Here is a 72,089-nt window from a genome sequence, read left to right as displayed (position 1 = left end):
AAACTGATGGAAACAGATAGAGATCCATAATCAAACATATGGCTGAGCTTGGGGAATCCTGTGAAAGAGGTGGGAAGAATTTTATGACTCAGAGGTCTGAAGGACATCACAAGAAAAACTATAGTCCCACTGTATAGAAAAACTTGGTCCCACTGTGGCTCAGATACTGTGCTGCTGACCAGGGAGCCTGCATGAGAATGAGCATGTCCTTCCTACATATGTTACATTGATGTAGCGTTTTCTTCAAATGGGACTCCTAAGAGCAGGAACAGGGCTCGTTTTGACCCTGTTGCCTGCCTTTGAGACACTTTCCTTCCCTGCCTCATCTAACCTCAGTGGGAAGGGAAGAACATAGACCATCAGTTTGGACATATAATTTGACTTCAAGTTGTTGGTTTCCTCCCTTCCAGATACTCCTTCCTCAGTATCCTTCACAAGCCAAGGCTAATCCTTGGCATGATATGTCATATTCAAGTGTATATGTACATAACACAGGGAAAACAATTATTAGAATACATCTTTACTGCCAACTTGATTGGAATTGGAATTGTCTAGGAGGGAAATCTGCATGTCAGAGAGAACTCCAGAGATAGCAGACAGGGCTTGATCTATCCTGAATTTGGGTAGCAGTATTAAATGGGCGGCAATTTCATACTGAATAGAAATCCACAAAGGAGAAAAGTACATCAAATTAAATACTAGAAGATGTGAGTTTTGTCTATACCACTTTGTGCTCCCAGCAGGTTGCCTGCTTCTAACCAAGTGACCAGGAGCTCTTTGGATCAGCATATGAAAGACTTACATACATTAGATTATTTTTGAAATGCCTTGGATTCTCAAAAGCTGGCAGTTCTAATCCTCTTACAGCTAGCATACTTTTCCCACTAGTACTCCTGGCTAACACCTTCTAAATCTACCTTTAACTTTGCTGCCCTGTTACCTTCTATAGACACTTCTGGACAGCCCATCCAGGAGCAGATTTCCCTACATTGCAGATGATCTTCCCTCTGCAGCTCTAAATCTCTTCAGTCTCTGTGGCATCAAGGTAATCCCTCCTTTCTTTCCTCTGTATCCTAGCCCACAGCACTCTAAAGGCCCCACCCTGTTCCCAGTCATTGGCCATGGGCATCTTTATTGATAGACCAAAACCCTATTGGGACAAGGACCTTTTGCTTTTGGACATTCAGATTTTTGATTGAATCAATTCATTAGAACCAATTTCCAACATTCAAAAATGTCTCTCATGTCTTTCTTGGCTATAAAGCAGCATCTGGCATGAGTCTTAAGCCTACCCTACCACAATGGACCATACCCTTTTAAACTAAATAAAAACTTTCTTAAGTCCATTTGTCATGTATGAGTGAAATGGCTAATATGAACACGTACATGTCAAAATTATCACCTTACAAGACAGTCTGCTACATGGCTGTTTTCTACTCCATGCATTAAAGTAATAAGGACATTTTACAGATTGTTTCTTTTCTGGTGGTAGGTAAAGGAAAGGCCATTTTCTTATTAGGGTCTGAAGAAATTATTTTAAAAGGAGAAAAGTGGTATTTAATTCATGCTTAGATTGTATTAGCTTGGCTGGCACTGGTTTCCTATTGATTATGCAATATTCTACAATATTGGCAAATAGAAAACTTTGAGTTGCACTGAATGTATTTCCAGGCACAATCCTTGTCTAAGATAAACACTCCACTTGTATCAAATTAATTGAAAATGAATTGTTGGGGTTGGGGGTTTAGCTCCGTGGTAGAGCGCTTGCCTAGCAAGTGCAAGACCCAGGGTTCGGTCCCCAGTTACGAAAAAAAGAAAAAAAGAAAGAAAAAAAAAGAAAAAGAAAATGAATTGTTGAGGTTTATATAACAGTTATGAGTGTTATCTATCTACAAATATTCTATCCAAAGTACTTCCTTTAGGGTATAGAACAAAGCTCTAGCTTGTCCCATTAAATGTGACTTGATATTCCAAGAAGAAACAACATTTTTATTGTTTCTATGATATTTTTAATGCATACTATTTTCACTTAGTTTTCAACTGATAAAAATTGTTAATATCTATATTCACTGTCTTCTTTTATCCAAAGTAAATATTTAGTAAAATATTGAATAAAGAAATTAGATGACAATAATGAAGGAAATAATAAATGATGATTTCATGGCTTCCTATGCTATAAAGTTTTCAGTCAAAAATTCAAGATGAAAGTTCAATGATTTTGTTTCAGTTAATAATTTATTAGCTTTTGTCTCCTTGTCCCCTGTAAAGCCATTCCATTCTATGACTTTTGTTGTTACAACTGTTCCTAAAAAAAAAAAGTGTAAACCTTGGCCTCCTTCTCTGTTTCTTTTTATAGTCAGGCTTAAATGAGAAAAAAAGACTAACGTGTTTGGTGAGATTGGATGAGGAAAAAGCATTAATATGTTTGGTTTAAACCACTTTGCACACCAATTGAGGTGTGACAACCTGTAGTCTGTAATTGTCGATGTTCGCTTTCTGATGCCCACTCTAGCACTTACCTTTCTAAGAGAGTCTAACAATTGACCCAATCATTAAAGGGAATATTGAATGATAATTTGCAGGTTAATGTGAAGTGTATTAACAATCCTTCTTAGCTACAGAATAAACTTCATCTCCCTGTGACTCAATCAGCAGAAGTAATGCTGTTATTTTTTGATTCTGAGCCTGAGTCCATTAATGCTACAATAAAAACACTATAAATTGGGTGAGTTATAAACACAAGTAATTTTCTTCTCACAGTCCTAGAGGTTAAGAAATTTTCAAGATTAAGACATATAAAATTCTGTGTCTGATAAAGACTCTTTTTGAGCTTTATAGAAAGCAACTTCTAATGTTGTAATCACATCGCGAAGGGGAAGAAGCACATTTGAGGCCTCTCTTTTAAAGAAACCAGGTGCAACCGTCACTTTCCCGTTCCTTGTCTTTACTTTTTTGTTTTTGTTTTTGTTTTTCTTTGGGTTTAGATTTTTGTTGTTGTTTTATTTTGTTTTGGAAAAGACTATGCACTTTATTTGAGAAAATATTTCTAAAGAAAATCAAATACTTTAATAAATGCAAGAAAAATAAATCTATATGCAGGAAAAATAGTAAGACACCCCAGAGAAGGATATTCTGCTCTTAAAAAGATTTACTAAACATGCCTATATAATGGTAAGGGCCAAAAGGTAACTGGTGGCTACTTTATTCACAGGGTTATAATACATATAAGCATGGTGTTCACTCTTATTGATGCAAAAGCAAATAGCAGGAATCTTAGAGATGTATGATCATTTGCAAAAGTTAGGGAATTCATTTCTCACAAGGGCCCTAGAAGAGAAAACTATCAAACCATCTACAGAAGAGCCTGCACATAAATGTTGGGAACCAGGTTCCCAGTAATTTACAAATCTTACCATGACTGAAAAGACAACTCTCCCTACACTTTAGAGATGACAATGCAGTTTTCATTTTTTTCATTAAATTTAAGATCTTTAAAAGAGTTCACAAATGACAAATGAAATGTTGCTTGGTCTGGTTATCAATTTCTACAATTTTTATTCTCAAAATAGACTTTCTTCCTTGGACTGTCATATTTAAGTAACTTCCCTATTGACAATAATTTTGTTTTTAGAATTTTTAATTACTCTGTCTACTTTATGTCAGATTGCAGCTTCCCGTCTCTCCTCCCCTCCCTCTTCTGCTAGTTCCCTTATCTCACCACACATCCTTAACTTCATCTCCCATCCTCCCTTTCTCTGTAGCAAAGGTTCAGAAAATCGGAGGCCTCCTTGGAATATCAAGTTATAGTATGACTGGGTTCATCATATGATGAGGCTAGACATGTCCATCCAATTAGAGAACAGAGAAGCCATAGGTGCATCCTTTGCATACTCTTTGGTTGGTGGTTTAATCTCTGCAGTCCCCTATGAACCCAGGTAACCTGATTCTATATTTTTACTTGTAGTCTGTGTTTTTTGACCTTTCTGGCCTCATCAATCCTTCGTTCTCCTCTTCTATAAAATTTCTTAAGCTTTGCCTAATGTTCATCTCAGGGTCTCTGGATCTGATTTGATAAGTTGCTGTGACAGGCTTCCCAGATTGCGGCTATTCTAGGCACCTTTCTGGAAATATAGCAAAATTATAATTCTGTCAGGAATGGACTCTCTCCCATGGCATGAGTCTCAAGCTGGGCCAGTCATTGTTTGGCCATTTCTTAAATTTCGACCTCAACTTTGCCTCTAAGGTTCGTAGCTAGATTGGCGTCCCAGACCCTCCATGTGAAATCATGTCTGATAACAAGATACGATCATTCATGCTCCATATCTCTCATAGCTAGGAGTCTTAGGTAGATCCACTATGAGAGCTTCTTGAGAGTTTCTGTTGTCCTAGGTTCCTTTCTGTCCCAGAGATGCCCTTCTCTCTGCTAGTACCCTTTTCCTCTGTCCTCCCTCAAACTTGATTCCTTTTGTTCATCTTTCTCCTCCACCATTCCCCCACCATAAGCCCTCTCTCCATCTACCAAATGTCTACTCTATTTCCCCTTTTCACTGACATTCATTTGTTCCTTCTTTGGCCCTCCTTGTAACTAAACTTCTGTTGGTCTTTGAATTGTAGCATTGTTTTTCTGTACTTTATGGCTACTATTTACTTATAAGCCAGTATATACCATGTTTGTCTTACTTGGTCTTGGTTATTGCACAGTAAGATATTTTCTAATTCCATCCATTTGCTTACACATTTCATGATAGCATTGCTTTTAATAGCTGAGTTATATCTCATTGTGGAAATACATTACATTTTCTTTATCCATTCTTCAATTGAGAGCCATCTAGTTTGTTTCCAGTTACTGACTATTTTGAATAAAGCTGCTGTGAATATAGCTGAGCAGGTGTCCTTGGAATACAGTGGAGCACTCTTTAGGTATGTGCCCAGGAGTAATATAGCTGGATCTTATGCTAGAACTATTCCAAATTTTCTGAGAAAACACCAAATTGATTTTTTTAAATGTTTGTACGAGTCTGCACTCCCATGAAGAATAGAGAAATCCACATTATTGTCAGCATGCATTGTCACTTGAGGTTTTAATCTTAGACATTCTGACAGATGGATCTGCAATTCCTTCATGACTAAGGATGTTGAATATATATTTAAGTATATCTTGGGCATTAGAGATTTTTCTACTGATAATTCTCTGCTTAGATCTATAACCCATTTTTAATTGGATCATTTGGTTTGCTAAAGTCTAGTTTCTTAAGTTCTTTATATATTTTGGATATCAGCATTCTTTTGTATGTAGGGTTGATGATGATCTTTTCCCATCCTGTAGACTGACATTCTGTTTGTTTGACAGTGTCTTTCAATTTGCAGAATCTTCACAATTTCCTATGACTCCATGTATTGTTGATCTTAGTGGCTAAGTTGTTGGTTTTCAGTTTAAGATGTTGTCTCCTGTGTCAAGGCATTCTAGGTTATTCCCCACTTTCTCTATCACATTTAATGTATCCAGTTTTATTTTGAGGCCTTTGATGTACTTGGACTTGATATTTTTATCTGGGTGATAGATATGGATCTATTTGCATTCTTCTACATGAAAGCATCAAGTTTGTCCAGCACTATTTCTTGAAGATTCTTCTTTTTTCATTGTATAAGTTTGATTTCTTTGTCAAAATTAAGTGCTCATAAATATGTGTGTTTACTCTTTTATTTCAATTTAATTTCATCGATCAAACTGTCTTATTTTGTTGAAATGCCATGCAGGTTTTATTACTATTGCACTGTAGTACAGCTTGAAATCAGGAATGGCAATACCTCCAGAAGTTCATTTCTTGTGCAAGATTGTTTTAGGAATTCTGCATTTTTGGTTTCTTGGTTTGTTTGTTTGTTTATTTGTTTTATGAAATTCAGTATTGTTCTTTCATGGGTTATAAAAATTGTGATGGAATTAATGGAAATGGGATTTAATCTGTAGATTGTGTTTCCTAATGTGCCCATTTTACTCTGTTAATTCTATAAATCCATGAACACTAGAGATCATTCCATATTCTGATATCTCCTTAAATTTCTTTTTGTAAAGACTTGAAGATCCTCTCATACAGATCTTTCACTTGCTAGTAAAAAGTTACACCCAGATTTTTTTAAATTATTTCTCGCTGTTGTGAATGATATTATTTCCCTAATTTCTTTCTCAGATGATTGATAGTTTGTATATATGAGGGTTACTACTTGTTTATTTTCTTTGCAGTAACTTTGCTGAAATTAATTTATTAGCTATATGATTTCCCTGTTAGAATTTTTTAAGATCACTTATTTATACTGTAATATCTTTTACAAATAAGGACACCTTGAATTTGTCCTTTCTAATTTGTATCTCTTTGATTTCCTTATTGCACTAGATAAAACTTCCAGTACCATATTGAATATATATGGAAAGAGTGGACATTCTTGTCTTGTCCCTGATTTTAATAGAATTTCTTTAAGATTCTCTTTCCTGAATTTACTAATTGGCATTGAGTAAATTGCCAATTGTGTGTGTGTGTTTGTGTGTGTGTGTTTAAGTCTGTGCTCTGTATTCCTGATCTAGCCAGACATTTATCATGAAGAGGTGTTGAATTTTGTCAAAGCCGTTTTGGTGTCTACTGAGGTAAAACTGTGCTGTTTGTTTGTTTTTTTTTTCTTCAGTTTATGTATACGTTGCTATAAACTGATGAATTTCTTATGTTGAACTATCCATGCATTTCTATGATAAATCCTCCTTGATCATGGAGGATGGTGTCTTTGGGGGTATTTCTGTGTTTGGTTTATGAGTATTATATTGAGTATTTTTTCATCAATGATCTTTAGAGAAATTCGTTTGAAGTTCTCTTTTTTTGTTGAGTCTTTATATAGTTAGGTATAAAGGTGACTGTGGCCTCTTAAAATTAATTTAGCAGCTTTCCTTCTGTTTCTATTTTGCCAAATAATCTGAAGAGTATAGGTATTAGCTTTTTATAAATGTGTGGTAGAATTCTTCACTAAACCCATATGGCTTGGGCTATTTTTGATTGGAAGATATTTATTGACTGTTTCTATTTACATAGAGGGTATGGTTCTATTTAAATCGTTGAAATGATCTTGATTTTTATTTGGATAAATGGTATCTGTCAGGAAAGAATTTATTTTAATTAGACTTTTCAATTGTGTGGAAAACAGCTTTTGTCAGGTAAAACCAAATGATTCTTTAGATTTCATCAGTGTCTGTTTTCATGTCCAATTTTCAATTCTGAGTTTGTTAATTTTGGGTTTTCTCTTTCTTCCTTTTAGTTAGTTTAGCTAAGTGTTTTTCTATCACATAAATTTTCTCAAAGAACTAACTATTGTTTTTGTTAATCCTTGTATTATTTTCTGGAGCCATAACTAATGACTGGGACAAACTAATAACTAGCAGGCAATATTCTTGAGATGGTCTGCTTCAGGTTATAATATTATTTGCAGCAAATTCACTTTTATTGGAAAAGGCCATAAGAAAATTCATTTTTGGAAAGATTCCTGCTATTAATATGCTTTTCCTGTTATTACTAAACACATATATAAAAACCACTAGGTATTAGCTCACTCCCTTAGAGCAGACCTTTGCAGATCTACAAAGATGTAGTGTCTTGTAGTGATGCTATATATAGACCAAGAGATGACTTAAGTATTTTTTAATATTTTTTTTTAATTTGGACACACTGTTTTAGCCATGAAATAACTAAGTTGCCTAAGTTTAACGTGTAGATTAATAGGTAATTATACCAGTATCTCAGCTTGAGTCTAATATAGAAACATGTTTTGCAAAATTAGGTATTAAAATTTTCAGTAGCAATCCAAATTATGGCTTAACTCAGGAAAAGACAAAGGAAAACCATCAGAGAAACTATAAAATTCATTTTCTGAAAGTAGGGAGGTTTTTTTAAATAGAGTCATGAAGTCTGAATTACCATGATATATGTCCAGGTAATATATATATATATATATATATATATATATATATATATATATAGCCTTAATATACATATATTAAGGTTAATACGCATGGATACAAAAGCACTTACTTCAAATTACTTCAGCAGTATGGTTATGGTCGTTCTCTCTTTTTTATTTATTTTTTAAAATTTTTTATTAGATATATATCTTTACTTACATTTCAAAGGTCATTCCCCTTCTCGGTTTCCTGTACATAAGCTCCATTCCCTCCCCTCCCCCAACCCCATACCGGTATTCCTCCTATATATCCTCCCACCATATTCCCCTGCACTGGAGTCCAACCTTGGCAGGACCAAGGGCTTTCCCTTCCCCTGGTGCCCCAACAAGGCTATTCTCTGCTACATATGCAGTTGGAGCCCTAAATCAGTCCATGTATAGTCTTTCTATAGCGGTTTAGTCCCTGGTATCTCTGGTTGGTTGGCATTATTGTTCTTATGGGGTTGCAAGCTCCTTCAGCTCTTTCAATCCTTCCTCTAATCCCCCCCCCCCAAGGGAGTCCTGTTCTCAGTTAGGTGGTTTGCTGCTAGCATTGACCTCTGTATTGGACATGCTCTGGATGTGTCTCTCAGGAGAGATCTATATCCAGTCCCTTTCAGCCGGCATTTTCTAGCTTCATCAATCTTTTCTAGTTTTGGTGGATATATATATATATATATATATATATATATATATATATATATATATATATGTATATATACATGTATGTATGTATGTATATATCATGTATGTATGTATGTATGTATGTATGTATGTAGGTATGTATGTATGTATATATCCCCTCCTATGGATATTTTCCCCATTTTAAGGAGCAGTGGGAGCACCCGCATTTTGGTCACCCTTCTTCTTGAGAATCCTGTGGTCTGTAGATTGCATCTTGGGTAATTCGAACATTTTGGCTAATATCCACTTATCAATGAGTGCATACAAAGTGTGTTTTTCTGTGATGTGTTACCTCATTCAGGTTGATATTTTCCAGTTCCATCCATTTGCCTATGAATTTCATGAAGTCATTGTTTTTGATAGCTGAGTAGTACACATTGTGTAGATGTACCACATTTTTTAATCCATTCCTCTGTTTAAAGGCATCTGGGATCTTTCCAGTTTCCGGCTATTATAAATAAGGCTGCTATTAACAGAGTGGAGCATGTGTCTTTGTTGTATGTTAGAGAATTTTTTGAGTATATGCCAAAGAGGGATATAGATGGGTCCTCAGATAGTGGAATGTCCAATTCTTTGAGGAACCTCCAGACTGATTTGCAGAGTGATTGTCCCAGTTTGCTATCGCACCAGCAATGTAGGATTGTTCTTCCATCTCCACATCCTCACCAGTATCTGCTGTCACCTGAGATTTTTCTTAGCCATTCTGACTGATGTGATGTGGAATCTCAGGGTTGTTTTGATTGCATTTCCCTGATGACTAAGGATTTTGAACATTTCTTTAGGTGCTTTTTGGCCATTCAATAATCCTCAGCTGAGAATGTATTGTTTAGCTCTGTACCCCATTTCATAATAGGGTAATTTGACTCTCTGGAGTCTAACTTCTTGAGTTCTTTGTATATTTGGGATATTAACCCTCTATTAGATGTAGGATTGGTAAAGACATTTTCCCAATCTGTTGGTTGCCATTTTGTTTTAATGACAGTGTCTTTTGCTTTAAAAAATCTTTGCAGTTTTATGAGATCCCATTTGTCGATTCATGATCTTAGAGCATGAGACATTGGTATTTTGTTCAGGAAATTTTCCCCAGTGCTCATGTGTTCAAGACTCTTCCCCTCTTTTTCTTCTATAGTTTGAGTGTATCTGGTTTGATGTGGAGGTCCTTGATCCACTTGGACTTAAGCTTTGTACATGATGATAAGAATGGATTGATTTACATTCTTCTACATGCTGACCTCCTGTTGAAACAGCACCATTGGCTGAAAATGCTCTTTCTTCCACCGGAAAGTTTTATCTCCTCAAAATTCAAGTGCCCATAGGTGTGTGGGTCCATTTCTGGGTCTTCAATTCTGCTCCACTGATCTATCTGCCTGTCTCTGTAACAATACCATACAGTTTTTATGACTATTGCCATGTAATACTGCTTGAAGTCATGGATGGTAATTCCCCCAGACGTTCTTTTATCATTGAGTATAGTTTTCACTATCCTCAGTTTTTTGTTATTCCAAATGAATTTGCAAATTGCTCTTTCTATCTCTATAAAGAATTGAGTAGGAATTTTGATGGGGATTGCATTGAATCTGTAGATTGCTTTTTGGAAAATCGCCATCTTTACTATATTAATCCTGCCAATCCATGAGCATGGAATATCTTTCCATCTTCTAAGATCTACCTCAAATTCTTTAATAAGAGAATTGTTAAGTTCTTGTCATACAGATCTTTCACTTGCTTGGTTAAAGTTACACCAAGATATTTTATATTATTTGGGACCATTGTGAAGGGTGTCGTTTACTTAATTTCTTTCTCAGTCTGTTTATCCTTTGTGTAGAGGAAAGCTACTGATATGTTTGAGTTAATTTTAAACCCCAATAAATTGTTGAAGTCATTTGTCAGGTTAAGTAGTCCTCTGGTTGAACTTTTGGGGTCATTTAAGTAAACTATCATATCATCTGCAAATAATGATATCTTGATTTATTCCTTTCCAATTTGTATCCCTTTGACCTCCTTTTGCTGTCTGATTGCTCTGGCTAGGACTTTGAGTAGTATATTGAATAAGTAGGGAGAGAGTGGGCAGTTTTGTCTAGACCCTGATTTTAGTGGAATTGCTTCAAGTTTCTCTCCATTTAGTTTGATGTTAGCTACTGGTTTGCTGTATATTGCTTTTACTATGTTTAGATATGGGCCTTGAATTCCTGATCTTTCCAGGACTTTTATCATGAAGGGGTGTTGAAATTTGTCAAATGCTTGCTCAGCATCTAATGAAATGATCTCTCAACATCAACAGACTCAGGTCCCCAATAAAAAGACACAGATTAACAGAATGAATACATAAAGAGGACCCAGGAATTTGCTGCATACAAGAAACACAGCTCAGAGACAAAGACAGACATTATGTCATTGCAAATGACAGGAAAACAACTTTGCAAGCAAATGGCCTGAAGAAACAAGCTACAGTTGCCATTCTAATATCAAACAAATTGACTTTCAACCAAAAGTTATTAAAAAGGTAAGGAAGGACACTTCATATTCATCAAAGGAAAAATCCACCAAGATGAACTCTCAGTCCTAAATATCTATGCTCCAAATGCAAGGGCACCTACATTCATAAAAGAAACCTCACTAAAGCTCAAAGTACACATTGTACCTCACACAATAATAGTAGGAGATTTCAACACCCCACTCTCATCACTGGACAATTCATGGAAACAGAAATTAAACAGAGACATAGAGAAACTAACAGAAGTTATGAACCAAATGGATTTAACAGATATTTATAAAACATTCCATCCTAAATCAGAAGCATATACCTTCTTCTCAGCACTTCATGGAACCTTCTCCAAATTTGACCATATAATCAGTCACAAAAGGGGCCTCAATAGATACATAAAGATCGAAATAATCCCATGCATCCTATCAGATCACCACGCACTAAGACCACCACGCAGTAAGACTGCTCTTCAACAACAACAATAATGACAGAAAGCCCACGTATACATGGAAGTTGAACAATAGTCTACTCAATGATAACTTGTTCAAGGAAGAAATAAAGAAAGAAATTAAAGACTTCTTAAAATTTAATGAAAATGAAGAGTCAACATTCCCAAACTTATGGGACACAATGAAAGTGGTACTATGAGGAAAACTCATAGCTCTGAATGCCTGCAAAAAGAAACAGGAGAAAGCATGTGTCAGCAGCTTGATAGCACACCTAGAATCGCTAGAACAAAAAAAATTAAATAAATCCAAGAGGAGTAGAAGGGAGGAAATAACCAAGCTCAGAGCTGAAATCAACCAAATAGAAACAAAAAGGATTACACAAAGAATCAACAAAACCCAGAGCTTATTCTTTGAGAAAATCAACGAGATAGATACACCCTTAGGCATACTAACCAGAGGTCACAGAGAGTGTATCAAAATTAACAAAATCAGAAATGAAAAGGGAGATATAACAACAGAATCTGAAGAAATTAAAAAAATCATCAGATCCTGCTACAAAAGCCTATATTCAACAAAACTGGAAAATCTGGAGGAAATGTACAATTTTCTAGACAGATACCAGGTACCAAAGTTAAATCAGTAACAAATAAACCATCTAAACAATCTCATAACTCCTAAAGAAATAGAAGCAGTTATTAAAAGTCTCCCAACCAAAAAGAGCCCAGGTTCAGATGCGTTCAGTGCAGAATTCTATCAGACTTTCATAGAAGACTTCATACCAATACTGTCCAAACTATTCCACAAAATAGAAACAGATGGACACTATCAAATTCCTTCTATGAAGTCACAATTACTCTTATACCGAAACCACACAAAAACCCAACAAAGAAAGAGAACTTCAGACCAATTTCCCTTATGACTATTGATGCAAAAATGCTCAACAAAATTCTTGCAAACTGAATCCGAGAACTCATCAAATCGATCATCCATCATGATCAAGTAGGCTTCTTCCCTGGGATGCAGGGATGGTTTAATATATGAAAACCTATCAATGTAATCTGCATATAATGAAACTCAAAGATAAATACTTTTTACTGGATATATTTTTATTTACATTTCAAATGTTATCTCCTTTTCCACTTATCCATCCATAAACCTTCTTCTCCATTATCCTCCCCCTGCTTCTATTAGGGTGTTTCCCCACCCACTACTCATCCCTAATGGAGTCCTCATCAAGAAGGACTTAGAAGTATAGGCATAGCTTTTGGAGAAAAGTCCTTGAGAGTAAGAGCATTGTTGTGACTTCAGAGCATTAGGAGAATACAGAATATAGAGTGGAATAACAAAGTAATTATAGGTTATGCAAAAACTGACAGCAATGTGCAGAATGCTTCTGCATTCTGGAAATGGGTAAAAGGAAGTTGCAGAGAGCAGAAGTGACAGGCAGACTTCTCCTTCCCTTAGGACAGAACAGCTCCTTTCTTACTTACAAGACAGTATTAGTTTTTATTAAAAGGAACAAAGTCTTTTTCTTACAAACTTGAGTTTACTTCATTTAGCATTAGAAGGGTAGAAGCTTCTTCTTCCTCTATCCAATAACAATTGGAGCTAATTTTTCATCCAGAATGAGTGAGATCTTTCTGCACTGGTGCTTGATCTTTTGCTTCATATGCATATGTAAGTATGGATGTGTGTGTAAGTAATTGTGAAAACACATGCAAGTTATCCAAACTGAGTGAATGGAAATGTATAAATATCGATGTGTGAATTTCTATATGAACTTATGTGAATTTATGTATATTTCTTATGTAATTTTTTTTCTTTTCCTTGGAGTGTCATTCTCTTATACTGAAACAAGAGAAGTTTGTTGCTCCAAACTTCCCCCCAACCTGACAAGCAAGAAGCATCCAGACAAAAGAGAAAAAAGGCTCTAGCCTTTAATCCTTTACTTAATCTCCTGCAGTTTTATAGGATGAGGTGCTAAGTGCCAGAGACTGCAGTTTCTGGCCTCAGAGGAGCACAGAAAAGAGGTCCACTCCAGTAGCATAATAATTTAGACTTAGATAAGTAAACTTTTTATTATTATACAGCAACCCTAAAAATCTCGTGTAAGACAAAGTCTTACCCTCAGCCATTCCTCTTGCCCCTCAGCTGCCTCAAGAAGGACTGACATGATAGACGACCCCTGTTGAGGCTGGCTTTTGGTAGTTTTCTTTGTTTCCAATTGTTTGTTTGATTGTTTCTTGCTCTCTTCTCCCCTTGGGTGTATTTGCTTCTTTTGGTTTTAGAGCTTTCAGGTGTGCTGTTAAGTCACTGCTTGGAGATCTCACTACTTTCTCTACGAAGGCCCTGTTTGCTATCAGCTTTCCTTTTAGCACTGCTTTCATTTGTTCCACAGTTTGGGAATGTTTTCCATTCATTTTCATTGAATTGTAGAAAGTTCTTAATTTTTTTCTTTCTTTTTTTTCTGACACAATAGTCATTGAATAGGAAGTTGTTCAGTTTCCATTGGTTTGTAGGTTTACTGTTGATTTGCAGGTTTACTGTTATTGAAGTTCAACTTTAATTAATCAATGTTGGTTTGATAGGATATGAGGGCAGGTTATTTCAATTTTCTTCCAACTGATGAGACTTTCTTTGTATATGGTTAGTGTGGGTGAAGGTTCTGTGAGGTGCTCGGAAGGAGGTATATTCCTTGTCTTTGGTTGAAATGTTCTGGAGATATCTGTTAAGTCCATTTGTTTGTTAGTTTGAATATCTCTGTTTACTTTCTTCCTGAATTAACTGTCTGTTAGTGAGAATGGGGTGTCGAAATCTCCCACTATTATTGTGAAGTCCTATGTAAGATTTCAGCCTTAGGAGTGTTTCTTTTATGAATGTGGGTGCCTTTGCATTTGTGGAAAAAGATACTTATAATTGAGATGCTATCTTGGTAGATTTTTACACAATGAGTATGAAATATTCTTCTCCATCTCTGCTTATTGATTTTCATTGAAAGTCCATTTTGTTGGATATTAGAATGACTACACAGCTTGCTTTTTAGGCCTATTTGCCTGAAAAATCTTTTTCTATCACTTTAATCTTGAAAGAATATGTACGTTTGTTACTGTGGTGTGATTTTTACATACAAGCACAAAGAAGGATCCTGTTTCTCATCAATTATTTTAGCCTGTCTTATTTTATTGGGGACTTTAGTCCATTGCTACTGAAAAATATTAATGGCCGGTGATTATTAATTCCTGTTATTTTGATGTCAGTGGCAGTTGCTTATATGTGTGTGGGGGCACACCTACACACACGTGTGTATGTGCATGTGCATGTACATATGTATGCACATGTGTATATATGAATGTGTTGGCATGATTCTTTTGGTTTTCCTGGTGTAGAATTATCTATTTCCTATGTTTTATTTGTATTAGCCATTATTTGTTGGAGTATAACTTCTTTTTTTTCAGATATATTGTGGGGTTTTTTATTGGATAATTTCTTTATCTACATTTTAAATATTATTCCCTTTCCCAGTTTCCTGTCCATAAGTCCCCCTATGCCCTCCCCTCCCTCATGTGGATGTTCCTCTCCATCCACCCATTCCTTACTCCTACCCTGCCACATTCCCCTGCACCGTGGATCTAACATTGGCAGGATCAAGGGTTGCCCCTTCCATTGGTGCCCAAAAAGGATACATATGCTACACATGCAGTTGGAGCCCTGGGTCAGTCTTTGGTAATGGTTAGTCCCTGGAAGGTCTGCTTGGTTTGCATTGTTGTTCTTATGGAGTTGCCAGCCCCTTCAGCTCTTTCAATCCTTTCCCTATCTCCTCCAGTGTGGTTCCCATTGTCAGTTCAGTGGTTTGCAGTTAGTGTTCATCTCTCTCTGTATTTGACATGCTCTGGTTGTGTCTAATAGGAGAGTTCTCTATCCAGTTCCTGTCAGCATGCACTTCTTAGCTTCATCAACCTTATTTACTTTTGGTGGCTGTATATATATGAGGCACATGTGGGCAGGTTCTGAATGGCCGTTCAGTCTCTGCTCTAAACTTTGCCTCCATATCCCCTCCTATGGATATTTTTGTTCCCTCTTTTAAGAAAGAGTGAAGCATCTGCATTTTTCATCATCTTCATGAGCTTCATGTGGTTCATGGATTGCATCTTGGGTAATTTGAGCTTTTGGGCTAATATCCACTTATCAATGAGTGCATACCATGTGTATATTTCTGTGATTGAATTACCTCACTCAGGATGATATTTTCTATTTCATTCCATTTGCCTATGAATTTCATGAAGTCATTGTTTTTGATAGCCGAGTAGTACTCCATTATGTAGATGTACCACATTTTCTGTATCCATTCCTCCGTTGAAGGGCATCTGGGTTCTTTCCAGCTTCTAGCTATCATAAATAAGGCTGCTATGAACATAGTGTAACATGTGTCTTTGTTGTATGTTGGAGCATCTTTTGGTTATATGCCCAGGAGAGGTATAGTTGGATCTTCAGGTAGTGGAATGTCAAATTTTATGAGGAATCTCCAGACTGATTTCTAGAGTGTTTCCTCTTTAAGGGCTTTTACTTGCTTACTTGTGTTGTCCTGTATTTCTTTAACAGAGTTACTTATATAGCTCCTAAAGTCCTCCATCATTATCATAAAATGTTATTTTTAAATCTGCATCTTGCTTTTCTGGTGTATTTGGATATCCAGTATTTGCTTTGGTGGAAGAACTGGGCTCTGATGATGCCAAGTAGTCTTGGTTTCTGTTGCTTAGGTTCCTGTGCTTGCCTCTCACCATCAGGTTGTCTCTGGTGTTAGCTCATCTTGCTTTTTCTGACAGTAGCTTGACCCTCCTGTAGGCCTCTGTGTCAGCACTACAATGAACCTGTTTCTCTGTTTTCTTTCAGCCGTTTCTGGAAACAGAGTGTTCTCTTCTCAGGTGTGTAGGCGCTCCTGGTGACTATCTTTCAACTCTTGGGGCAGGCTGCAATTGGAAGAGCCCTGCCCTTGACTGCTCCTAGATCCCTGCATTCAGGGGGCACAGATGGCACTAGGCAATTTCTTCTTGGGTCAGGAATGTGGGCAGAGGGTAGTCTCCTCTGATTTCTCAGGAGTGCCTGCACTTCTGATGGTCCTGCTCCCTTCCCCAAGGGATTTGGGTGCAGGGAGCTGTTTGACAGGTTCAGTTCAGTTCCAGGCACAGAACAAAATGGCAGGGACCTGCTGCTTACTGTTTCTATATTCATGTGGCCAGAGGCACTATGCAGTTTCCTCTTCAGCCAGGGATTTGGGCAAAGGTGGGCAGTAGTAGCAGTCTGTTCTCCAATCTCAAAACCGTCTGTACTTCTGGTATTCAGTTCTCTCCCTCACAGGATTTGGGAGCAGAGAGCTGTGTGATGGAATCAGTTCAGTTCTGGGACATAGTATGGGCTGGAGTACAACTTTTAATATCCTCTATAGGACAGGATTTATGGAGAGAGATTTTTTTAAATTTAGGTTTTTAAATGGAATACCTTGCTTTTTCCAGTTATTGTAATTGAAAGTTTGCTGGGTATAATATTCTGTAGCACAAGGTACTGAATAAAGTTTACTGGTGTTAGATGTGATTTTAGTTGAGGATACAGTCTGTGGCTTGGGGATAGAGGGGCTTATCTGGTGTATTCTGTTTCTGGGCAAGCTGGCGCAATTGTGGGATGGTGTCTCAGTCAGGGTTTCTACTCCTACACAAAACATCATAACCTACTTTATCATAATATTCATGCTCTTAAAAGTTATTTTAAAGGAAATAAATATACTTATGTTTATTTTATGAATGTTTTGCTTGTATGTATGTTTGTTTGCCACATGTTTACCTGGTCCATGCAGATATCAGGAGAGGGCATCTGATCTCTTGGAAATGGGATTACAGGTGGCTGTAAGTCACTGTATCAATGCTGGAAATCAAATTAGTTTTACTGCAAGAGTAGCAGGTACCTTAAACTCTGAATTATCTTTACAGTGTTCTGTACCCCCCACCAATAGAGTTAGTTAATTTTTTTTTTACATTCTTTTTTTTTTATTAACTTGAGTATTTCTTATATACATTTCGAGTGTTATTCCCTTTCCCGGTTTCCGGGCAAACATCCCCCTCCCCCCTCCCCTTCCTTATGGGTGTTCCCCTCCCAACCCTCCCCCCATTGCCGCCCTCCCCCCATAGACTAGTTCACTGGGGGTTCAGTCTTAGCAGGACCCAGGGCTTCCCCTTCCACTGGTGCTCTTACTAGGATATTCATTGCTACCTATGGGGTCAGAGTCCAGGGTCAGTCCATGTATAGTCTTTAGGTAGTGGCTTAGTCCCTGGAAGCTCTGGTTGCTTGGCATTGTTGTACTTTTGGGGTCTCGAGCCCCTTCAAGCTCTTCCAGTTCTTTCTCTGATTCCTTCAATAGGGGACCTATTCTCAGTTCAGTGGTTTGCTGCTGGCATTCGCCTCTATATTTGCTGTATTCTGGCTGTGTCTCTCAGGAGCGATCTACATCCGGCTCCTGTCGGTCTGCACTTCTTTGCTTCATCCATCTTGTCTAATTGGGTGGCTGTATATGTATGGGCCACATGTGGGGCAGGCTCTGAATGGGTGTTCCTTCAGTCTCTGTTTTAATCTTTGTCTCTCCCTTCCCTGCCAAGGGTATTCTTTTTCCTCATTTAAAGAAGGAGTGAAGCATTCACATTTTGATCATCCGTCTTGAGTTTCGTTTGTTCTAGGGATCTAGGGTAATTCAAGCATTTGGGCTAATAGCCACTTATCAATGAGTGCATACCATGTATGTCTTTCTGTGATTGGGTTAGCTCACTCAGGATGATATTTTCCAGTTCCAACCATTTGCCTACGAATTTCATAAACTCGTTGTTTTTGATAGCTGAGTAATATTCCATTGTGTAGATGTACCACATTTTCTGTATCCATTCCTCTGTTGAAGGGCATCTGGGTTCTTTCCATTTTCTGGCTATTATAAATAAGGCTGCGATGAAGATAGTGGAGCACGTGTCTCTTTTATATGTTGAGGCATCTTTTGGGTATATGCCCAAGAGAGGTATAGCTGGATCCTCAGGCAGTTCAATGTCCAATTTTCTGAGGAACCTCCAGACTGATTTCCAGAATGGTTTTACCAGTCTGCAATCCCACCAACAATGGAGGAGTGTTCCTCTTTCTCCACATCCTCGCCAGCATCTGCTGTCACCTGAGTTTTTGATCTTAGCCATTCTCACTGGTGTGAGGTGAAATCTCAGGGTTGTTTTGATTTGCATTTCCCTTATGACTAAAGATGTTGAACATTTCTTTAGGTGTTTCTCAGCCATTCGGCATTCCTCAGCTGTGAATTCTTTGTTTAGCTCTGAACCCCATTTTTTAATAGGGTTATTTGTTTCCCTGCGGTCTAACTTCTTGAGTTCTTTGTATATTTTGGATATAAGGCCTCTATCTGTTGTAGGATTGGTAAAGATCTTTTCCCAATCTGTTGGTTGCCGATTTGTCCTAACCACAGTGTCCTTTGCCTTACAGAAGCTTTGCAGTTTTATGAGATCCCATTTGTCGATTCTTGATCTTAGAGCATAAGCCATTGGTGTTTTGTTCAGAAAATTTTTTCCAGTGCCCATGTGTTCCAGATGCTTCCCTAGTTTTTCTTCTATTAGTTTGAGTGTGTCTGGTTTGATGTGGAGGTCCTTGATCCACTTGGACTTAAGCTTTGTACAGGGTGATAAGCATGGATTGATCTGCATTCTTTTACATGTTGCCCTCCAGTTGAACCAGCACCATTTGCTGAAAATGCTATCTTTTTTCCATTGGATGGTTTTGGCTCCTTTGTCAAAAATCAAGTGACCATAGGTGTGTGGGTTCATTTCTGGGTCTTCAATTCTATTCCATTGGTCTATCTGTCTGTCTCTATACCAATACCATGCAGTTTTTATCACTATTGCTCTGTAATACTGCTTGAGTTCAGGGATAGTGATTCCCCCTGAAGTCCTTTTATTGTTGAGGATAGCTTTAGCTTCCTGGGTTTTTTGTTATTCCAGATGAATTTGCAAATTGTTCTGTCTAACTCTTTGAAGAATTGGATTGGTATTTTGATGGGGATTGCATTGAATCTGTAGATTGCTTTTGGTAAAATGGCCATTTTTACTATATTAATCCTGCCAATCCATTAGCATGGGAGATCTTTCCATCTTCTGAGGTCTTCTTCAATTTCTTTCCTCAGTGTCTTGAAGTTCTTATTGTACAGATCTTTTACTTGCTTGGTTAAAGTCACACCGAGGTACTTTATATTATTTGGGTCTATTATGAAGGGTGTCGTTTCCCTAATTTCTTTCTCGGCTTGTTTCTCTTTTGTATAGAGGAAGGCAACTGATTTATTTGAGTTAATTTTATACCCAGCCACTTTGCTGAAGTTGTTTATCAGCTTTAGTAGTTCTCTGGTGGAACTTTTGGGATCACTTAAATATACTATCATATCATCTGCAAATAGTGATATTTTGACCTCTTCTTTTCCGAGCTGTATCCCTTTGATCTCCTTTTGTTGTCTGATTGCTCTGGCTAGAACTTCAAGAACTATATTGAATAAGTAGGGAGAGAGTGGGCAGCCTTGTCTAGTCCATGATTTTAGTGGGATTGCTTCAAGTTTCTCTCCATTTAGTTTAATGTTAGCAACTGGTTTGCTGTATATGGCTTTTACTATGTTTAGGTATGGGCCTTGAATTCCTATTCTTTCCAGGACTTTTATCATGAAGGGGTGTTGAATTTTGTCAAATGCTTTCTCAGCATCTAATGAAATGATCATGTGGTTCTGTTCTTTCAGTTTGTTTATATGATGGATCACGTTGATGGTTTTCCGTATATTAAACCATCCCTGCATGCCTGGGATGAAGCCTACTTGATCATGGTGGATGATTGTTTTGATGTGCTCTTGAATTCGGTTTGCCAGAATTTTATTGAGTATTTTTGCGTCGATATTCATAAGGGAAATTGGTCTGAAGTTCTCTTTCTTTGTTGTGTCTTTGTGTGGTTTAGGTATAAGAGTAATTGTGGCTTCGTAGAAGGAATTCGGTAGGGCTCCATCTGTTTCAATTTTGTGGAATAGTTTGGATAATATTGGTATGAGGTCTTCTATGAAGGTTTGATAGAATTCTGCACTAAACCCGTCTGGACCTAGGCTCTTTTTGGTTGGGAGACCTTTAATGACTGCTTCTATTTCCTTAGGAGTTATGGGGTTGTTTAACTGGTTTATCTGTTCCTGATTTAACTTCGATACCTGGTATCTGTCTAGGAAATTGTCCATTTCCTGAAGATTTTCAAATTTTGTTGAATATAGGTTTTTATAGTAAGATCTGATGATTTTTTGAATTTCCTCCGAATCTGTAGTTATGTCTCCCTTTTCATTTCTGATTTTGTTAATTTGGACACACTCTCTGTGTCCTCTCGTTAGTCTGGCTAAGGGTTTATCTATCTTGTTGATTTTCTCAAAGAACCAACTTTTGGTTCTGTTGATTCTTTCTGTGGTCCTTTTTGTTTCTACTTGGTTGATTTCAGCTCTGAGTTTGATTATTTCCTGCTTTCTACTCCTCCTGGGTGTATTTGCTTCTTTTTGTTCTAGAGCTTTTAGGTGTGCTGTCAAGCTGCTGACATATGCTCTTTCCTGTTTCTTTCTGCAGGCACTCAGCGCTATGAGTTTTCCTCTTAGCACAGCTTTCATTGTGTCCCATAAGTTTGAGTATGTTGTATCTTCATTTTCATTAAATTCTAAAAAGTTTTTAATTTCTTTCTTTATTTCTTCCTTGACCAGGTTATCATTGAGTAGAGCATTGTTCAATTTCCACGTATATGTGGGCATTCTTCCCTTATTGTTATTGAAGACCAGTTTTAGGCCGTGGTGGTCCGATAGCACGCATGGGATTATTTCTATTTTTCTGTACCTGTTGAGGCCCGTTTTTTTACCAATTATATGGTCAATTTTGGAGAAAGTACCATGAGGAGCTGAGAAGAAGGTATATCCTTTTGCTTTAGTATAGAATGTTCTATAAATATCCGTTAAGTCCATTTGGCTCATGACTTCTCTTAGTCTGTCTACATCACTGTTTAATTTCTGTTTCCATGATCTGTCCATTGTGGGAGTGGGGTGTTGAAATCTCCCACTATTATTGTGTGAGGTGCAATGTGTGTTTTGAGCTTTAGTAAGGTTTCTTTTACGTATGTAGGTGCCCTTGTATTTGGGGCATAGATATTTAGGATTGAGAGTTCATCTTGGTTGATTTTTCCTTTGATGAATATGAAGTGTCCTTCCTTATCTTTTTTGATGACTTTTAGTTGGAAATTGATTTTATTTGATATTAGAATGGCTACTCCAGCTTGCTTCTTCTGACCATTTGCTTGGAAAGTTGTTTTCCAGGCTTTCACTCTGAGGTAGTGTCTGTCTTTGTCTCTGAGGTGTGTTTCCTGTAGGCAGCAGAATGCAGGGTCCTCGTTGCGTATCCAGTTTGGTTTTTTTTTTTTTTTTTTTTTTATTAACTTGAGTATTTCTTATATACATTTCGAGTGTTATTCCCTTTCCCGGTTTCCGGGCAAACATCCCCCTCCCCCCTCCCCTTCCTTATGGGTGTTCCCCTCCCAACCCTCCCCCCATTGCCGCCCTCCCCCCATAGACTAGTTCACTGTGGGTTCAGTCTTAGCAGGACCCAGGGCTTCCCCTTCCACTGGTGCTCTTACTAGGATATTCATTGCTACCTATGGGGTCAGAGTCCAGGGTCAGTCCATATATAGTCTTTAGGTAGTGGCTTAGTCCCTGGAAGCTCTGGTTGCTTGGCATTGTTGTACTTTTGGGGTCTCGAGCCCCTTCAAGCTCTTCCAGTTCTTTCTCTGATTCCTTCACCGGGGGACCTATTCTCAGCTCAGTGGTTTGCTGCTGGCATTCGCCTCTGTATTTGCTGTATTCTGGCTGTGTCTCTCAGGAGCGATCTACATCCGGCTCCTGTCGGTCTGCACTTCTTTGCTTCATCCATCTTGTCCAATTGGGTGGCTGTATATGTATGGGCCACCTGTGGGGCAGGCTCTGAATGGATGTTCCTTCAGTCTCTGTTTTAATCTTTGCCTCTCCCTTCCCAGCCAAGGGTATTCTTTATCCTCATTTAAAGAAGGAGTGAAGCATTCACATTTTGATCATCCGTCTTAAGTTTCGTTTGTTCTAGGGATCTAGGGTAATTCAAGCATTTGGGCTAATAGCCACTTATCAATGAGTGCATACCATGTATGTCTTTCTGTGATTGGGTTAGCTCACTCAGGATGATATTTTCCAGTTCCAACCATTTGCCTACGAATTTCATAGACTCGTTGTTTTTGATAGCTGAGTAATATTCCATTGTGTAGATGTACCACATTTTCTGTATCCATTCCTCTGTTGAAGGGCATCTCGGTTCTTTCCATTTTCTGGCTATTATAAATAAGGCTGCGATGAACATAGTGGAGCACGTGTCTCTTTTATATGTTGAGGCATCTTTTGGGTATATGCCCAAGAGGGGTATAGCTGGATCCTCAGGCAGTTCAATGTCCAATTTTCTGAGGAACCTCCAGACTGATTTCCAGAATGGTTTTACCAGTCTGCAATCCCACCAACAATGGAGGAGTGTTCCTCTTTCTCCACATCCTCGCCAGCATCTGCTGTCACCTGAGTTTTTGATCTTAGCCATTCTCACTGGTGTGAGGTGAAATCTCAGGGTTGTTTTGATTTGCATTTCCCTTATGACTAAAGATGTTGAACATTTCTTTAGGTGTTTCTCAGCCATTCGGCATTCCTCAGCTGTGAATTCTTTGTTTAGCTCTGAACCCCATTTTTTAATAGGGTTATTTGTTTCCCTGCAGTCTAACTTCTTGAGTTCTTTGTATATTTTGGATATAACGCCTCTATCTGTTGTAGGATTTGTAAAGATCTTTTCCCAATCTGTTGGTTGCCGTTTTGTCCTAACCACCGTGTCCTTTGCCTTACAGAAGCTTTGCAGTTTTATGAGATCCCATTTGTCGATTCTTGATCTTAGAGCATAAGCCATTGGTGTTTTGTTCAGGAAATTTTTTCCAGTGCCCATGTGTTCCAGATGCTTCCCTAGTTTTTCTTCTATTAGTTTGAGTGTGTCTGGTTTGATGTGGAGGTCCTTGATCCACTTGGACTTAAGCTTTGTACAGGGTGATAAGCATGGATCGATCTGCATTCTTCTACATGTTGCCCTCCAGTTGAACCAGCACCATTTGCTGAAAATGCTATCTTTTTTCCATTGGATGGTTTTGGCTCCTTTGTCAAAAATCAAGTGACCATAGGTGTGTGGGTTCATTTCTGGGTCTTCAATTCTATTCCATTGGTCTATCTGTCTGTCTCTATACCAATACCATGCAGTTTTTATCACTATTGCTCTGTAATACTGCTTGAGTTCAGGGATAGTGATTCCCCCTGAAGTCCTTTTATTGTTGAGGATAGCTTTAGCTTCCTGGGTTTTTTGTTATTCCAGATGAATTTGCAAATTGTTCTGTCTAACTCTTTGAAGAATTGGATTGGTATTTTGATGGGGATTGCATTGAATCTGTAGATTGCTTTTGGTAAAATGGCCATTTTTACTATATTAATCCTGCCAATCCATTAGCATGGGAGATCTTTCCATCTTCTGAGGTCTTCTTCAATTTCTTTCCTCAGTGTCTTGAAGTTCTTATTGTACAGATCTTTTACTTGCTTGGTTAAAGTCACACCGAGGTACTTTATATTATTTGGGTCTATTATGAAGGGTGTCGTTTCCCTAATTTCTTTCTCGGCTTGTTTCTCTTTTGTATAGAGGAAGGCAACTGATTTATTTGAGTTAATTTTATACCCAGCCACTTTGCTGAAGTTGTTTATCAGCTTTAGTAGTTCTCTGGTGGAACTTTTGGGATCACTTAAATATACTATCATATCATCTGCAAATAGTGATATTTTGACCTCTTCTTTTCCGAGCTGTATCCCTTTGATCTCCTTTTGTTGTCTGATTGCTCTGGCTAGAACTTCAAGAACTATATTGAATAAGTAGGGAGAGAGTGGGCAGCCTTGTCTAGTCCATGATTTTAGTGGGATTGCTTCAAGTTTCTCTCCATTTAGTTTAATGTTAGCAACTGGTTTGCTGTATATGGCTTTTACTATGTTTAGGTATGGGCCTTGAATTCCTATTCTTTCCAGGACTTTTATCATGAAGGGGTGTTGAATTTTGTCAAATGCTTTCTCAGCATCTAATGAAATGATCATGTGGTTCTGTTCTTTCAGTTTGTTTATATGATGGATCACGTTGATGGTTTTCCGTATATTAAACCATCCCTGCATGCCTGGGATGAAGCCTACTTGATCATGGTGGATGATTGTTTTGATGTGCTCTTGAATTCGGTTTGCCAGAATTTTATTGAGTATTTTTGCGTCGATATTCATAAGGGAAATTGGTCTGAAGTTCTCTTTCTTTGTTGTGTCTTTGTGTGGTTTAGGTATAAGAGTAATTGTGGCTTCGTAGAAGGAATTCGGTAGGGCTCCATCTGTTTCAATTTTGTGGAATAGTTTGGATAATATTGGTATGAGGTCTTCTATGAAGGTTTGATAGAATTCTGCACTAAACCCGTCTGGACCTAGGCTCTTTTTGGTTGGGAGACCTTTAATGACTGCTTCTATTTCCTTAGGAGTTATGGGGTTGTTTAACTGGTTTATCTGTTCCTGATTTAACTTCGATACCTGGTATCTGTCTAGGAAATTGTCCATTTCCTGAAGATTTTCAAATTTTGTTGAATATAGGTTTTTATAGTAAGATCTGATGATTTTTTGAATTTCCTCCGAATCTGTAGTTATGTCTCCCTTTTCATTTCTGATTTTGTTAATTTGGACACACTCTCTGTGTCCTCTCGTTAGTCTGGCTAAGGGTTTATCTATCTTGTTGATTTTCTCAAAGAACCAACTTTTGGTTCTGTTGATTCTTTCTGTGGTCCTTTTTGTTTCTACTTGGTTGATTTCAGCTCTGAGTTTGATTATTTCCTGCTTTCTACTCCTCCTGGGTGTATTTGCTTCTTTTTGTTCTAGAGCTTTTAGGTGTGCTGTCAAGCTGCTGACATATGCTCTTTCCTGTTTCTTTCTGCAGGCACTCAGCGCTATGAGTTTTCCTCTTAGCACAGCTTTCATTGTGTCCCATAAGTTTGAGTATGTTGTATCTTCATTTTCATTAAATTCTAAAAAGTTTTTAATTTCTTTCTTTATTTCTTCCTTGACCAGGTTATCATTGAGTAGAGCATTGTTCAATTTCCACGTATATGTGGGCATTCTTCCCTTATTGTTATTGAAGACCAGTTTTAGGCCGTGGTGGTCCGATAGCACGCATGGGATTATTTCTATTTTTCTGTACCTGTTGAGGCCCGTTTTTTGACCAATTATATGGTCAATTTTGGAGAAAGTACCATGAGGAGCTGAGAAGAAGGTATATCCTTTTGCTTTAGTATAGAATGTTCTATAAATATCCGTTAAGTCCATTTGGCTCATGACTTCTCTTAGTCTGTCTACATCACTGTTTAATTTCTGTTTCCATGATCTGTCCATTGTGGGAGTGGGGTGTTGAAATCTCCCACTATTATTGTGTGAGGTGCAATGTGTGTTTTGAGCTTTAGTAAGGTTTCTTTTACGTATGTAGGTGCCCTTGTATTTGGGGCATAGATATTTAGGATTGAGAGTTCATCTTGGTTGATTTTTCCTTTGATGAATATGAAGTGTCCTTCCTTATCTTTTTTGATGACTTTTAGTTGGAAATTGATTTTATTTGATATTAGAATGGCTACTCCAGCTTGCTTCTTCTGACCATTTGCTTGGAAAGTTGTTTTCCAGCCTTTCACTCTGAGGTAGTGTCTGTCTTTGTCTCTGAGGTGTGTTTCCTGTAGGCAGCAGAATGCAGGGTCCTCGTTGCGTATCCAGTTTGGTTTTTTTTTTTTTTTTTTTTTTTATTAACTTGAGTATTTCTTATATACATTTCGAGTGTTATTCCCTTTCCCGGTTTCCGGGCAAACATCCCCCTCCCCCCTCCCCTTCCTTATGGGTGTTCCCCTCCCAACCCTCCCCCCATTGCCGCCCTCCCCCCATAGACTAGTTCACTGTGGGTTCAGTCTTAGCAGGACCCAGGGCTTCCCCTTCCACTGGTGCTCTTACTAGGATATTCATTGCTACCTATGGGGTCAGAGTCCAGGGTCAGTCCATATATAGTCTTTAGGTAGTGGCTTAGTCCCTGGAAGCTCTGGTTGCTTGGCATTGTTGTACTTTTGGGGTCTCGAGCCCCTTCAAGCTCTTCCAGTTCTTTCTCTGATTCCTTCACCGGGGGACCTATTCTCAGCTCAGTGGTTTGCTGCTGGCATTCGCCTCTGTATTTGCTGTATTCTGGCTGTGTCTCTCAGGAGCGATCTACATCCGGCTCCTGTCGGTCTGCACTTCTTTGCTTCATCCATCTTGTCCAATTGGGTGGCTGTATATGTATGGGCCACCTGTGGGGCAGGCTCTGAATGGATGTTCCTTCAGTTTCTGTTTTAATCTTTGCCTCTCCCTTCCCAGCCAAGGGTATTCTTTTTCCTCATTTAAAGAAGGAGTGAAGCATTCACATTTTGATCATCCGTCTTAAGTTTCGTTTGTTCTAGGGATCTAGGGTAATTCAAGCATTTGGGCTAATAGCCACTTATCAATGAGTGCATACCATGTATGTCTTTCTGTGATTGGGTTAGCTCACTCAGGATGATATTTTCCAGTTCCAACCATTTGCCTACGAATTTCATAGACTCGTTGTTTTTGATAGCTGAGTAATATTCCATTGTGTAGATGTACCACATTTTCTGTATCCATTCCTCTGTTGAAGGGCATCTCGGTTCTTTCCATTTTCTGGCTATTATAAATAAGGCTGCGATGAACATAGTGGAGCACGTGTCTCTTTTATATGTTGAGGCATCTTTTGGGTATATGCCCAAGAGGGGTATAGCTGGATCCTCAGGCAGTTCAATGTCCAATTTTCTGAGGAACCTCCAGACTGATTTCCAGAATGGTTTTACCAGTCTGCAATCCCACCAACAATGGAGGAGTGTTCCTCTTTCTCCACATCCTCGCCAGCATCTGCTGTCACCTGAGTTTTTGATCTTAGCCATTCTCACTGGTGTGAGGTGAAATCTCAGGGTTGTTTTGATTTGCATTTCCCTTATGACTAAAGATGTTGAACATTTCTTTAGGTGTTTCTCAGCCATTCGGCATTCCTCAGCTGTGAATTCTTTGTTTAGCTCTGAACCCCATTTTTTAATAGGGTTATTTGTTTCCCTGCAGTCTAACTTCTTGAGTTCTTTGTATATTTTGGATATAAGGCCTCTATCTGTTGTAGGATTTGTAAAGATCTTTTCCCAATCTGTTGGTTGCCGTTTTGTCCTAACCACCGTGTCCTTTGCCTTACAGAAGCTTTGCAGTTTTATGAGATCCCATTTGTCGATTCTTGATCTTAGAGCATAAGCCATTGGTGTTTTGTTCAGGAAATTTTTTCCAGTGCCCATGTGTTCCAGATGCTTCCCTAGTTTTTCTTCTATTAGTTTGAGTGTGTCTGGTTTGATGTGGAGGTCCTTGATCCACTTGGACTTAAGCTTTGTACAGGGTGATAAGCATGGATCGATCTGCATTCTTCTACATGTTGCCCTCCAGTTGAACCAGCACCATTTGCTGAAAATGCTATCTTTTTTCCATTGGATGGTTTTGGCTCCTTTGTCAAAAATCAAGTGACCATCGGTGTGTGGGTTCATTTCTGGGTCTTCAATTCTATTCCATTGGTCTATCTGTCTGTCTCTATACCAATACCATGCAGTTTTTATCACTATTGCTCTGTAATACTGCTTGAGTTCAGGGATAGTGATTCCCCCTGAAGTCCTTTTATTGTTGAGGATAGCTTTAGCTTCCTGGGTTTTTTGTTATTCCAGATGAATTTGCAAATTGTTCTGTCTAACTCTTTGAAGAATTGGATTGGTATTTTGATGGGGATTGCATTGAATCTGTAGATTGCTTTTGGTAAAATGGCCATTTTTACTATATTAATCCTGCCAATCCATGAGCATGGGAGAACTTTCCATCTTCTGAGGTCTTCTTCAATTTCTTTCCTCAGTGTCTTGAAGTTCTTATTGTACAGATCTTTTACTTGCTTGGTTAAAGTCACACCGAGGTACTTTATATTATTTGGGTCTATTATGAAGGGTGTCGTTTCCCTAATTTCTTTCTCGGCTTGTTTCTCTTTTGTATAGAGGAAGGCAACTGATTTATTTGAGTTAATTTTATACCCAGCCACTTTGCTGAAGTTGTTTATCAGCTTTAGTAGTTCTCTGGTGGAACTTTTGGGATCACTTAAATATACTATCATATCATCTGCAAATAGTGATATTTTGACCTCTTCTTTTCCGAGCTGTATCCCTTTGATCTCCTTTTGTTGTCTGATTGCTCTGGCTAGAACTTCAAGAACTATATTGAATAAGTAGGGAGAGAGTGGGCAGCCTTGTCTAGTCCATGATTTTAGTGGGATTGCTTCAAGTTTCTCTCCATTTAGTTTAATGTTAGCAACTGGTTTGCTGTACATGGCTTTTACTATGTTTAGGTATGGGCCTTGAATTCCTATTCTTTCCAGGACTTTTATCATGAAGGGGTGTTGAATTTTGTCAAATGCTTTCTCAGCATCTAATGAAATGATCATGTGGTTCTGTTCTTTCAGTTTGTTTATATGATGGATCACGTTGATGGTTTTCCGTATATTAAACCATCCCTGCATGCCTGGGATGAAGCCTACTTGATCATGGTGGATGATTGTTTTGATGTGCTCTTGAATTCGGTTTGCCAGAATTTTATTGAGTATTTTTGCGTCGATATTCATAAGGGAAATTGGTCTGAAGTTCTCTTTCTTTGTTGTGTCTTTGTGTGGTTTAGGTATAAGAGTAATTGTGGCTTCGTAGAAGGAATTCGGTAGGGCTCCATCTGTTTCAATTTTGTGGAATAGTTTGGATAATATTGGTATGAGGTCTTCTATGAAGGTTTGATAGAATTCTGCACTAAACCCGTCTGGACCTAGGCTCTTTTTGGTTGGGAGACCTTTAATGACTGCTTCTATTTCCTTAGGAGTTATGGGGTTGTTTAACTGGTTTATCTGTTCCTGATTTAACTTCGATACCTGGTATCTGTCTAGGAAATTGTCCATTTCCTGAAGATTTTCAAATTTTGTTGAATATAGGTTTTTATAGTAAGATCTGATGATTTTTTGAATTTCCTCCGAATCTGTAGTTATGTCTCCCTTTTCATTTCTGATTTTGTTAATTTGGACACACTCTCTGTGTCCTCTCGTTAGTCTGGCTAAGGGTTTATCTATCTTGTTGATTTTCTCAAAGAACCAACTTTTGGTTCTGTTGATTCTTTCTGTGGTCCTTTTTGTTTCTACTTGGTTGATTTCAGCTCTGAGTTTGATTATTTCCTGCTTTCTACTCCTCCTGGGTGTATTTGCTTCTTTTTGTTCTAGAGCTTTTAGGTGTGCTGTCAAGCTGCTGACATATGCTCTTTCCTGTTTCTTTCTGCAGGCACTCAGCGCTATGAGTTTTCCTCTTAGCACAGCTTTCATTGTGTCCCATAAGTTTGAGTATGTTGTATCTTCATTTTCATTAAATTCTAAAAAGTTTTTAATTTCTTTCTTTATTTCTTCCTTAACCAGGTTATCATTGAGTAGAGCATTGTTCAATTTCCACGTATATGTGGGCATTCTTCCCTTATTGTTATTGAAGACCAGTTTTAGGCCGTGGTGGTCCGATAGCATGCATGGGATTATTTCTATTTTTCTGTACCTGTTGAGGCCCGTTTTTTGACCAATTATATGGTCAATTTTGGAGAAAGTACCATGAGGAGCTGAGAAGAAGGTATATCCTTTTGCTTTAGTATAGAATGTTCTATAAATATCCGTTAAGTCCATTTGGCTCATGACTTCTCTTAGTCTGTCTACATCACTGTTTAATTTCTGTTTCCATGATCTGTCCATTGTGGGAGTGGGGTGTTGAAATCTCCCACTATTATTGTGTGAGGTGCAATGTGTGTTTTGAGCTTTAGTAAGGTTTCTTTTACGTATGTAGGTGCCCTTGTATTTGGGGCATAGATATTTAGGATTGAGAGTTCATCTTGGTTGATTTTTCCTTTGATGAATATGAAGTGTCCTTCCTTATCTTTTTTGATGACTTTTAGTTGGAAATTGATTTTATTTGATATTAGAATGGCTACTCCAGCTTGCTTCTTCTGACCATTTGCTTGGAAAGTTGTTTTCCAGCCTTTCACTCTGAGGTAGTGTCTGTCTTTGTCTCTGAGGTGTGTTTCCTGTAGGCAGCAGAATGCAGGGTCCTCGTTGCGTATCCAGTTTGGTTTTTTTTTTTTTTTTTTTTTTTATTAACTTGAGTATTTCTTATATACATTTCGAGTGTTATTCCCTTTCCCGGTTTCCGGGCAAACATCCCCCTCCCCCCTCCCCTTCCTTATGGGTGTTCCCCTCCCAACCCTCCCCCCATTGCCGCCCTCCCCCCATAGACTAGTTCACTGTGGGTTCAGTCTTAGCAGGACCCAGGGCTTCCCCTTCCACTGGTGCTCTTACTAGGATATTCATTGCTACCTATGGGGTCAGAGTCCAGGGTCAGTCCATATATAGTCTTTAGGTAGTGGCTTAGTCCCTGGAAGCTCTGGTTGCTTGGCATTGTTGTACTTTTGGGGTCTCGAGCCCCTTCAAGCTCTTCCAGTTCTTTCTCTGATTCCTTCACCGGGGGACCTATTCTCAGCTCAGTGGTTTGCTGCTGGCATTCGCCTCTGTATTTGCTGTATTCTGGCTGTGTCTCTCAGGAGCGATCTACATCCGGCTCCTGTCGGTCTGCACTTCTTTGCTTCATCCATCTTGTCCAATTGGGTGGCTGTATATGTATGGGCCACCTGTGGGGCAGGCTCTGAATGGATGTTCCTTCAGTTTCTGTTTTAATCTTTGCCTCTCCCTTCCCAGCCAAGGGTATTCTTTTTCCTCATTTAAAGAAGGAGTGAAGCATTCACATTTTGATCATCCGTCTTAAGTTTCGTTTGTTCTAGGGATCTAGGGTAATTCAAGCATTTGGGCTAATAGCCACTTATCAATGAGTGCATACCATGTATGTCTTTCTGTGATTGGGTTAGCTCACTCAGGATGATATTTTCCAGTTCCAACCATTTGCCTACGAATTTCATAGACTCGTTGTTTTTGATAGCTGAGTAATATTCCATTGTGTAGATGTACCACATTTTCTGTATCCATTCCTCTGTTGAAGGGCATCTCGGTTCTTTCCATTTTCTGGCTATTATAAATAAGGCTGCGATGAACATAGTGGAGCACGTGTCTCTTTTATATGTTGAGGCATCTTTTGGGTATATGCCCAAGAGGGGTATAGCTGGATCCTCAGGCAGTTCAATGTCCAATTTTCTGAGGAACCTCCAGACTGATTTCCAGAATGGTTTTACCAGTCTGCAATCCCACCAACAATGGAGGAGTGTTCCTCTTTCTCCACATCCTCGCCAGCATCTGCTGTCACCTGAGTTTTTGATCTTAGCCATTCTCACTGGTGTGAGGTGAAATCTCAGGGTTGTTTTGATTTGCATTTCCCTTATGACTAAAGATGTTGAACATTTCTTTAGGTGTTTCTCAGCCATTCGGCATTCCTCAGCTGTGAATTCTTTGTTTAGCTCTGAACCCCATTTTTTAATAGGGTTATTTGTTTCCCTGCAGTCTAACTTCTTGAGTTCTTTGTATATTTTGGATATAAGGCCTCTATCTGTTGTAGGATTTGTAAAGATCTTTTCCCAATCTGTTGGTTGCCGTTTTGTCCTAACCACCGTGTCCTTTGCCTTACAGAAGCTTTGCAGTTTTATGAGATCCCATTTGTCGATTCTTGATCTTAGAGCATAAGCCATTGGTGTTTTGTTCAGGAAATTTTTTCCAGTGCCCATGTGTTCCAGATGCTTCCCTAGTTTTTCTTCTATTAGTTTGAGTGTGTCTGGTTTGATGTGGAGGTCCTTGATCCACTTGGACTTAAGCTTTGTACAGGGTGATAAGCATGGATCGATCTGCATTCTTCTACATGTTGCCCTCCAGTTGAACCAGCACCATTTGCTGAAAATGCTATCTTTTTTCCATTGGATGGTTTTGGCTCCTTTGTCAAAAATCAAGTGACCATCGGTGTGTGGGTTCATTTCTGGGTCTTCAATTCTATTCCATTGGTCTATCTGTCTGTCTCTATACCAATACCATGCAGTTTTTATCACTATTGCTCTGTAATACTGCTTGAGTTCAGGGATAGTGATTCCCCCTGAAGTCCTTTTATTGTTGAGGATAGCTTTAGCTTCCTGGGTTTTTTGTTATTCCAGATGAATTTGCAAATTGTTCTGTCTAACTCTTTGAAGAATTGGATTGGTATTTTGATGGGGATTGCATTGAATCTGTAGATTGCTTTTGGTAAAATGGCCATTTTTACTATATTAATCCTGCCAATCCATGAGCATGGGAGAACTTTCCATCTTCTGAGGTCTTCTTCAATTTCTTTCCTCAGTGTCTTGAAGTTCTTATTGTACAGATCTTTTACTTGCTTGGTTAAAGTCACACCGAGGTACTTTATATTATTTGGGTCTATTATGAAGGGTGTCGTTTCCCTAATTTCTTTCTCGGCTTGTTTCTCTTTTGTATAGAGGAAGGCAACTGATTTATTTGAGTTAATTTTATACCCAGCCACTTTGCTGAAGTTGTTTATCAGCTTTAGTAGTTCTCTGGTGGAACTTTTGGGATCACTTAAATATACTATCATATCATCTGCAAATAGTGATATTTTGACCTCTTCTTTTCCGAGCTGTATCCCTTTGATCTCCTTTTGTTGTCTGATTGCTCTGGCTAGAACTTCAAGAACTATATTGAATAAGTAGGGAGAGAGTGGGCAGCCTTGTCTAGTCCATGATTTTAGTGGGATTGCTTCAAGTTTCTCTCCATTTAGTTTAATGTTAGCAACTGGTTTGCTGTACATGGCTTTTACTATGTTTAGGTATGGGCCTTGAATTCCTATTCTTTCCAGGACTTTTATCATGAAGGGGTGTTGAATTTTGTCAAATGCTTTCTCAGCATCTAATGAAATGATCATGTGGTTCTGTTCTTTCAGTTTGTTTATATGATGGATCACGTTGATGGTTTTCCGTATATTAAACCATCCCTGCATGCCTGGGATGAAGCCTACTTGATCATGGTGGATGATTGTTTTGATGTGCTCTTGAATTCGGTTTGCCAGAATTTTATTGAGTATTTTTGCGTCGATATTCATAAGGGAAATTGGTCTGAAGTTCTCTTTCTTTGTTGTGTCTTTGTGTGGTTTAGGTATAAGAGTAATTGTGGCTTCGTAGAAGGAATTCGGTAGGGCTCCATCTGTTTCAATTTTGTGGAATAGTTTGGATAATATTGGTATGAGGTCTTCTATGAAGGTTTGATAGAATTCTGCACTAAACCCGTCTGGACCTAGGCTCTTTTTGGTTGGGAGACCTTTAATGACTGCTTCTATTTCCTTAGGAGTTATGGGGTTGTTTAACTGGTTTATCTGTTCCTGATTTAACTTCGATACCTGGTATCTGTCTAGGAAATTGTCCATTTCCTGAAGATTTTCAAATTTTGTTGAATATAGGTTTTTATAGTAAGATCTGATGATTTTTTGAATTTCCTCCGAATCTGTAGTTATGTCTCCCTTTTCATTTCTGATTTTGTTAATTTGGACACACTCTCTGTGTCCTCTCGTTAGTCTGGCTAAGGGTTTATCTATCTTGTTGATTTTCTCAAAGAACCAACTTTTGGTTCTGTTGATTCTTTCTGTGGTCCTTTTTGTTTCTACTTGGTTGATTTCAGCTCTGAGTTTGATTATTTCCTGCTTTCTACTCCTCCTGGGTGTATTTGCTTCTTTTTGTTCTAGAGCTTTTAGGTGTGCTGTCAAGCTGCTGACATATGCTCTTTCCTGTTTCTTTCTGCAGGCACTCAGCGCTATGAGTTTTCCTCTTAGCACAGCTTTCATTGTGTCCCATAAGTTTGAGTATGTTGTATCTTCATTTTCATTAAATTCTAAAAAGTTTTTAATTTCTTTCTTTATTTCTTCCTTAACCAGGTTATCATTGAGTAGAGCATTGTTCAATTTCCACGTATATGTGGGCATTCTTCCCTTATTGTTATTGAAGACCAGTTTTAGGCCGTGGTGGTCCGATAGCATGCATGGGATTATTTCTATTTTTCTGTACCTGTTGAGGCCCGTTTTTTGACCAATTATATGGTCAATTTTGGAGAAAGTACCATGAGGAGCTGAGAAGAAGGTATATCCTTTTGCTTTAGTATAGAATGTTCTATAAATATCCGTTAAGTCCATTTGGCTCATGACTTCTCTTAGTCTGTCTACATCACTGTTTAATTTCTGTTTCCATGATCTGTCCATTGTGGGAGTGGGGTGTTGAAATCTCCCACTATTATTGTGTGAGGTGCAATGTGTGTTTTGAGCTTTAGTAAGGTTTCTTTTACGTATGTAGGTGCCCTTGTATTTGGGGCATAGATATTTAGGATTGAGAGTTCATCTTGGTTGATTTTTCCTTTGATGAATATGAAGTGTCCTTCCTTATCTTTTTTGATGACTTTTAGTTGGAAATTGATTTTATTTGATATTAGAATGGCTACTCCAGCTTGCTTCTTCTGACCATTTGCTTGGAAAGTTGTTTTCCAGCCTTTCACTCTGAGGTAGTGTCTGTCTTTGTCTCTGAGGTGTGTTTCCTGTAGGCAGCAGAATGCAGGGTCCTCGTTGCGTATCCAGTTTGGTTTTTTTTTTTTTTTTTTTTTTTTATTAACTTGAGTATTTCTTATATACATTTCGAGTGTTATTCCCTTTCCCGGTTTCCGGGCAAACATCCCCCTCCCCCCTCCCCTTCCTTATGGGTGTTCCCCTCCCAACCCTCCCCTCATTGCCGCCCTCCCCCCATAGACTAGTTCACTGTGGGTTCAGTCTTAGCAGGACCCAGGGCTTCCCCTTCCACTGGTGCTCTTACTAGGATATTCATTGCTACCTATGGGGTCAGAGTCCAGGGTCAGTCCATATATAGTCTTTAGGTAGTGGCTTAGTCCCTGGAAGCTCTGGTTGCTTGGCATTGTTGTACTTTTGGGGTCTCGAGCCCCTTCAAGCTCTTCCAGTTCTTTCTCTGATTCCTTCACCGGGGGACCTATTCTCAGCTCAGTGGTTTGCTGCTGGCATTCGCCTCTGTATTTGCTGTATTCTGGCTGTGTCTCTCAGGAGCGATCTACATCCGGCTCCTGTCGGTCTGCACTTCTTTGCTTCATCCATCTTGTCCAATTGGGTGGCTGTATATGTATGGGCCACCTGTGGGGCAGGCTCTGAATGGATGTTCCTTCAGTCTCTGTTTTAATCTTTGCCTCTCCCTTCCCAGCCAAGGGTATTCTTTTTCCTCATTTAAAGAAGGAGTGAAGCATTCACATTTTGATCATCCGTCTTGAGTTTCGTTTGTTCTAGGGATCTAGGGTAATTCAAGCATTTGGGCTAATAGCCACTTATCAATGAGTGCATACCATGTATGTCTTTCTGTGATTGGGTTAGCTCACTCAGGATGATATTTTCCAGTTCCAACCATTTGCCTACGAATTTCATAGACTCGTTGTTTTTGATAGCTGAGTAATATTCCATTGTGTAGATGTACCACATTTTCTGTATCCATTCCTCTGTTGAAGGGCATCTCGGTTCTTTCCATTTTCTGGCTATTATAAATAAGGCTGCGATGAACATAGTGGAGCACGTGTCTCTTTTATATGTTCAGGCATCTTTTGGGTATATGCCCAAGAGGGGTATAGCTGGATCCTCAGGCAGTTCAATGTCCAATTTTCAAAGGAACCTCCAGACTGATTTCCAGAATGGTTTTACCAGTCTGCAATCCCACCAACAATGGAGGAGTGTTCCTCTTTCTCCACATCCTCGCCAGCATCTGCTGTCACCTGAGTTTTTGATCTTAGCCATTCTCACTGGTGTGAGGTGAAATCTCAGGGTTGTTTTGATTTGCATTTCCCTTATGACTAAAGATGTTGAACATTTCTTTAGGTGTTTCTCAGCCATTCGGCATTCCTCAGCTGTGAATTCTTTGTTTAGCTCTGAACCCCATTTTTTAATAGGGTTATTTGTTTCCCTGCAGTCTAACTTCTTGAGTTCTTTGTATATTTTGGATATAACGCCTCTATCTGTTGTAGGATTTGTAAAGATCTTTTCCCAATCTGTTGGTTGCCGTTTTGTCCTAACCACCGTGTCCTTTGCCTTACAGAAGCTTTGCAGTTTTATGAGATCCCATTTGTCGATTCTTGATCTTAGAGCATAAGCCATTGGTGTTTTGTTCAGGAAATTTTTTCCAGTGCCCATGTGTTCCAGATGCTTCCCTAGTTTTTCTTCTATTAGTTTGAGTGTGTCTGGTTTGATGTGGAGGTCCTTGATCCACTTGGACTTAAGCTTTGTACAGGGTGATAAGCATGGATCGATCTGCATTCTTCTACATGTTGCCCTCCAGTTGAACCAGCACCATTTGCTGAAAATGCTATCTTTTTTCCATTGGATGGTTTTGGCTCCTTTGTCAAAAATCAAGTGACCATAGGTGTGTGGGTTCATTTCCGGGTCTTCAATTCTATTCAATTGGTCTATCTGTCTGTCTCTGTACAAATACCATGCAGTTTTTATCACTATTGCTCTGTAATACTGCTTGAGTTCAGGGATAGTGATTCCCCCTGAAGTCCTTTTATTGTTGAGGATAGCTTTAGCTATCCTGGGTTTTTTGTTATTCCAGATGAATTTGCAAATTGTTCTGTCTAACTCTTTGAAGAATTGGATTGGTATTTTGATGGGGATTGCATTGAAACTGTAGATTGCTTTTGGTAAAATGGCCATTTTTACTATATTAATCCTGCCAATCCATGAGCATGGGAGATCTTTCCATCTTCTGAGGTCTTCTTCAATTTCTTTCCTCAGTGTCTTGAAGTTCTTATTGTACAGATCTTTTACTTGCTTGGTTAAAGTCACACCGAGGTACTTTATATTATTTGAGTCTATTATGAAGGGTGTCGTTTCCCTAATTTCTTTCTCGGCTTGTTTCTCTTTTGTATAGAGGAAGGCAACTGATTTATTTGAGTTAATTTTATACCCAGCCACTTTGCTGAAGTTGTTTATCAGCTTTAGTAGTTCTCTGGTGGAACTTTTGGGATCACTTAAATATACTATCATGTCATCTCCAAATAGTGATATTTTGACTTCTTCTTTTCCGATCTGTATCCCCTTGATCTCCTTTTGTTGTCTGATTGCTCTGGCTAGAACTTCAAGAACTATATTGAATAAGTAGGGAGAGAGTGGGCAGCCTTGTCTAGTCCCTGATTTTAGTGGGATTGCTTCGAGTTTCTCTCCATTTAGTTTAATGTTAGCAACTGGTTTGCTGTATATGGCTTTTACTATGTTTAGGTATGGGCCTTGAATTCCTATTCTTTCCAGGACTTTTATCATGAAGGGGTGTTGAATTTTGTCAAATGCTTTCTCAGCATCTAATGAAATGATCATGTGGTTCTGTTCTTTCAGTTTGTTTATATGATGGATCACGTTGATGGTTTTCCGTATATTAAACCATCCCTGCATGCCTGGGATGAAGCCTACTTGATCATGGTGGATGATGGTTTTGATGTGCTCTTGAATTCGGTTTGCCAGAATTTTATTGAGTATTTTTGCGTCGATATTCATAAGGGAAATTGGTCTGAAGTTCTCTTTCTTTGTTGTGTCTTTGTGTGGTTTAGGTATAAGAGTAATTGTGGCTTCGTAGAAGGAATTCGGTAGTGCTCCATCTGTTTCAATTTTGTGGAATATTTGGATAATATTGGTATGAGGTCTTCTATGAAGTTTTGATAGAATTCTGCACTAAACCCGTCTGGACCTGGGCTCTTTTTGGTTGGAAGACCTTTAATGACTGCTTCTATTTCCTTAGGAGTTATGGGGTTGTTTAACTGGTTTATCTGTTCCTGATTTAACTTCGATACCTGGTATCTGTCTAGGAAATTGTCCATTTCCTGAAGATTTTCAAATTTTGTTGAATATAGGTTTTTATAGTAAGATCTGATGATTTTTTGAATTTCCTCTGAATCTGTAGTTATGTCTCCCTTTTCATTTCTAATTTTGTTAATTTGGACGCACTCTCTGTGTCCTCTCGTTAGTCTGGCTAAGGGTTTATCTATCTTGTTGATTTTCTCAAAGAACCAACTTTTGGTTCTGTTGATTCTTTCTATGGTCCTTTTTGTTTCTACTTGGTTGATTTCAGCTCTGAGTTTGATTATTTCCTGCCTTCTACTCCTCCTGGGTGTATTTGCTTCTTTTTGCTCTAGAGCTTTTAGGTGTGCTGTCAAGCTGCTGACATATGCTCTTTCCTATTTCTTTCTGCAGGCACTCAGCGCTATGAGTTTTCCTCTTAGCACAGCTTTCATTGTGTCCCATAAGTTTGGGTATGTTGTATCTTCATTTTCATTAAATTCTAAAAAGTTTTTAATTTCTTTCTTTATTTCTTCCTTGACCAGGTTATCATTGAGTAGAGCATTGTTCAATTTCCACGTATATGTGGGCATTCTTCCCTTATTGTTATTGAAGACCAGTTTTAGGCCGTGGTGGTCCGATAGCATGCATGGGATTATCTCTATCTTTCTGTACCTGTTGAGGCCCGTTTTTTGACCAATTTTATGGTCAATTTTGGAGAAAGTACCATGAGGAACTGAGAAGAAGGTATATCCTTTTGCTTTAGGATAGAATGTTCTATAAATATCCGTTAAGTCCATTTGGCTCATGACTTCTCTTAGTCTGTCGACATCACTGTTTAATTTCTGTTTCCATGATCTGTCCATTGATGAGAGTGGGGTGTTGAAGTCTCCCACTATTATTGTGTGAGGTGCAATGTGTGTTTTGAGCTTTAGTAAGGTTTCTTTTACGTATGTAGGTGCCCTTGTACTTGGGGCATAGATATTTAGGATTGAGAGTTCATCTTGGTTGATTTTTCCTTTGATGAATATGAAGTGTCCTTCCTTAACTTTTTTGATGACTTTTAGTTGGAAATTGATTTTATTTGATATTAGAATGGCTACTCCAGCTTGCTTCTTCTGACCATTTGCTTGGAAAGTTGTTTTCCAGCCTTTCACTCTGAGGTAGTGTCTGTCTTTGTCTCTGAGGTGTGTTTCCTGTAGGCAGCAGAATGCAGGGTCCTCGTTGCGTATCCAGTTTGTTAATCTATGTCTTTTTATTGGGGAGTTGAAGCCATTGATATTGAGAGATATTAAGGAATAGTGTTTATTGCTTCCCGTTATATTCATATTTGGATGTGAGGTTATGTTTGTGTGCTTTCATTCTCTTTGTTTTGTTGCCAAGACGATTAGTTTCTTGCTTCTTCTAGGGTATAGCTTGCCTCCTTATGTTGGGCTTTACCATTTATTATCCTTTGTAGTGCTGGATTTGTAGAAAGATATTGTGTAAATTTGGTTTTGTCATGGAATATCTTGGTTTCTCCATCAATGTTAATTGAGAGTTTTGCTGGATACAGTAACCTGGGCTAGCATTTGTGTTCTCTTAGGGTCTGTATAACATCAGTCCAGGATCTTCTGGCCTTCATAGTTTCTGGCGAGAAGTCTGGTGTGATTCTGATAGGTCTCCCTTTATATGTTACTTCACCTTTTTCCCTTACTGCTTTTAATATTCTTTCTTTATTTTGTGCGTTTGGTGTTTTGACAATTATGTGACGGGAGGTGTTTCTTTTCTGGTCCAATCTATTTGGAGTTCTGTAGGCTTCTTGTATGTCTATGGGTATCTCTTTTTTTAGGTTAGGGAAGTTTTCTTCTATGATTTTGTTGAAGATATTTACTGGTCCTTTGAGCTGGGAGTCTTCACTCTCTTCTATACCTATTATCCTTAGGTTTGATCTTCTCATTTAGTCCTGGATTTCCTGTATGTTTTGGACCAGTAGCTTTTTCCGCTTTACATTATCTTTGACAGTTGAGTCAATGATTTCTATGGAATCTTCTGCTCCTGAGATTCTCTCTTCCATCTCTTGTATTCTGTTGGTGAAGTTTGTATCTACAGCTCCTTGTCTCTTCTTTTGGTTTTCTATATCCAGGGTTGTTTCCATGTGTTCTTTCTTGATTGCTTCTATTTCCATTTTCAATTCCTTCAACTGTTTGATTGTGTTTTCCTGGAATTCTTTCAGGGATTTTTGCGATTCCTCTCTGTAGGCTTTTACTTGTTTATTAATGTTTTCCTGTGCTTCCCTAAGTGTGTTCATGTCTTTCTTGAAGTCCTCCAGCATCATGATCAAATATGATTTTGAAACTAGATCTTGCTTTTCTGGTGTGTTTGGATATTCCATGTTTGTTTTGGTGGGAGAATTGGGCTCCGATGATGGCATGTAGTCTTGGTTTCTGTTGCTTGGGTTCCTGCGCTTGCCTCTCGCCATCAGATTATCTCTAGTGTTACTTTGTTCTGCTATTTCTGACAGTGGCTAGACTGTCCTATAAGCCTGTGTGTCAGGAGTGTTGTAGACCTGTTTTCTTCTCTTTCATTCAGTTATGGGGACAGAGTGTTCTGCTTTCGGGCGTGTAGTTTTTCCTCTCTACAGGTCTTCAGCTGTTCCTGTGGGCCTGTGTCTTGAGTTCACCAGGCAGCTTTCTCGCAGCAGAAAATTTGGTCTTACCTGTGGTCCCGAGGCTCAGGTTTGCTCGTGGGGTGCTGCCCAGGGGCTCTCTGCAGCGGCAGCAACCAGGAAGACCTGTGCCGCCCCTTCCGGGAGCTTCAGTGCACCAGGGTTCCAGATGGTCTTTGGCTTTTTCCTCTGGCATCCGAGATGTGTGTGCAGGGAGCAGTCTCTTCTGGTTTCCCAGGCTTGTCTGCCTCTCTGAAGGTTTAGCTCTCCCTCCCACGGGATTTGGGTGCAGAGAACTGTTTATCCGGTCTGTTTCCTTCAGGGTCCGGCGGTGTCTCTGGCAGGGGTCCTGCCGCTCCTGGGCCCTCCCCCACGGGAGCCCAGAGGCCTTATACAGTTTCCTCTTGGGCCAGGGATGTGGGCAGGGGTGAGCAGTGTTGGCGGTCTCTTCCGCTCTGCAGCCTCAGGAGTGCCCACCTGACCAGGCGGTTGGGTCTCTCTCTCACCGGGTCTGGGAGAGTTAGTTAATTTTATATTTTAAATCTGATCAGTGTCTTTTTTTTTTCCATCTTTATTAACTTGAGTATTTCTTATTTACATTTCGATTGTTATTCCCCTTACCGGTTTCCAGCCAACATCCCTCTAACCCCTCCCCTTCCCCTTCATTATGGGTATTCCCCTCCCCATCCTCCCCCATTACCACCCTCCCCCCAACAACCCCGTTCACTGGGGGTTCAGTCTTGGCAGGACCAAGGGCTTCCCCTTCCACTGGTGCTCTTACTAGGCTATTCATTGCTACCTATGAGATTGGAGCCCAGGATCAGTCAGTCTTTGGGTAGTGGCTTAGTCCCTGGAAGTTCTTGTTGGTTGACAATGTTGTTCTTATGGGGTCTCGAAGGAATCACAGAAAGGACTGGAAGAGCTTGAAGGGGCTTGATCGGTGTCTTTTAAATTACTATTATTGCTATGTACAATAGGTTTTATGTATTTAATACTTAGTTATTATTTATTCTGCTTATATTTTCTTGATATTTTAGTTTATTTTAGCACAATATAAAAAACCCACAAACTGTATATTAAAACCTATGTTAAGGTTCTGAATAAAGTTTCATGGCATTTATTTCTCCTGTGAAAGTCCTTGAAATGAGAGGTTCTATAAACATAGATCAGTTTCAATTATTCTACAACATGTCAGCAATGCCAGATTAATGTTTACTGATGGAACACTCATTAATTATACAGATACAACTAAGTTAAAGACTGTCAGAAAATAAGGATTTATAAGTTATTTTCATTCAGTGTGCTGTTTCCCTTATTTTGTTGACTTTTATTTTGATAAACAGTTGCTTTATGCTACATATAAAATATTTCAATGAATATTTGATGACTGTGAAGTCATATTTTTCTAATGGAGTCACTTTATGCTTAGGTTTTATTGATGATATTAAAAAGATAAATATGTCCATAAACTACTACAGATACCAAAAACAGGTAGCATATATCCAGAAACTTCTAACCCTGGAATATTAACACTTACATTTCCCCTTATTTATCATATACTTTACTATATTGAAAAAGTGAGAAGATTTAGGTGTGACTGGAGGGCTCCTACAGTTCCAATTATCTCTCTTGGTTTCGGAAGTCACCATTTTCCCCTTTGCCTGAGTTAGGTATGAGAAAGATTCTTTTCTTTTATTTGAAATTTCCAAATTGACATTCTCATACTTGATCATTACACAGAAAACATAGCCCCTAGTTTACTGTATTTTCATAAAGAAAACTATTCAAAATAAGAATTATTTCAGTAATTATACATTGGTTAGTATTGGCTTATTTTATAAGTATTATCATTATTAAAGTACGCAAGATCTACAATGGAAGAACAGAAGCATGCAAGGGATTGTATGAGAAGAGACATAGTAAGGCACTATATATTGGAAGGAAAGAAGGAACATTCAGATAAAATGGGTTACATAGGGAAGTTAAAATGTTATTAGGAGAGACACCGCCGGAACCTGAAGGGACTGACCGGATAAACAGTTCTCTGCACCCAAATCCCATGGGAGGGAGAGCTAAACCTTCAGAGAGGCAGACATTCCTGGGAAACCAGAAGAGACTGCACTCTGCACACATTACTGATTCCAGAGGAAAACACCAAACACCATCTGGAACCCTGGTGCACGGAAGCTCCCAGAAAGGGCGGCTCAGATCTTTCTGGTTGCTGCCACCATGGAGAGCTTGTAAGCTACACCCCAGGAGCAAACTTGAGCCTCGGGACCACAGGTAAGACAAACCTTCTTCCTCCAAGTGACCTGCCGAGTGAACTCAGGACACAGGCCCACAGGAACAGCTGAAGACCTGTAGATAGGAAAAACTACAGGCCCAAAAGCAGAACACTCTGTTCCCATAACTGGCTGAAAAAAAAAAAACAGGAAAACAGGTCTACAGCACCCCTGACACACAGGCTTATAGGACAGTCTAGCCACTGTCAGAAATAGAAGAACAAAGTAACACTAGAGATAATCTGATGGCGAGAGGCAAACACAGGAATCCAAGCAACAGAAACCAAGAATACATGGCATCATCGGAGCCCAATTCTCCCACCAAAGCAAACACTGAATATCCAAACACACCAGAAAACCAAGATCTAGTTTGAAAATCATATTTGATCATGATGCTGGAGGACTTCAATAAAGACATGAAGAACTCCCTTAGAGAAACACAGGAAAACATAAATAAACAAATAGAGGCCTGCAGAGAGGAATGACAAAAATCCCTGAAAGAATTCCAGGAAAACATAAATAAACAAGTAGAAGCCTATAGAGAGGAATCACAAAAATCCCTGAAAGAATTCCAGGAAAAAACAATCAAACAGTTGAAGGAATTGAAAATGGAAATAGAAGCAATCAAGAAAGAACACATGGAAACAACCCTGGAGATAGAAAAACAAAAGAAGAGACAAGGAGCCATAGATACAAGCTTCACCAACAGAATTCAAGAAATAGAAGAGAGAATCTCTGGAGCAGAAGATTCCATAGAAATCATCGACTCAACTGTCAAAGAAAATGTAAAGCGGAAAAAGCTACTGGTCCAAAACATACAGGAAATCCAGGACACAATGAGGAGATCAAACCTAAGGATAATTGGTATAGAAGAGAGTGAAGACTCCCAGCTCAAAGGACCAGTAAATATCTTCAACAAAATCATAGAAGAAAACTTCCCTAACCTAAAGAAAGAGATACCCATAAGCATACAAGAAGCCTAGAGAACTCCAAATAGATTGGACCAGAAAAGAAACACCTCCCGTCACATAATAGTCACAACACCAAATGCACAAAAAAAGAAAGAATATTAAAAGCAGTAAGGGAAAAAGGTCAAGTAACATATAAAGGCAGACCTATCAGAATCACACCAGACTTTTTGCCAGAAACTATGAAAACCAGAAGATCAAGAACAGATGTCGTACAGACCCTAAGAGAACACAACTGCTAGCCCACATTACTGTATCCTGCAAAACTCTCAATTAACAAAGATGGAGAAACCAAGATATTCCATGACAAAACCAAATTTACACAATATCTTTCTACAAATCCAGCACTACAAAGGATAATAAATGGTAAAGCCCAACATAAGGAGGCAAGCTACACCCTAGAGGAAGCAAGAAACTAATCGTCTTGGCAACAAAACAAAGAGAAGAAAAGCACACAAACATAACCTCATATCCAAATATGAATATAACAGGAAGCAATAATCACTACTCCTTAATATCTCTCAACATCAATGGCCTCAACTCCCCAATAAAAAGACATAGATTAACAAACTGGATACTCAACGAGGACCCTGCATTCTGCTGCCTACAGGAAACACACCTCAGAGACAAAGACAGACACTACCTCAGAGTGAAAGGCTGGAAAACAACTTTCCAAGCAAATGGTCGGAAGAAGCAAGCTGGAGTAGCCACTCTAATATCAAATAAAATCAATTTTCAACTAAAAGTCATCAAAAAAGATAAGGAAGGACACTTCATATTCATCAAAGGAAAAATCCACCAAGATGAACTCTCAATCCTAAATATCTATGCCGCAAATACAAGGGCACCAACATACGTAAAAGAAACCTTACTAAAGCTCAAAACACACATTGCACCTCACACAAAAATAGTAGGAGATTTCAACACCCCACTCTCATTAATGGACAGATCATGGAAACAGAATTTAAACAGAGACGTAGACAGACTAAGAGAAGTCATGAACCAAATGGACTTAACAGATATTTATAGAACATTCTATCCTAAAACAAATGGATATACCTTCTCACCACCACATGGTACTTTCTCCAAAATTGACCATATAATCAGTCAAAAAACAGGCCTCAACAGATACAGAAAGATAGAAATTATCCCATGTGTCGTATCAGACCACCACAGGCTAAAGCTCGTCCTCAAAAACAATAAGGAAAGAATGCCCACATATATATGGAAGTTGAATAATGCTCTACACGATGATAGCCTGGTTAAGGAAGAAATAAAGAAAGAAATTATAGACTTCTTAGAATTTAATGAAAATGAAGGTACAACATACACAAACTTATGGGACACAATGAAAGCTGTGCTAAGAGGAAAACTCATAGCGCTGAGTGCCTGCAGAAAGATACAGGAAAGAGCATATGTCAGCAGCTTGACAGCACACCTAAAAGCTCTAGAACAAAAAGAAGCAAATGCACCCAGGAGGAGTAGAAGGCAGGAAATAATCAAACTCAGAGCTGAAATCAACCAAGTAGAAACAAAAAAGACCATAGAAAGAATCAACAGAACCAAAAGTTGGTTCTTTGAGAAAATCAACAAGATAGATAAAGCCTTAGCCAGAGTAACGAGAGGACACAGAGAGTGTGTCCAAATTATCAAAATCAGAAATGAAAAGGGAGACATAACTAGAGATTCAGAGGAAAGTCAAAAACGCATCATATCTTACTATAAAAGACTATATTCAACAAAACTTGAAAATCTGCAGGAAATGGACAATTTCCTAGACAGATGCCAGGTACCGAAGCTAAATCAGGAACAGATAAACCAGTTAAACAACCCCATAACTCCAAAGGAAATAGAAGCAGTCATTAAAGGTCTCCCAACAAAAAGGGCCCAGGTCCAGACGGGTTTAGTGCAGAATTCTATCAGACCTTCATAGAAGACCTCATACCAATATTATCCAAACTATTCCACAAAATTGAAACAGATGGAGCACTACCGAATTCCTTCTATGAAGCCACAATTACTCTTATACCTAAACCACACAAAGACCCAACAAAGAAAGAGAACTTCAGACCCATTTCCCTTATGAATATCAATGCAAAAATACTTAATAAAATTCTGGCAAGCCGAATCCAAGAGCACATCAAAACAATCAACCACCATGATCAAGTAGTGTTCATCTCAGGCATGCAGGGATGGTTTACTGTAGGGAAAACAATCAAAGTGATCCATTATATAAACAAATTGAAAGAACAAAACCACATGATCATTTCAATAGATGCTGAGAAAGCATTTGACAAAATACAATACCCCTTAATGATAAAAGTCCTGGAAAGAGGGGCTGGGGATTTAGCTCAGTGGTAGAGCACTTACCTAGGAAGCACAAAGCCCTGGGTTTGGTCCCCAGCTCCGAAAAAAAGAACCAAAAAAAAAAGTCCTGGAAAGAATAGGAATTCAAGGCCCATACCTAAACATAGTAAAAACCATATACAGCAAAGCAGTTGCTAACATCAAACTAAATGGAGAGAAACTTGAAGCAATCCCACTAAAATCAGGTACTAGACAAGGTTGCCCACTCTCTCCCTACTCATTCAATATAGTTCTTGACATTCTAGCCAGAGGAATCAGACAACAAAAGGAGGTCAAGGGGATACAGATCGGAAAAAAAGAAGTCAAAATATCACTTTTTACAGATGATATGATATTATATTTAAGTGATTCCAAAAGTTCCACCAGAGAACTACTAAAGCTGATAGACAACTTCAGCAAAGTGGCTGTGTATGAAATTAACTCAGATAAATCAGTAGCCTTCCCCTACACAAAAGAAACACAAGCCAAGAAAGTAATTAGGGAAATGACACCCTTCATAATAGACCCAAATAATATAAAGTACCTCGGTGTGACTTTAACCAAGCAAGTAAAAGATCTGTACAATAAGAACTTCAAGACACTGAAGAAAGAAATTGAAGAAGACCTCAGAAGATGGAAAGATCTCCCATGCTCATGGATTGGCAGGATTAATATAGTAAAGATGGCCATTTTACCAAAAGCGATCTACAGATTCAATGCAATTCCCATCAAAATACCAATCCATTTCTTCAAAGAGTTAGACAGAACAATTTGCAAATTCATCTGGAATAACAAAAAACCCAGGATAGCTAAAATTATCCTCAACAATAAAAGGACTTCAGGGGGAATCACTACCCCTGTACTTAAGCAGTATTACAGAGCAATAGTGATAAAAACTGCATGGTATTGGTACAGAGACAGACAGATAGACCAATGGAACAGAATTGAAGACCCAGAAATGAACCCACACACCTATGGTCACTTGATTTTTGACAAAGGAGCCAAAACCATCCAATGGAAAAAAGATAGCATTTTCAGCAAATGGTGCTGGTTCAACTGGAGGTCAATATGTAGAAGAATGCAGATCGATCCATGCTTATCACCCTGTACAAAGCTTAAGTCCAAGTGGATCAAGGACCTCCACATCAAACCAGATACACTCAAACTAATTGAAGAAAAACTAGGGAAGCATCTCGAACACATGGGCACTGGAAAAAATTTCCTGAACAAAACACCAATGGCTTATGCTCTAAGATCAAGAATTGACAAATGGGATCTCATAAAACTGCAAAGCTTCTATAAGGCAAAGGACACTGTGATTAGGACAAAACGGCAACCAACAGATTGGGAAAAGATCTTTACCAATCCTACAACAGATAGGGGCCTTATATCCAAAATATACAAAGAACTCAAGAAGTTAGACTGCAGGGAGACAAATAGCCCTATTAAAAAATGGGGTTCAGAGCTAAACAAACAATTCACAGCTGAGGAATGCCGAATGGCTGAGAAACACCTAAAGAAATGTTCATCATCTTTAGTCATAAGGGAAATGCAAATCAAAACAACCCTGAGATTTCACCTCACACCAGTGAGAATGGCTAAGATCAAAAACTCAGGTGACAGTAGATGCTGGCGAGGATGTGGAGAAAGAGGAACACTCCTCCATTGTTGGTGGGATTGCAGACTGGTAAAACCATTCTGGAAATCAGTCTGGAGGTTCCTCAGAAAATTGGACATTGAACTGCCTGAGGATCCAGCTATACCTCTCTTGGGCATATACCCAAAAGATGCCCCAACATATAAAAAAGACACGTGCTCCAGTATGTTCATAGCAGCCTTATTTATAATAGCCAGTAGCTGGAAAGATCCAGATGCTCTTCAACAGAGGAATGATACAGAAAATGTGGTACATCTACACAATGGAATATTACTCAGCTATCAAAAACAACGAGTTTATGAAATTCGTAGGCAAATGGTTGGAACTGGAAAATATCATCCTGAGTGAAGTAACCCAATCACAGAGAAACACCCATGGTATGCACTCATTGATAAGTGGGTATTAGCCCAAATGCTTGAATTACCCTAGATGCCTAGAACACATGAAACTCAAGACGGATGATCAAAATGTGAATGCTCCACTCCTTCTTTAAAAGGGGAACAAGAATACCCTTGGCAGGGAATAGAGAGGCAAAGATTAAAACAGACACAGAAGGAACACCCATTCAGAGCCTGCCCCACATGTGGCCCATACATATACAGCCACCCAATTAGACAAGATGGATGAAGCAAAGAAGTGCAGGCCGACAGGAGCTGGATGTAGATCTCTCCTGAGAGACACAGCAAGAATACAGCAAATACAGAGGCGAATGCCAGCAGCAAACCACTGAACTGAGAACAGGACCCCCGTTGAAGGAATTAGGGAAAGAACTGGAAGAGCTTGAAGGGGCTCGAGACCCCATATGTACAACAATGCCAAGCAACCAGAGCTTCCAGGGACTAAGCCACTACCTAAAGACTATACATGGACTGACCCTGGACTCTGACCTCATAGGTAGCAATGAATATCCTAGTAAGATCATCAGTGTAAGGGGTAGCCCTGGGTCCTGCTAAGACTGAACGTGATTGTTGGGGGAGGGCGGCAATGGGGGGGGAGGAGGAGGGGAACACCCATAAAGAAGGGGAGAGGGAGGGATTAGGGTGATGTTGGCCTGTAAACTGGGAAAGGGAATAACACTCGAAATGTAAATAAGAAATACTCAAGTTAAAAAAATAAAAAAAAATGAATTGAAAAAAAAATTTATTAGGAAACGACTCAGACAAAATGCAGATAAATTGGGTAGCAACAATCCTAGTTCCATGAGTAGAAAGTGTCATTGCCAAAATTGCAAGTAAGTTTGTAGAGTACGGCAGGTCTAATGATGCACTGCCTACCAGTTAGCAGGTAGGCCTAGGCACAGGAGGAAGGGGTGGTTCCTGGATCATTTTAACAGAATGTACCTATTTAGCATTAAAATTATTATTCATTCTCTCTCTCTCTCTCTCTCTCTCTCTCTCTCTCTCTATCTCTCTCTCTCTCTCTCTCTCGGCAGTCTGGCTTTGGAGCTTTGGAGTCATGCATTGATGCACTTTTACTTTCTCTGAATGTTACTTCCAAAAGTCTTCACAGGTAAGGACTTACCTTTTGTGAGTGACCTATTCTCCTGATCACAATACATCACAACTCAACAAGCCAGAGGCCATCATTTTGCAAGGAATAAGCAGAAGAGGATTTTTGGGAGTTAGTTCTACATAGGTAGATACTGTTACACACTTACCGTGAAGTAGATGAAAACATATATTTACAAGGCACAGTGGTCAGTACCCACACTCTTTGTGGGAAGAGTAGGATTTTCTGATGCAGCTTGGTTGGAAGGATGGAACTGGGCACTCCAAAATCAAACATAATGGATTTCCCAAATCAATAAATTTAGTAACAAATAAATATATTAATAATCTAAAATTTAGAAAGCTTTCATGAAAAACAACTAAGCAAACAAACAAACAACCTAAGTTTACATCTTCAGAAATCAGTGTTTCTTCTTTTAAAAAACTAATGCATTATTTTTTCCATCTTTATTAAATTGTATATTTCTTATGTAAATTTCAAATGTTATTTATTTTCCTGGTTTCCGGGCCAACATCCACTTAAACCTTCCTCCTCCCCTTCTATATGGGTGTTTCCCTCCCCATTCTACCCCCACTACCGCCCTCCCCGCAACAATCCCATAAACTGGGGGACCAGACTTGGCAGGACAAAGAGTTTCCCCTTCCACTGGTGCTCTTACTAGGCGATTCATTGCTACCTATGAATTTGGAGCCCACGGTCAGTCCATATATAGTCTTTGGGTAGTGGCTTAGTCCCTGGAATCTCTGGTTGGTTAGCATTGTTGTTCATACGGTGTCTCAAGCCCATTCAAGCTCTTTCAATCCTTTCTCTGATTCCTTAAATGGGGGTCCCATTCTCAGTTCAATGGTTTGATGCTGGCATTCGCCTATGTATTTGCTATATTCTGGCTGTGTCTCTGAGGAGAGATCTACATCCGGTTCCTGTCAGGCTGCACGTCTTTGCTTCATCCATCTTATCTAGTTTGGTGACTGTTTATTTATGGGTCATATGTGGGGCAGGTTCTGAATGGGCGTTCCTTCAGTCTCTGTTCTAAACTTTGCCTCCCTACCCCGAGTGAAGCATCCACAGTTTGCTCATCCTTCTTGAGTTATATGTGGTCTGTGCATCTTGGATAATTCGAGCATTTGGGCTAATACCCACTTATCAATGAGTGCATACCATGTATGCTTTTCTGTGATTGGGTTACCTCACTCAGGATGATATTTTGTAGTTCGACCAATTTGCCTATGAATTTAATAAAGTCATTGTTTTTTATAGCTGAGTAGTACACCATTGTGTAGATGTACCATATTTTCTGTATCCTTCCTCTGTCGAAGGGCATCTGGGTTCTTTCCAGCTTCTGACTATTATAAATAAGGCTTCTATGGACACAATGGAGCTTGTGTCTTTGTTGTACGTTGGAGCACCTTTTGGGTATATACTCATGAGAGGTATAGCTGGGTCCTCCGGTAGTTCAATGTCCAATTTTCCAAGGAACCTCCAGACTGATTTCCAAAATGGTCGTACCAGTCTGCAATCCCACCAACAATGGAGGAGTGTTCCACTTTCTCCACATCCTCGCCAGCATCTGCTGTCACCGGAGGTTTTGATCTTAGCCATTCTGACTGGTGTGAGGTGAAATCTCAGGGTTGTTTTGATTTGCATTTCCCTTATGACTAAAGATGTTGAACATTTCTTTAGCTGCTTCTCAGCCATTAGATATTCCTGAGCTGTGAATTCTTTGTTTAGCTCTGAACCCCATTTTTTTTTTCCGGAGCTGGGGACTGAACCCAGGGCCTTGCGCTTCCTAGGCAAGCGCTCTACCACTGAGCTAAATCCCCAACCCCCTGAACCCCATTTTTAATAGGGCTATTTGTCTCCCTGCAGTCTAACTTTGTGAGTTCTTCATATATTTTGGATATAAGCCCTCTATAAGTTGTAAGATTGGTAAAGATTTTTTTTCCCAATCTGTTGGTTGCTGTTATCCCCTAACGACAGTGTCCTTTGCCTTACAGAAGTTTTTTACCTTTATGAGATCCCATTTGTTGATTCTTGATCTTAGAGCATAAGCCATTGGTGTTTTGTTCAGGAAACTTTCTCCAGTGCCCATGTGTTTGAGATTCTTCCCCACTTTTTCTTCTATTAGTTTGAGTGTATCTGGTTTGATGTGGAGGTCCTTGATCCACTTGAACTTAAGCTTTGTACATGATGATAAGAATGGATTGATTTGCATTCTTCTACATGCTGACCTCCTGTTGAACCAGCACCATTGGCTGAAAATGCTATCTTTCTTCCACTGGAAGGTTTTATCTCCTTTGTCAAAGTTCAATGACTATAGGTGTGTGGGTACATTTCTGTGTTTTCAATTCCTTTCCACTCCTCTCTCTGTTTGTCTATGTACAAATAAAATACATTTTTTATCACTAATGCTCTGTAATACTGCTTGAGTTCAAGGACAGTGATACCCCTGGAAGTCCTTTCATTGTTGAGGATAGTTTTAGCTATCCAGTGTTTTTGTTATTCCAGATGAATTTGCAAATTGTTCTGTCTAACTCTATGAAGAATTGGGTTGGAATTTTGATGGGGATTGCATTGATTCTGTAGATCACTTTTGGTAAAATGGCCATTTTCATTCTATTAATCCTGATAATCCATGAACATGGGAGATCTTTCCATCTTCTGAGATCTTCTTTAAATTCTTACTTTAGAGACTTGAAGTACTTAACATACAAATCTTTCACTTGCTTGGTTAAAGTCACACCGAGGTATTTTATATTATTATGAAGTGTGCTGTTCCCTATTTTCTTTCTCGGCTTGTTTCTCTTTTGTGTAGAGGAAGGCTACTGATTTATTTGAGTTAATTTTATACCTAGCCACTTTGCTGAAGGTGTTTATCAGGTTTTCTCTCGTGGAACTTTTGGGGTCACTTAAATATATGATCATATCATCTGCAAATAGTGATATTTTGACTTCTTCCTTTACAACCTGTATGCCTTGATTGCCTTTTGTTATCTTATTGCTCCGTCTAGAACTTTGAGAACTATATTGAATAAGTAGGGAAAGAGTGGGCAGCCTTGTCTAGTCCTGCTTCAAGGACTTAGTGGGATTGCTTCAAGTTTCTCTCCATTTAGTTTAATGTTAGCTAGCTGTATATGGCTTTCACTGTGTTCAGGTATGGGCCTTGAATTCCTGTTCTTTCCAGGACTTTGATCATGAAGGGGTGTTGAATTTTGTCACATGCTTTTAGCATCTAAAGAAATGATACTGTGATTTTTATCTTTCAGTTTGTTTATGTAGTGGATTATGTTGATGGTTTTCCATGTATTAATCCATCCCAGCATACCTGGGATGAAGCCTACTTTAGGTACAAGGGTAATGGTGGCTTCATAGTAGGAATTCAGTAGTGCTCCGTCTATTTCAATTTTGTGGAATAGTTTGTATAGTATTGGTATGAGGTCTTCTGTGAAGGTCTGATAGAATTCTGCACTGAACCCCTCTGGACCTGGGCTCTTTTTGTTTCGGAGAATTTTACTGACTGCTTCTATTTCTTTAGGAGTTATGGATTTGTTTATATGGTTTATCTGTTCCTGAATTAACTTTGGTACCTGGTATCTTTCTAGGAAATTGTCTATTTCCTCCAGATTTTCAAGTTTTGTTGAATATAGACTTTTTTAGTAGGATCTAATGATTTTTTCAATTTTCTCTGATTCTGTTGTTATGTCTCCATTTCATTTCGATTTTGTTGATTTGGACATACTCTCTGTGTCCTCTGGTTAGTCTGGCTAAGGGTTTATTTATCTTTTTGATTTTCTCAAAGAATCAACTTTTGGTTCTGTTGATTCTTTGTATAGTCATTTTTGATTCTACTTGGTTGATTTCAGCTATGAGTTTGATTATGCCTTGCCTTTTACTCCTCCTGGGTGTATTTGTGTCTTTTTGTTCTAGAGCTTTTAGGTGTGCCATCAAGCTGCTGATATATGTTCTCTCCTGTTTCTTTCTGCAGGCACTCAGAGCTATGAGTTTTCCTCTTAGTACAGCTTTCTTTGTGTCCCATAAGTTTGGGCATGTTGTACCTTCACTTTCATTAAATTTTAAGAAATCTTTAATTTCTTTCTTTATTTCTTCCTTGACCAGGTTATCATCGAGTGGAGCATTGTTCAACTTCCATGTATATGTGGACGTTCTTCCCTTATTTCTACTGAAGACCAGCCTTAGCCCATAGTGGTCTGATAGGATGCATGTGATTATTTCTCTTTCTGTATCTGTTGAGGCCTGAGATTCTTTCTTTTATCTCCTGTATTCTGTTGGTGATGCTCACATCTGTGACTCCTAATCTCTTCCCTAAGTTTTCTATCTCTAGGCTTGTATCCCTTTGTACTTTCTTTATTGTTTCTATTTCCATTTTTAACTCCTGGATGGTTTTGTTCATTTCCTTCTCCTGTTTTGTTGTTTTTCTAGTAGTTCTTAAAGGGTTTTTGTGTTTCCTCTTCACGGGCTTCTAGTTGTTTACTTGCGTTGTTCTGTATTTCCTTAAGGGAGTTATTTATGATCTTCTTAAAGTCCTCCATCATTGTGATAAAACGTGATTTTGAAACTAGATCTTGCTTTTCTGTTGTGTTTGGTTATTCAGTGTTTGCTTTGGTGGGAGAATTGGGCTCTGTTCATGCCATATAGTCTTGGTTTCTGTTGCTTGGGTTCCTGTGATTTCTTCTTGCCATCAGGTTGTCTCTGGTGTTATGTTGTCTTGCTGTTTCTGATAGTGGCTTGACCGTCCTATACGCCTGTGTGTCATGAGTGCTATAGACCTGTTTTCCTGTTCTCTTTCAGCCAATTATGGGAACAGAGTGTTCTGCTCTCAGGCATGTAGTCATTCTGGTCTGCTGGCCTTCAGCTGTCCCTGTGGGCAGGAACCAGAAAGGCCTGCCTGTTCTTCTCCTAGGTCCCTATGTGCTATGGGCCCAGATGGCGCTAGGTGTTTTCCTCTAGAGTCAGAAATGTGGGCAGAGAGTAGTGTCCTCTGGTTTCCCAGGAGTGTCTGCCTCTCTGAAGGTCTAGCTCTCCCTCCCATGGGATTTGGGTGCAGGGAGCTGTTTGACCAGTTCCGTTCAGATCTGGGCACAGTCTGGACCGCTCCTATCTTCCTGTGTCCAGAGGCCCTATACAGTTTCCTCTTGGGCCAGGGATGTGGGCAAAGATGGGCAGAAGTGGCGGTCTCTCCTATCCTTCAATCTCAGAATTGCCCACACTTCTGGGTGACCAGCTCTCTCTACCATGGGATTTGGGAGCAGGGTGCACACTGTTTTCTTTAATAAGGAAAATAGAACTCTTAATACTTCATTAAAAACAATGCAGAGTATAAAATTCTTTATTCAGGAATTGTTAAAAAAGCTCTTTGAATAATAATCAAATTTAAATTGAAGTCAATCTCTCAATTAATTGTATGACAGAGTTATAATAAGTGAATATTCATCTAAACCTCTCTAAAGAACAATAGCAATTGTAAACAAATGGTAAGGCTTCCACATCTTCTTTGACATCAAAATAAGTCAACAATAAGACATACAGAAATGAGCAAGCAAAAAGCATTTCATTTCCTATAGCTAAATTTTCCTTTAATTTTAGTTCTGACTACACACACAAAACTACACAAGTATCTTTTAAGCAGCCAAAGAGAATAAAAATCTTAAAATACTACTAATCAAACATATATGTGCACACATATACATATATCCACATATCTATATCTATATATGCATATGCTATATAGTACAAACACACATATATGTGTATTAAATTTGTTTTATTAGTACAAATTGATGTGAGAATTAAAGAAAAGGAGATTGCTTATTTTAGGTCTTGGAGTGAAGGAAATAGAAGTAAATTTTCATAATTTCAACTAGAACAAAATTGAAAATGTAAGTACCGCCAGAAATTAAAATTTAAGGTAAAATTTACTCAATTGGAAGAGGTTTTCTGGTGACTATGAATATCACGTTCACTAAAGCAGCTTGATTAATCAAATTCATTTAACATTTGGTTCCTACATACACTGTTCTCGGCACTTTTATCTACTTATTACAATAAATGATCACATACATTTTAAAGTTCGCATTACCCTATTTATAGTCAAGAAAATAGAGTCAGGGAGAGGAAGCTGCCTAGAGGCATGCATATTATCAATAATACAGCCTGATTTCAAACTCAAGCTCTTAAGTGCAGCAGGATTCCTCTGTCCAATTTAGCATGTCAGAATAGTTAATCTAACATCTATTATGATATGTTGGAAAAAGAGCTTGAGAAACTTTTCAACTGGATAAGCATAGGTACAAAAGTAATTACCTAGACTCAACTAAAAATTCTTAGATTACCTATCATTCTTAATGAGTGTTATCGATCATCTAGATGAATCTGTTTGTCACTGTCGTCAAAGGTAGGGAAATGAAGTCATAGAGAAAATGTAGTCTTAATGTTCAGCTCTTAAATAGAGTTTCTTATTGAACATTAATGATCATTTCTTAGTTGATTAAAAATATAGTTGCCATGATTTTGTGAATAGAACTAAAGGTTTTAAACATATTAATATATTTTAAGAAAGATTAATGCTCTAGATATCTTATTTGGTCAATGTTCTAGTTTAATTCTGCACTGTTGTGATGAACAACTTGATCAAGAGCAACAAATCTGGGAAAGGGTATATTTCAACTTACCAATTATGTTATTCTAGAGATTTCATGGCACAAGCTAAAAGCTTGAGCTTAAAGGAAAAGCCCTGAATGAAGACTGCTTACTCTCTTGTTTTCTTAGACTACATCAGCAGGCTTTGTTATACATCCCAAACTCATCTGGACAGAATAGTCTGCACTCATTATATGTTTTGCTTAACTTTAATAATCAAGAATTTATCCCAGCAAGTATCCACAGGCATTTGGAGGCAGACTCCTAGGCTTTGGTTTCCTGTTTCCAGTTTACATTTGTTTGAGTCAAAGATGAAACAGAATTGGAGGTGATGGCCAAGCAATGACTAGTATAACTTGAGACCCATCCCATGAAAGAAAGTATACCCCTGAAACTATTAGTGATATTCTACTACAGTGGCAGACTGGAACCTAGCGTTACTATATTCTGAGGATCTTCATCTAGGAGTTGATGGAAACAGATACATAGACCTACAGCCAAGTACTAGGTGTTACTCAAGACTTTATTCTATTTTATTTTTAATCTGCTATCTGCATAGATATTTTGTCTACTTTCATGTTGGTACATCATGTTCATGCCTGGTGCCTACAAAGGCCAGAAGAGCACATCTATCATACTTATCTGAATCTGGAGCTACAGAAGGTTATAAGTTACTATGTGAGTACTGGAACACTGGCCATTTTCTGTTAACCACTTAATTGGCTTTCAAATTCCAACATGCTTGAGTTTTGTAATGCATTCATTGCTCTCTGCTTCTGCACTGTGAATGGAATGTAATCAGTTGGCTCAAGCTCCTAAAACAAGATTTAACTCACGATAATATGGATTCTGGTGTGAGAAAAATCCTTTCTCATTGAAGTTTCTTTTGTCAGGTGTTTTAAGATAGTAACAGGAAAGAAAACTAAGATACTTAGTAAGTAAAGCTACCTCCTCAAATATTTAAAAAAATATGGTGCAATCAATATTGTTCAGTTTCTATGTACACACACACACACACACACACACACACACACTCACATACACATACACACACACACACACACACACACACACACACTTAGCTACTACTAGGACAATAAATAGTATTTCCCCCATTTAAGAATAAAATTAGAATCTGTAAAATAAGACATATGCACCGTAGACTCCTGTAAATGCTGCTATGTTAGAAATTTGTGTGATGCTAGTAGTTCATGTATCTTACGTATCAGGGAAACCATGTAATGTTTGTCATTGTCTGCCTAGCTTTGATTTCTTACTGTAATACATTCTAATTCCAGCTGCCAAATAACATAAAATTTCATTATCTTCATGATTGAATATCATCTCATTATACATTACATAAAATAATATAATATATAATAGAATGGTAAGTTGATTCGGTCCCCAGCTCCGAAAAAAAGAAAAGAAAAAACACAAAGAATGCTAAGTTGATATATATCATTGACAAGTATTTTGTATATACTATTGAGTTGTAATTATCATGAATATTCCTGTGGATACAATATGAGAAGTTGCTTTAAGCTCCTAACATTTAAATGAACTCATCATGATGAAACTTCTGTACTGTTTTTTTATATTTGCGGTAGCAACGTACGTTCCTATCAAAATTATGGAAAGATTTCCTTTCACATATGCCTTCAGTCATTCAATATTATCTTTATAATGAGTGACCTAATTGAAGATGATGTTATTTTCGTCATGATTATTCACTTCGAACATGTTTTATTATTGTGAGCATCTATGAATCTTATTTATATCTTGTTCACAAAGTCTATGTCCAGTTAGAATTGGTTATTTTACTTTTGCTATTGAATTGCTGATATCTTGTTTGTTTTTTTGTTGTTGTTGATTTTTTTTGTTTAGTTTTGTTTTTTACTTATTCACTTCATATCCACTCCCTGTCCCTGTTCCAGTCTCCCTCTCCTTCTCCTGAGTGGATAGGGGCCCCTCTATAGCCACCTCTGCAAATCTGGCACATCAAGCCTGTAGTAAGATAGGCAGGCACAGTCTCACCCACTGAGGACAAACAAGGCAGCCTAGCTAGCAGAATATATCCCACCTACAGGAAACAGTGTTTGGGATAGTCCCTGATCCAGTTGTTTGGGACCTGCATGAAGACCAAGGTGCATCTGCTGCATATGTACAGAGAAGCCTAGGTCTAACCTCTGCAAATTTTTAATTGGTGGTTCAGTCTCTAAGAACCCCAATACTCCAAATTACTTGACTCTGTATGGGGTTCCTATCCCCATCACTACCAGCAATTCTTCCTCCTATTCTTCCAAAAGAGTGTCCAAGCACCATCCATTATTTTGCTTTGATTGTCTGTATTTTTCTGAGTGAGCTGCTATTGGAGCCTATCAGAGGACAGCCATGCTAGACTCCTGTCTACAAGTATAACAGAGTATCATTAATAATGTCAGGGATTGATGATTGTTTCTTAAGTTGGCCAGATAATGGTTAATTATTCCCTTAGTCTCTGCTCCATCCCCTGTCCCCCATTCAGAATTGCTGACATCTTGAATGTTCTCTTTTCTATACAACAGCTTTTCAGTTTGATGAAATTGTTAAATTTGATTTTTATTCTTTGTTATTTCTGTTCCTATCTATCATCCCTTAAGTGTTTTACTGATTGTTTTATTTAAATCTATTTCCTAGTTTTATTTATCATAAATATAAACCTTTAATCCAATTTAAACTAAATTTTGTAGCTGGTGACCATTTTCATGACCTGTGTGTATATTCAATTTTTAAAGCCTGATTTATTAAAAGATTATAATTTATTCAATATTGATTCATAGTGCTTTTATGAAAGATCAGTTGGTTGCAGATATGTTAAATCACTTCTAGACCCTCTTCAGATTTACCACTTCAGATTTTAAGAGAATCTGACAGAAGTTCAAGTTCCTGCAAAGTAGAGTGGCAAGGTCACCTGTCTACATGTTTAGGAGAAATGGCAGAAGGTCGAGGCCTTACCCAAGAACAGTTGACTCAGATCACTCAACTAAACTTTCAGTGAGGTGCTGACAAGAGAAAGAGCTGCACTTTGCAGGAACAGTGATGAAACAAAAACACAAGTAATACAAGTATACCATTTTATCAAGATTCAACTGTGACCCCGGTATTCTGATACACGTAAGAAAATAAAATTCATTAGGAAAACATAATCTGGACTTGATATAAAATTTTATTTAGTAATATCCTTAGGGAAATGTGGTGAAATCTACCTATATCATCAGTATTTATATATTTTAAAGATCAGGTGAAAACTGTAAATATAAATGTTATATCTGAAATTAAAACAAAAATATAGATGTAATAAACTAACTGCACAAGAAAGAAGTAAGTACCAATCCACTACCTTTAGGTGAACACAGAGATAAATGGTTACACAGACATAAACTTGATAACACAGTCACACCGGCATATAGATATTTGTCATGATTTAGAAAGAAAGGCAAACTTTAAAAATAAATTCAGTTATTTATAAATATAGTTAAATATGTATTCTTTAAAAGATAAATATCATTGGTTGTTAACATCAATTCATTAGTGCTTAGAAAGCCACAAGCTAAGACTATTTTCTGGGAAGGAAGTACTGTAAATATGCTATTTCATCCTTGATTGAGAGGTGATGTAGCTTTTCTTCATTACATTGTGGGGTTTTTGTTTTTCCACACTATCTCTCCACTCTAAGTTTCACCCCCTTACACTAGAAAGGAGAAAAGGAAAGATATAGGTGAGAGAAAGAAAGAGAAAGGGAGAGAGAGAGAGAGAGAGAGAAAGAGAGAGAGAGGGAGGGGGGAACCTGTCAATCTAATTTCATTCTTCTTTTTTCTCCTCTGAGCATGATTACTAATGAACTGCAACCCACCCATTGAACGGCCACCAACCACCAAACTCCCCTAATGGTCTCTAGCGTTTATATGCTCTCTGAAATTTTCCCAGAATTCCAGAGATCATAGAATTACAGAAACTACCTGCAAGTGCCAAAACCATCCTCTGCTAGAGCCCTAGTCAAATCATAGTTGGATACTGGAAAGCAGCCCCAAATCCCCACACCTGGGATTAAAACAAAACCATATTCTTATAATAGTTCTGTGTTTTTGAACAAAACAAAAGTTCTAGATTTCTCACTCCAAGGTGAAATAAGAAATTAAGAAAGGATTCATACTTATATTAACATTAAACAAATACTAGTATATGCTCAAACTGTGACAAATTCTCATCAGTGTGAGGAGATTGGATAGGAACTTAGAAATTGTAAGAGAAAGCATCCAATTTGAATGCTGTTTTGAGGGACGGTGGAATGCTGTGAAAATAATAATTGCACATTTTATTCACTCAAACTATGTGACTATATTGAAAATTTAAAGGTTACTAAACATCTCATACATCTGTTTGCTTCCATTCATTCACTGAAAAAAAATTCTGAAAAATAATTAGTGGCTAAGTCAAAAACTAATTAAAGAGTTGAGGTTTAAAACTGTATACAGAATCTTTTAGCTTTAATATTAGATCAAATATTACATTTTATTTATTTATTCATTTGTTTATTCACTTCTCTATCAATCCAATTTGAGGAATTGTAATATTTTAGTTTTTTTAAACTTAACTATTTTATTAAATGCCTACAAGTCATGAAGTTCCTTCAGATACTTGTTAAAGAGAAAAAAATCTAGTTTTCAAGGGTAATGATTAATCCTCTGGCATACAAAGACAAAGCTTCTTCTTGTGGTTTAATTATTCTTGCAGAAGCTAGAAATGGACACAACAGGGTAAAGTTATCTAGTATATAAGCAATTAGGACAGATTGGCCTTAGAAAAGGAAATGTGAAAGGAGGTTAACATATTCTATTTTTTTAAAGGTCCTTGTCCCCAGTTGGTTGAACTTTATTGAATATTATAGGTATTTACATTTCAAATATTATCCATTTCCCCCTTCTCACATCCCACCCCTTTCCCCTGCTTGTATGAAGGTGCTCCCACTCCTACCCACCTACTCCCACCTCAATGCCCTGCTATTCTTCTACACGGGGAAACTAGCCTTCACTGGACCAAGGACTTCTCCTCCTATTGATGCCAGAAAATGCCATCCTCTGCTTCATATGCGGCTGTAGTTATGAGTCCCTCGATGTGCACTCACTGGTTGGTGGTTTAGTTCCTGAGAGCTGGGTGGGGGGGAGTGTCTGGTTAGTTGATATTGTTGTTCTTCCTATGGGGTTGCAAATCCCTTCAGCTCCTTCAGTTCTTTTTGTCACGCCTCCATTGGGGTCCCTATGCTCTATCCAATGGTTGGCTGCAAGCATCTATATCTGCATTTTTCAGGCTCTGGCAGAACCTCTCAGAAGACATCCATATCAGGCTGCTGTCAGCAAGCAATTCTAGGCATCATCAACAGTGACTGGGTTTGGTGACTCCAGATGGGATGGATTCACAAATGGATCACTCTCTGGATGACCTCTTCAGTCCCTGCTCCACTCTTTGTCCCTGTATTTCCCTGTTGTGTAATTTCTATATTGGAAATTTTAACAGTGTGGGTAACATATATTAATCAAGTGTTATTTTTAATTATTATGTTAATAATTTTACCACTTGGTTGTTGTGGTAAATATTATTTGTGGAATTCTACATCACCTTGGATCATTTAGTTCCAAAATAAAAGACACAAAACTTTTATATTTATAATAAATGTTAAAAGGATAACAACACTTCATGCTATTTTGTCTAGTTCTCTGTCAAAAATCCTAAGTTATCACTTGTAATTGTCTGCCTATGCCAGCCCTCAGGGCCACGTGCTCATGATGCATCTATCCACAGGTACCCCATTCCTTCTTCCTCCTCTCTCCACCATGGTATCTGCCACAAACCTCAAGCCCAGGAACTGAAGCCCTGCCTACCTCTCTTCTGTTCAGCTACAGGCTGTAGGTATCTGTATTCAAGCAATCGTTCTTAATTAAGGTGCACATATTGGAAAACAAAAGCTGTTATTACATGAGAATCCACTCAACTTGAGGCAACTAGACGTTGGGGTACAGAATTTAGCATTGCAATATATACATATATAACAAGATAATAAATCTCAAAACCCCCCTTTTGCCTGAACAACAACAGCAACAAAAAACATCTCTTATTCTAATAGCCAACATACAATAGGAGCAGAAATGAAAAGTTGTGAAAATTATTAGGAGTTCCATCTCTTATGTCAAGTCCATTAATATTTAGCAATTTAGAAAAAGTATCCTATCACCTATCCTACCTAGGTGAGTTCAAGAATTCTTTATATCATTTCCTATCCCAACTTTGTATTACCATGCAACAAATCTTAGAAGTAAAATCATCTTCTCAATTCCTAAAGAATTAAGCTTAATAGTGAGGTGATAAATATCTGGTATTCAACCCCATCATAGACTTGAGACAGAAATAATATTATCTGAGCATACAGTAAGTATAGATAAATACTTTCATAATTGTGAAAATTACAGACAGCTGGCATCCTGGACAGCTATTCAGTATTCTAAAATGCTGGAGCTTCATCTTCAGCATTCTGGCCCAGAATATCTGACAGACATTTTGTGGAGAAGGAATTATGAAGGGTTTTCTCACCCTTTCCTGACAGAACTTGGCAGTTGATTTCCCTGTGTCTGTACAACCTTTCCATAATGCTGGATGTACTGAGATCATCTGGAGTAAGCTACTTTTCCTAAAGAAATTCTGGAAACAAACTCCTGAGGAAATAGCAACAGAGCTGTCTGAAGGAGGATCAGGCATCCCAGCATCCTTGAGTGAGGATCTTGTCAGGACTGTATCTTTGGTTATCATTTTCTGTGAACATAATTTCTGAAAAGTAAAAAATTATTCTTTACTAACAATATATGGAAGGTGCACAGTTCAGCCAGAGATATTTATCTTTCTGTCTGTGAAAGTAAAAAAAAAATCTGTCTTTCCTAAATAAGTTTGGAGTGTAACCAAAACTGTAATATAATTTTGAATCTATGCTAATTGGCTTGAGGACTTTGTAGCCAAAGAATTATTGGCTATGTAAGTTGAAGTTCTAGCTGGAGACATATGCATGTCCCAATCAGTTTTACAGATGTTTCAATAGAAAATTTAGCATTATATATTACCATATTATATAAGCATATATTGTATGCTTTGGTCCTTTTAGTTTTCTGCAGCCATGATCTTCAGGAGGTCGCCCTGTCAATTATCATCCTTATTATTTTGTATGGAATCCAAAACCTTTTCTCCTTTTCTATTGACACAAACACTGTCTTGCAACAAAGCATACCTTCTGTCACTTTAATTAATTACAAAATGATCCAAACTAGGAGTCTCATTATTATCCAGGTCTGTCTCATTTTGAATTTGCTCATTACCATTGAACATAAGATATTTTCATTTTGATAAATCAAAAAAAGATTATTTGGAGTCCAATATTCTCTACAGTGATATATATTTATTATCACAGGGTTTGTCTGTGTAGCCCAGGTTGACCTGAATTTTCTCCCTGGATTAGGCTGGCCTTGAACGCACAGAGACTATCTGTCTTTGTTTGTTTCCCAAATATTGGAATCAAAGGCATGAATTTATTTATTTAGTATCTATGTAGCTATTAAAATTTATATCAAGATTTATTTCTCCTTTCTTTGGAGATTACTATCTATGTGGATTTATTTATCCTACACTTTTATTTCCAACTTAATATTGTTCTCTATATTTAGCTTTGTTTAAACTCCTTTCTATTTTAGTACAAAAGTACATCTTCAAGCATATTGTATTCCCTCACAGGTCTTGATTTGATTTATGTATCATGAGCTAGGCTGAGCCAGCATCAGTTATCCCATGAAAGCCCATGGAAATCTAACTCCTTAGACTTATTGTTCTGAGTAGCATGTCACCCTAATTCATGTTAGTTTTCTTTTTTTATATTTTCTGTTTTTTGGATATTTTATGTATTTACATTTCAAATGTTATCTCCTTTCTCCCCTCTCCCATCTCTCTCCCCCGGCTTCTATAAAGATGCTCCCACTCCCACCCACCCACTCCCAATTCAATGCCCTGGCATTCCCCTACACTGGGGAAACAAGCCTTCACAGAAGCAAGGGTTTCACTTCCTACAGATGTCAGACAATGCCATCCTCTGTTACATATGTGGCTGGAGTCATAGGTTCCTCCAAGTGTTCTCATTGTTTGGTGATTTAGGCCTTGGGAGCTCTGGGCAGGGATATGGTTGGTTGATATTTTTGTTCTTCCTATGGGGTTCCAAAACCTTTCATCTCCTTCAGTCCTTTCTCTAACTCCCCAATAGGGGTCCCTGTGCTCAGTCCTACAAGCATCCTCATCTGCATCAGTAAGACTATGGCAGAGCTTTTCAGGAGACATCCATATCTGACTCCTGTCAGCAAGCACTTCTTGGCATCAGCAATAATGACTGGGATTGGTGGCTGCATATGAGATAGATTTCCAGATGGAAAAGTCTCTGGAAGATCTTTTCTTCAGTCTCTGCTCCACTCTTTGTCTCTGTACTTCCTCTCATGAGTATTTCATTCTCCCTTCTAAGAAGGACTGAAGCATCCACCTTGGTCTTCCATCTTCTTGAGCTTCATATGGTCTGTGGATTGTTTCTTGGATATTCCAAGCTTTTGGGCTAATATATATTTACCATTGAGTGTATACCATGTGTGTTCTTTCATAAGCTAACATTAGTCTTCTTGTGGGAGCCCTGTATTTTACAGAGCCTTTGTTGACTGCTAAAAGTAGCATTTCTTATTTTATTGTGTTTATGACTCTTGGCTATGGTGGCATGAAGCCCATACCATAAACAGCAGAATTTGCTGACCATACTGCAAAACATGGGAATTTGGTACTTCTGTGATCTGAGCATCCAGAACCTTGCTTTGATGCACAGCAGAGCAGCACTTGGGAAGAACTCAGGCTGGCATTTAAGGCTAATGTTTGCAGCCCATTGGCTGTGCTGCCTGACGCATGGTCACCTGGCAGTATGTATGTGGGAGCAGCGGTATCTTACCTCATCCTCTGACCCCTAAGAATCAATCCTATGTTCCAAACTAGCTTGAGATAAAATCCAACATTGTTAAAGATTCATTTCTTCCTGTCTTTCTAGCTATCATCATGGCTCTTATTTTAAATGGACTGCACACCTTTTATCTATAATTCTGAAATCTCAATTTGGGTTAAAAGTAAGTTCTTGTTTCACTTTGGTTCACCATTCTTTGTAATCCATCAACACAGTTCTTAATATTCATTGTCATTTCCTTATTTAATAATATTACTGAGGAAAGAAGGGTGTTTTAATTAAGGGAGGTTCAAAGTATAGGTAAATTTTAGAATAAATAATACTCTGTGGTAGTATATAAAATACCTAAAGAGATATCAATCCCCCCATTAATTTAGAAACTAGGTAGTGATTTTAACATGTATCTGGACAAGAATGTTAGGAACATATCTGGTTAAGATAGAATTTGATCCATATTGATTGAATATAAACTCAATAGTATTACCCACATAGTTCTTCACATATTGGACTTGTTACACATGAAATTCATGTAAGGAGAGGAAGTGTACCCAGTAAGTAGACATTGGAATATCCAGACCTGAAAAGGCAGAAGAGACACCTAGATCACAATTATAAGTTGATTTTGGTATTGTTTGTTGATTAATTTTAAGTCTTTAACATGTGTTTCCATGGAGTGTCTCATGGACTGAATTAGGCTCAAATTCACTATTTAGTCAGAGAATGAGTTGTTACTTTGATGCTTCCTGCACCAAAGGGCTGAGATTACAGACGTGCATTTATCTCCTCTTTGATATGGTTCCATGGATGGAACTGAAGGCTTCATGCACGCTAGTCAATCTCTACAAACTTAGTCCCATATCCAGCACTCCCATAGTTTATGTGTGATTGTGTCAGTATAGAAAAGAAAAAGGAATTCCATAGTCAGATCATTTCATTTTTTGTGTTTTTTAAAAAGTAGCTCTTTTAAAATTACATTCATTTACTTATTTGTGTTTATGCATGTGTGTGATTATATGTATGTGTATTTCTCCACATGGCCATGTTTATGTGTATGTGTTGGTGTATGGATTTGTACCTATGTATGTTCATGTGAATGCGTGTATGTGGTTATATGGGTATATACATGTATGCATGCTCTGGTATATATACTATTGTGCCAGGAAAACTTTGTGAGCCCCAAAATGACCACCGAGGATCTGAATCCAATGCAATTGCATTAGGGTCTCTGTATTCAAGCTGGAGCTTGGGTTCCCTGCCAAACAAAACATAGCAGGAAGGGGGAGCCCTGTTCCTGGTTTCACACAAGCATTTATAGAGACAAGAGAAGAGTATCTAGCTTGGTACATATCTAATTGGTTGGGGGCATTATGGCCTTTAACATGATTGGCTGGTGCTGGAAGCCAAACTGCGAACTTAGTTCTTAGAAAGTGAAGTGCCAGGCTTATAACCTGGGGATGCAGATTTGTTGGGGGTAACCTGGAAACTGGTGGTAGACAGAGGTCTTGTTGGGAGGTAGCCTGAAAATGATGCTAGGTACTGGCCTGTTAGCTAAGAGTTCAACCTTAGGTCAGTTCTCTATGATACAATCTGAACCCCAAAAGATTTGGTTTCTTGGTACTTTGGCACTTGTGTAGAAGTCAGGGGAAAATTTGAAGGAGTCTATTCCCTCCATCATGTTAGTACCAGAGATCACTTTCAGGTTGTTCTATGTGATGTCTCATCTTAGATGTAAGCTTGAGTACATCTGGGACTAACAACCAAGTAGCTAGGTAAACTGATTGATTATACCATTTGAATTGTGTAAAGAGAATCTCTAGTCTTCTGTATAGCAGCATCACCTGCCAATAAAATGCTGAGGATCTCTTATCTGAGGTAGGAAATAAGAGTTGAAAGTTCCAGTAGGGAGACAGAAACCCTGGGATAGATTCAGGTGTGGGAGATTTGCACCAAACTCTGAGGAGACTGATGTATGTAGTGGAGAAAACATAACCAGCCATGTGATAATCACAATAGAATAAATGAATTAAGTTATGAGCTAGTTTGGGAATAAGCCCAAAGTTATTGCCAAGGCATTTGCTTATAAATAATAAGTTTCAGAGTCTTTACTTCAGAAACTGGGGCGTGGATAGAAAGGTTGCAGGTACAAAGTTGGTAAGATTTCCTGTATATCAGGAAACTTGAAACCAGAAAACCCACTAAAACTGGACCCAATTCATCAAACATATAAAAGACATGGAATACTGAAATTTTCTGGTTGACATACTTGCTTTCACACCTGTTGGTCGATTCACATATTTTTTTTGATGTGTTGCTTTGTTGGTAATAGAACCTATATTTTTCAGATTCAAATGAATACTTAAGGCTAGCAGTTCTCTAGGAAATTCTCAGGAGTTCAAGACCAGATTGGAACTACTGAGACATCCAGTTTCTTCAAACGAAAAACAGCTCTATATCCAGTCATTCATCAGAAGAGGACTCCTGCTGTACATCCTGAACAGTTTGACAGTTTGTATAGCATATATATTAGCATCTGGATCAGAAAAAAGAGGAGGAAGGGGAGACAGCCCACAAAACTGTCCAGGAATTCAGACTCCAGAAAGCAGCATCAGCATGTAGATCTAAGTTTTACTGTCCACTACAATAACTTTTCAGCCAATAAGGGTATTATGAAATCAACAGCCAACTGGGGTACTCCACGCACTATCTTGTTGAATATACCTTGCTTGATGGTGACTCTAGAGGGTAGAAGTCAATTGCAAAGGGTGATTCCTGTGTAAGCAGAGGAAGCAGCTATTGCCCTATCCTTGGGTTTGTTGTTTTGTCGGGAGCCATTTAAGATGGGGACCTTTTATGGCTAGATTAACTTTTCTCAAGCAGGGGCAGGAAACCCTGACAGTCTGTTCTCCATCTCACTTTTTACTTCACTACATTTACTCCCATATCAGTAACTTCTTCAATTTTTTTCAATGTTCTTTTGTTTTACTAGGTGAGATTTGGAATAGAGATATAATTTGTTGAGCATTACTTATCAATGGAAGAGAAAACTTTGTTTATTCAATGTAACAGAAACTCAGAAAGGGAATCTGATTCAGGGAGAAAATAATGGACAGACAGCTCATCGCTGTTACAATCTTTACTACTTTTATTCATCATCTGCTGATTGTTTTCAATACTATGAAACAGGTGCCAACAGGTGAATCACTGATTATGAAAACACACTAATGTTTCAGAGGATCTAGGCTAGCTTCCTTCCATTCACAACTACAAGTTATTCCATTTTGAAAGGGCATCACACACTCTTCTGGCCTCTAAGGGTACACATGTGTCATTTTTTTGTACTTTTACACATAGACATCATGTCAAATAAGCATCCTATTAAGAGGCCTCCTAGAAATACATACAGTAAGCTTGGTTCTACAGTTGTGATATTTTTGTCACTATTACACGTGGGTTATAGAATTATAGATGTGAAAAGAAATTTTAATCCAGCAACATGGCCACTCTGGCTAAAATACAAACATATCCTCAGTACACATCTTTAATCCCAACCCATGGGGGCAAGGTTAGTTTGTAAAAGAAAATAACAATGTTTTAAAATTATATTTCATTAAGGGGCAAAGTGATGGATCAGAGAAAGAGCTGACAGAATGAGTCAGATAGGATACGGCCAACTCTCATGAAAGAAGATTGGAAAGAGAAGCAACTTAGAACAGAGGGTAGAGAGTGATGGGAAAGAGGACACAGTTTTAACAAGACAGTTTTACATAGATAGGTTTCAGGTGAACACATAAAAAGTTAGAGCATGAGAGTGATCTAGAAGATAAGAATAGATTGCCAGATTTAGTTTGAGGCCAAGGAGAACAATTCAGTCAGAATGTGAAAGAAGCCACTTTGGGCTAGTCATCTTGGACAGGAATTTGGGCTGGAACAGCTGAGTTGAATCATGGACCCAGAACTGTAAAGAGTGAGCTTATTTGACTGTAATTCTCAGAGGCAGAAAATATTCTAGGCCTAAATTAGATTACACAGAGGCTGGTAACTTCTGGAACTAGGCCTATGTTAAATAGAGCCAGTAAGCCTCCAAAAACATTTACTTCTGGCGAATAAAAGTTACTATTACATAGGTACAATTCGAAGAGAAGAAAATCATTTGTTTCCCAAACTTCCATTCAGATTTGATTTGATATTTTGCATGGAAATCCTCAAAGTCAATGCTGGCATTTAGGACTGGAAGCTCAAGTATTGTTTTGTGAAATTGTCAACAGAATAATCAACAGAGTAATTTCAGACATAACATCATTCATTTTTGAAGTTGTGAGACATTTGCTATATCAGACTTGTTCCAAGGTAACTGTCAAGCTACTATGGAGAACTTACATCATAGAATGGATGATGGACATATGTGAGTTTACTGAATCTTGTCAAAGCAGCCACTTGAACATAATAAAAGAAACTGTCATCCATAAACAAAATCTATGTCCCGAAGAGTCTAAGACAGTTTTCAGATTTTGAGAAAGGACAAAAATAAAAAAAAAAAAAACAAACAAACAAAAAAAACAACCATCAACCAACCAAACAGTCAAAAAAAAACAAAAAAAACAAAAAAAAACCCCAAAAAACCAAATTGGTCATCAATAATGTGAGGGATTAAAACACAATTAAGTTACAGACATGTGTTTCATGTGAAAGTTCATTAAAAACTAGCAGTCAAGGATAGCTTTAGCTATCCTGAGTTTTTTGTTATTCCAGATGAATTTGCAAATTGTTCTGTCTAACTCGTTGAAGAATTGGATTGGTATTTTGATGGGGATTGCATTGAATCTGTAGATTGCTTTTGATAAAATGGCCATTTTTACTATATTAATCCTGCCAATCCATGAGCATGGGAGATCTTTCCATCTTCTGAGGTCTGCTTCAATTTCTTTCCTCAGTGTCTTGAAGTTCTTATTGTACAGATCTTTTACTTGCTTGGTTAAAGTCACACCGAGGTACTTTATATTATTTGGGTCTATTATGAAGGGTGTCGTTTCTCTAATTTCTTTCTCGGCTTGTTTCTCTTTTGTATAGAGGAAGGCAACTGATTTATTTGAGTTAATTTTATACCCAGCCACTTTGAGGACTTCAGGGAGAATCACTATCCCTGAACTCAAGCAGTATTACAGAGCAATAGTGATAAAAACTGCATGGTATTGGTACAGAGACAGACAGATAGACCAATGGAATAGAATTGAAGACCCAGAAATGAACCCACACACCTATGGTCACTTGATTTTTGACAAAGGAGCCAAAACCATCCAATGGAAAAAAGATAGCATTTTCAGCAAATGGTGCTGGTTCAACTGGAGGGCAACATGTAGAAGAATGCAGATCGATCCATCCTTATCACCCTGTACAAAGCTTAAGTCCAAGTGGATCAAGGACCTCCACATCAAACCAGACACACTCAAACTAATAGAAGAAAAACTAGGGAAGCATCTGGAACACATGGGCACTGGAAAAAATTTCCTGAACAAAACACCAATGGCTTATGCTCTAAGATCAAGAATCAACAAATGGGATCTCATAAAACTGCAAAGCTTCTGTAAGGCAAAGGACACGGTGGTTAGGACAAAACGGCAACCAACAGATTGGGAAAAGATCTTTACCAATCCTACAACAGATAGAGGCCTTATATCCAAAATATACAAAGAACTCAAGAAGTTAGACCGCAGGGAAACAAATAACCCTATTAAAAATGGGGTTCAGAGCTAAACAAAGAATTCACAGCTGAGGAATGCCGAATGGCTGAGAAACACCTAAAGAAATGTTCAACATCTTTAGTCATAAGGGAAATGCAAATCAAAACAACCCTGAGATTTCACCTCACACCAGTGAGAATGGCTAAGATCAAAAACTCAGGTGACAGCAGATGCTGGCGAGGATGTGGAGAAAGAGGAACACTCCTCCATTGTTGGTGGGATTGCAGACTGGTAAAACCATTCTGGAAATCAGTCTGGAGGTTCCTCAGAAAATTGGACATTGAACTGCCTGAGGATCCAGCTATACCTCTCTTGGGCATATACCCAAAAGATGCCTCAACATATAAAAGAGACACGTGCTCCACTATCTTCATCGCAGCCTTATTTATAATAGCCAGAAAATGGAAAGAACCCAGATGCCCTTCAACAGAGGAATGGATACAGAAAATGTGGTACATCTACACAATGGAATATTACTCAGCTATCAAAAACAACGAGTTTAT

The sequence above is a fragment of the Rattus norvegicus genome, chromosome 3, assembly GCF_021556685.1.
Source record: "Rattus norvegicus strain SHRSP/BbbUtx chromosome 3, alternate assembly SHRSP_T2T, whole genome shotgun sequence".
NCBI classification, from domain to species: Eukaryota; Metazoa; Chordata; class Mammalia; order Rodentia; family Muridae; genus Rattus; species Rattus norvegicus.
This window is presented reverse-complemented; position numbering follows the sequence as displayed.